Raw genomic sequence first — 72,089 nt, 5'->3', positions numbered from 1 at the left:
CTCGGTATGTTCTCCATATCATTAACATAGAGGCATGTAAGGCGAGCAAGTTTGAAAGGGGCCTCAGACCAGATATTCGAGGGAGAGTAATGTCAGTCAATCTTAAGGTGTTCTCCCCATTGGTGGACTTAGCTATGAAGATTGAGAACGATTGTGAGCAGTTTCTGTTGAGGAAGGAAGGGAGAGTAAGGTTCGCACCATCTGGAAATTTTGGGAGGACGGACTCACTAAGGCAACATGAAGGCCCATAAGACTTTTTTGGGCGATGTGAGGGAGAATCAGCGCCCGACATGCTCATATTACGGGCTGAACGACCACTCTTCAACTGAATACTTCAAGAGGCTAGGAGCTTGTTATGGATGTGGTAAGCATTGCCACCTAATCAAGAACTACGCTGTCACGAAGCTCGAGAATAGACCGAAGACTCAGGTTTGGGTGTTTGCAGTTACAGAGCAGGAAGCGAACACTTCTACCTCAGTGATCCGAGGTACGCTCTTTGTTTGTGATAGAGATGCTAGAATTATGATAGACCATAGTTCCTCTCATTCTTTTATTGTACCTCATTTTGCATGTCATATAAATGTTGAACCTTCCCTCCTTGCCTGTACTTTAGTAGTGTACACATCTAAGGGGGATTATATGAAAACTGATATGGCGTATAAATATTGTAGGGTTTTGCTTGAGGGGTGTGTCCTGGCCATAGACTTGATACTTTTAGATATTCAAGACTTTGATGTTATTTTGGGCATGGATTGGTTGTACACACACCATGCCACTGTTGACTGTTATGATAAGACTGTGACCTTTAGACCCCCTACCCAACCTAAACTCTGCTTTGTTGATATTAAGGATGCTCCCCCTTTACATTTTATTTAGGCCCTTTAGGCTTATTGTCTTCTGGCTAAAAGATGTGTTGGATATTTAGCCTATGTGGTAGAGAATCGGGATGGCCATTCCAAGTTAGAAGAGATACCAGTGGTAATATCTTGAGGTTTTTCCCGATGAGCAGTCCTCTTTACCTCTAGTAAGGAAGATAGAGTTTGAGATAGATGTGGTCCCTAGTGCTACTCCCTTCTCTAAAGCCCCATATGGGATGGCCCCAGCAAAATTGAAGGAGCTGAAAGAGCAATTGTAGGAGTTGTTAGAGAAGGAATTCATTCGACATAGTGTGTCTCCACCAATCCTATTTGTGAAGAAGAAGGATGGGTCCATAAGGCTTTGCATCGAGTATAAGCACTTGAATCAAGTAACAGTTAAAAACAAGTACCCTCTACCTAGGATTGATGACCTCTTTAACCAACTTCAAGGGGCTCAAGTGTTTTCTATTGATCTCCGAACGAGTTATCATCAATTACGTGTCAAGGAGGGAGATGTTCCCAAGACCGTGTTCAGAACCCGATATGGACACTATGAGTTTTTAGTGATGTCGTTCGATTTGACGAATGCCCCGGTTGTTTTCATGGACTTGATGAATAGGATTTTCAGACCCTTTTTAGACAATTTTGTTGTGGTCTTTATTGATGATATTCTAATGTATTCAAAGAGCTAAGAGGAGCATGAGCAGCACCTGAGAGTAGTCCTTCAGACTCTTAGGTAAGAAACGTTGTATGCTAAGTTGAGCAAGAGTGATTTTTGGCTTCCTAGTGTGGCCTTTCTTGGGCACATTATTTCTAAGGAGGGGGTCGCGGTTGACCCTTATAAGATTGAAGTTGTATTCAAGTGGGCAAGATCGACCAATGTGACTGAGGTCCGTAGTTTACTGGGGATAGCTGGATATTATAGGTGCTTTGTAAAAGGATTTTCTAAGATAACGCTTCCTCTAACTCGGCTAACCTAGAAGGATGTGAAGTTTGTGTGGTCAGATGATTGTGAGAAGAGCTTCCAGGAACTAAAGAAGAGGCTGACTACAGCTTTGATATTGACCTCACTCGAAGGAAATGAGGACTTTGTAGTTTACACCGATGCTTCTCACAAAGGGCTCAGATGTGTACTTATGCAGCGAGGGAAGGTCAATGCATATGCCTCCAGACAGTTGAAGTCGTATGAGCAGAATTATTCGACCCATGATTTGGAGTTAGCGGCTATAGTATTTGCCTTGAAAATCTGGAGACACTACCTCTATGAAGCCCAAGTACTTGTTTTCCTAAAAGGAGTTGTTTACGGATCATAAGAGCCTCAAGTACTTGTTTTCCCAAAAGGAGTTGAATATGAGGCAAACGAGATGGATGAACTTGTTGAACAATTATGATTGTACTATCCAATATCACCTGGGAAAGACTAATGTAGTAGCAGATGCTCTGAGCATGAAGCTCGTGGTATCGATGTCTCATTCAATGGTTCGAGAGATGAAGTTGCTAGAGGATGTAGTGGGTTGGCATCTAGCTCTACCCCTTAGTGACAGGGTAGGTATGACCGCTAGTATAAGGGTAGAACCCCAATTGTTTCAGCAAATCTGGTTGGCTCAAACGACGGATCCCCAGCTAATGAAAATTGTGGAAGAGATAAAGCTAGGAAAGAGAGACGACTTCCCTATGAGGAGTGATGTCTTGCTGAGATTCAGAGATCGGGTCTGTGTCCTGAATGATGAAAGTGTGAAGAAAGCTATCTTGGAAGAGGCACACCACTCTCGCTATACCACACGTCCCGGGAGTACTAAGTTTTGTCAAGACCTGAAGAAAACTTTCTAGTGGAATGACATGAAAAGGGAAGTAGCATTGTTTGTCTCTAAGTGCTTGACATGCCAGCAAGTGAAAGCTGAGCATCAGAAACCCGTCGGGTTGTTACAGTCCTGACCTACCTGTGTCGGAATGGAAATGGGAGCATATTTCTATGGATTTTGTCTCTGGTTTGCCTAGCTCGAGTTCAGGGTATGATAGTATGTGGGTCATTGTGGACCAGCTGACCAAAGCTGCCCACTTCCTGTCGATCCCCACAACCTACACTTTGGATGGACTGGCCCAGTTGTACATTAAGGAGATAGTGAGGTTACATGGTATACCAGTCAGCATCGTGTCTGACAGGGACATTAGATTTACCTCTAGATTTTGGGTTAGTCTGAAGTCAACCTTGGAGACGACACTTACTTTCAGCACTGCTTTTCACCCCCAGATTGATGGACAATCAGAGAGAACCATCTAGACTTTCGAAGACATGCTAAGAGCTTGTGTCAATGATTTTAGGGGAAGCTGGGATGATCATTTACCCTAATTGAGTTTGCTTATAACGATAGCTTCTAAGCTAGTATTCAGATGGCGCCTTTTGAAGCTCTTTATGAAAGGAGTGCAGGTCACCTATTTGTTGGGACGCGATTGGTGAAAGAAAGGCTTTAGAGCCAGAAATTGTCCAAGTAACCATAGAAAAGATTGCTTTGATTCGAGAAAGGCTCAGGACAACTCAAAGTCAACAGAAGAGTTATACTGATAACCGAAGAAGAGACTTTGAATTTGAGGTGAGTGATCGGGTTTTCTTGAAGGTGTCGCCAACAAAGGGAATCATGAGATTTCACAAGAAAGGGAAGTCGAGCATCCGTTTTATCAGACCTTTTGCTTCTGGAGAGAATTGAAGGTGTGCATATCGACTTGCCCTACCGCCCGAATTGGTAAACATCCACAATGTCTTCAATGTGACTTTGTTGAGGAACTATCAGCCTGACGCATCCCATGTTCTGAGGTATGAACCTATACCGATAAGAGAAACCTGCTCTTCATTGAGCAGCCAGTTCAGATATTGGATAGAAGGGTGCAGGTATTGCTTAATAAGGAGATTCCCCTAGTCCGTGTTTTGTGGCAATACCATTCACGTGAAGAGTCAACTTGAGAATGGGGAGATGAGATCCGGGATAAGTACCCCCATTTGTTTGATTAGCAGATGTATGATTTTGAGAACAAAATACTTTTTAAGGGGGGGATGATGTAAGGATCCGAACTTTTTCGGTGTATTGTAGTGCCTCGGCGAGTCATCAGCATAAGAAAGCTGGCGTGTGAACACTTGTGAGAGCACTGACAGATCAGTGTGCGGTTAAGCACGAGCAGGAGATTGCGTGCAGGTGGATATGCATTAAAGCACACGCGGGCGGGTGTGTGTGCACGCAGTAGGGCGCGAGTGAATAAGTGTGATGTTGAGCACAGCAGGCGTGTGATGATGTGTGGATGGGTTGTGCGCTGGGGTACACGGATGGCTATTTCACTTTTGTGTGCAGGTGGATTGGAGCGTCGTTGAGCGTAGATGGTTATGGCGTGTTGGCAAGCGCAGATGGATATGGACATGTGTTGTGAGCGCCGCCTGATGAGTTCGTTGCTAAGAGAGTGGGCGTTTGTGTGCACCGTTGAGCGCGAGTGGTGTATAGTAGTCCAAGGGGAACTTGTTCTCTCTCATGTTTGCATGTTCTCTCTCTCCATGCTTGTGTGCCATACGGCACAAGCATGCTTCAGCCCATAATGATGATGTTCCCCATGCTTGCTCCCACTCTCTCCTTTTGCATGCCACTTGTCAATTAGATGCTTCCATCTCATCATGATGTACCCCATGCTTGCCCTTATCTCTCTCCTCATGCATGCCCTCTTGGATGGCATGTGGCAATAGCATGCTGCCACCACCCAAGCTTACTTATATCCCCTTCTCACCCATCCATTTGTTTTGCTCTCTCGCTCTACTCACTACCCTCTCTCACCCACGTTCTCCTCTTCTTATCTTAAGAGTTTGAGCTTTGAGACCTTTCCCAGCCTTTAGCCTTAGAGCTTGAACCCATCCTTTGGAGCTAGGCATTTGAAGTGAAATTTGTGTGGAGCACTTTGGAGTTTTATTTAGTACTGTAAGTGGATCTGGTTTCCATATTTTCGTGCTTTAGATTGATGCAGATTTGTTTAGCTTATCAAAGTATGAGATTTAAGTACGAGTATGGGTGTGAAAATGGGTGTGGCTGCATGTTATCGAAATCCCATTATAGTGTGCTTTGTTTTCTAGAACTGTGGCTCCGGTTTGAGAAACTGTTTAAGTATCCTATATATCTCTTTAGAACATAAAAATTTGTTCAAAAGTAGCTCATTGAGTCTATTTTATCATAGAAAAGACCTCTTGGTAATATCCTTTTTGGTTTGAAAGTTATTTACCATTTTTTGAAGCATGTCAGATTTGTGAAATGAAATTCCAAGGATTTTACATATTTTCATGTGAAGCTTTTCACTGATCAAAATATATCCTAATTAGCTCAAACTACTTTTAAATGAAAGATAAACGAGTCTATTTCAAAAATGGTTTGGGAATCATGATAGAATTCATTGTAGTTTGAATGTTATGCCCAATTTCCATGAGGATGTCACACTGAGTTTTCTGCTGTAAAAATATATACTTTCTAGAATTGTTATGTGTATTGTGTGGAACTGTTTACTGATTAAAATATATCAAAATGCGCTCAAAATACTAAATAAAATATAAATGAATATATTTTGAAAATAATTTTGGAATCATGATTAAATTCCCTGTGGCTTGAAAGTTATGCATATTTTTCTCTAAGTATATCATCCTGGATTTTCTGCTATGTAAACAGGAATTTTGTTCAAGAACATCAAATAGTTTGGCAAAATTCAACCCAAAATTTGGGGTTACCCCCTTCATAAAAGTTGTGTTTTTATGAGCCTAGATTGTTATAAAAGTGGTCTCAGGTCTAAGTGATATTTTTATCTCATGATATTCCTTTGTAAGTGGACCATGTTTATCGTGAAAAACTAGAAAAATAATCGGAAGATGTCCTTTGAGCTATGAGCTGGATGATACGTAGTATGCCTTGGACAATCATATGAACCTGACTCTACTATGATATGAGTGCATGAGAGCATGCTTTGTTATGAAATGAAGGCATGATAATGAGGCATACTATGTTATGATATGAATGCATGTAGTAAGACATGCTCAACTATGATATGAATGCATGATAATGAGATATACTTTGTTATGATATGAATTCATATAGTAAGACATGCTCAACTATGATATGAATACATGATAATGGGATATACCCTGTTATGATATAAATGCATGCAGTAAGACATACTCAGCTAGGATATGAATGCATGATAATGAGATATACTATGTTATGATATGAATGCATGTAGTAAGACATGCTCAGCTATGATATGAATGCATGATAATGAGATATACTCTGTTATGATATGAATGCATGTAGTAAGATATGCTATGTTAACTTATAAATGCATGTAGTAAGACATGCTCTGTTATGATATGTGTACATGAACGCAAGCTCTGTGATGATAAGAAATGTGTGAAGCACTATACAATGGGTCATCCATTGGTAGTGTAATATGATATATTAAGAACGTGATATGAGGCACTATGTAACGAGTCATCTGTTGGTAGTGTGATGTGATATGTGATAAGACCTGTGTGGTCAGTGTGTAAGCATGGACTTGCTGCACGATGAGATGTGATGTGTGAGCATGGACTTGCCACATGATGAGATATGATATGTGAGCATGGACTTGCCACATGATGAGATCTTTCCCTGACTCTCGATGATAGGAAGGGAGCTATGATGTGATATGGATTTGGGAAGGTCGTGCCCCCCAAGATATATATGAGCACTATCTATTGGGAACCCTTTGGTAGTGTAGTGCTCACTAGCGGAGATGCAAAGAGAGGGCAGTGTCTTGCAATGCCAAGAGCTTATCAAAAGACCCAAAGCGCACTGGGACTGGGTATGTGTGTGAAGGCATTACGAAATGGGTCATCCATTTGTCATTGTCTTTCCTCTTGAGTGATGATAGAAGTCTTAAAAAATGGGCTTGACTTGGCCTGATGGATAGGGCTTCTACTTCGGGAGTAAGCGAATTAGGGAGTGAGTTAGTTAGTAATTGTTGATGCTTACTTTAATATGTTGATTTGCAATGATTTGTATGGTTGAATGATTTGATTGACCTTTGGTTCATATCATATATGATTGATCTGATATGTGATTGTTTCACTATGAATCATGCATGGCACATTGATAGATATGATTATGACACGACTCATGGTTTAAAAGAATAACATAGCACCTTGAGCATTGTTGTGAGATGATATCCATAGGAAGGAAAGCATGGCATCGTGATCTACTTACTGGGTTTTATAGCTCATCCTTTTAACTTTCATCTATGTAGAGTGATAGCCGTGGGTTGTGGACGGGCAGTTTAGTGATCACGGTTGGCAGTTGGAGTCCCGTACTTCTTGCGAAGGCTTCTCTTTATTTGTTTGTTCTAGGTGGTAGTTTGGCCATATAGTTGTCTTTGATATTGAAGCTACGTAATTGTTGTTGGGCCTTTGGTGCCTTGGACTCTCTTGTAATATTTTGGATCTATCTTAAGAAATTTTGAAACTTGAATTGTCCAGTATTTTTGTAGGTTGTGTGCTTGTTAGTTTGGTTTTTACTTCGTGGTTGGCTTTGATTTCCATCTTTTCAAAGCGTTGAGCGCACTCCCACCTGAGTGGCATTCGCTACCTGTAGTCGCAGTCCCGCACCCTATTGCCGTCCGACAAGAATGGTATGGGGTAAGGGGCGGGGATGTGACACCTACACATTGCTGTAAACCCTGTTTTCTATGAGCGCACCAAGCACATAGAAATTGAATGCCATGTCATCCATGAGAAGCTACAACAAGGATTGATTCGACCCATGAAGATTTCGTCAAGCCAACAACTTGCAGACATATTTACAAAATCTCTTTGTTGTGATTCCTTTCAATTTCTAAAATCCAAGTTGGGCGTTTGCAAGCTACATGCTCCAACTTGAGGGGGAGTCTTCCATACTTGTATTTAGGAATCTGTTCGTAGCAATATACCATATTTGTAGCCGTAATCTCATGAATATGTTCATAGCAATATTAGGCATTAATGTATAGCCCAAGTTTAGCTCCTTAATTATAGTAGCAATTCTAGTGCATGTTGTATATATGTTGACCTTCTCTCAATAGAAAAGTAGAACCTTGTCCTCATTCTATACCTAATTATGCGGCTTAATACTATTCGTTGGGGATGGATGAATTAGGGTTTTTATTTTCTTTTACTAATTTTTTTTGTTAATTTTAACGATTTGGTGTAGCTGATTCAGATTGATTTAATTGTTTGTCGAAAATGATCTTTTTGTGTTGGGTTTCATAGAATTGATGTGATTCATGAGTGCATTCATGAATTTGAGGTGATATATTCCTCTTTTGTCTTTCCAATTTTTGTTGCATACCAATTAATTTGAACTTTTAGTCCTTGTGAGATAGGATCCTTTTATGGTGGGTCATATGAATTGTTCTGATTTATAAGTGGTTGAATGAATTGGAATGGGGTGAATATGTTGATGCCATGATTAATGTCTGTTTATTTTGTGGCTTAGTTGATTTTGGGTTGTTAGTATCCTCATTATTCCCTTGTTTTTCTATTATTGTTGCAGTTAAAATCAATTTGAGTTTTGCTCTCAGAGGTTGGGCCACTTGTATCAGGCTACAATTTTCTTGTAACTGTGGTGGCTGAACCAATGCGAGTTTCACGGTGATACAATTTTCCTATTACTATTGTAGCTGAACCAATGCGAGTTTTACTATGATTGGTTAGTGGACATCATTAAAATTTATTCTTCTTTGGATCAGAAATGCTTGAATTCCCTAAAAGGTATGTGGGCCGTATGGTTTTTAAATGTCAGAATACTCGATGCTTTGTTTATATTTCATTTAACAAGAAAAAGAGAGTGACGTGTTTTTGGGCTGGTGTTTTTCTTTCACTTGCAAAATTTACATGGTTTCTTCCTATAATTGGGTGCTCTTCCTCTTTCTCAAGTTTCCTCCCTCTTTCTCAAGTTTCCAATTGTGCTGAATTGGAAGGACTTCAATGAAGCAGTTCACTGCTTGATTGCTCATTGAAGATGTTATGGCATACAGTAGCAGATGATGATGCTTTTTCGGGGATAAGTGGACTTCAAATTGTTGGTGATGCATTTCCCAGGATGGGAGATTAAAGCATGTGGATCATCCATAGAGCCTGATTGTAATTTTGTAAAAAAAATATGAAATATTTGTGTCATGTTTTCTTTATTTGCTATTGCTATTCTAGGCAGGTTGATTTGAGTTCTAAGTAGATTTTTCTCCTTGTTATTGTCAATTCAAATTGTTGTTTGTCGATGTTCCCTGTATTGTAGGTGATGTGTGGATTGATACTGGATCGCTCTCTCTCTCCATGTTCTTGGTATCTGAGTCAAATATAGGATACAACCATTTTGGTTTAATTTATTCAAGGGTGCACTTTATTTGTTGTATTCACAAGCTTTCAAAGGAGCACCAAAGTTTTCTAATTGAAATATTATTTTAAAACAATGGCCATATTTCGAAATCCGGACCTTAAATCAAGACCTAAAACCATAGAATGAAAAGTTTAGAGAGTGAAGCCCAAAAGTTTAGAGAGTGAATGACGAGACTTACCACTCTCTTGAGAAAAATAATGGCTGTACTTCCAAATCCAGCCCAAGACTAGAAAAAGTGGACTAACCGTCTCATTTGCCCTCCCTAAATGTGATGGGTAAGGAGGGGTAGGCAGCCAAGATAGGGCCAAAGCTCAAATCTCACAATAAGAGCTAATCTACCGTCCAATAAAATAGACGGTGGATATATTGGACTCCATTTTAAATTTGAAACCGGGAAACCAGGAAGAGAGAATAAAAGGCAAAAATGAAAAAGAAGAGAATAACAGAGAAAAAGGAATCAATTACAACTGGCTTTCGCTGCTCATCTTCCATTTATGCATCTCTCCAGAAGCTGCTCTCTCCTATGAAAAATAGAGGTAGAGGTAAAAATCAAAAAAATTAGAGAGAAAAAGTTGAAAGAGAGAATACTGAGGGAGGAGCATGAGAAAAGAGAGAAGGTTGAGAGTGGGTAGAGAGAAGGTTGAGAGTGGGTAGAGAGAAGATTGAGGGAAGAAGGTTGGAGAGGGTAGAGAGAGAAGATTGAGGGAAGGGAGAGAGAGAAGTACGACAAGCTGTAAATTTTTTTTTTTGTCAGTTTTTTCAAGACGTGATGGGTAATCGGGACGCCCGGTTTTCTTTTTAGGCGACGTGCAAAATCACTACCGTCCGAGTTAATGAACGGCGAAAGTTGTTGCAGTTCAAGTTCATCATTTAGGGTGGCGGCTCTATGTAAACGTTTCCCTTTTATTTATGGGTGCAGTTTGTATAGAGCCTAGGCTCTAAACAATCAAATTGGAACCTACTTTCAAATAGTGTTGAGAAATGTGGTTCAAATATTGAAAATCTTTGTGATAGCCTTAACATATATTTTCAATTTTATTTATAAATTTTAAATATTAAAAAATAGTATAGATCGACAGATCTATGAAAACTTGAAAATTGACTGTCAAAATATGTGTTACAAAATATACTATTTTCAAAAAAACAATTTCTCATGTCCATGCATCTTGATGTTGAGATGATCAATTTGAGGATATCTGGGCATCAAAACAACCTCTTCTAGTGAAAACTTTGAGGTAGGCTCTAATTTGATTGTTTAGAGCCTCGACTCTATATAAGCTTTTCCCTTCTTTATTATTATTTAGTGATTATTTATAAAGAGACTATTTACCTTTTGAATAAGAGGTCGTAACTATTCTCATGCATTAGATGTCAAATTGGATGCTTGGGGTGATTCATGGAGTTGAGAATTTCTTTTGTACTCATGTTAAAAAAAAAAAAATTGTGTTGTGTCAATGGCATTATTTTTTTTTTAGTTGGGTTTGTATAGAGTCGAGGCTCTAAACAATTAAAGTAAAGCACACCTTCAAATCGTGTAAAAAAATATGGTTTCAATACTAAAAATCTTTGTGATAGCCTTAAAATATATTTTCATCTTTAATTATAAAATTTCAAGCTTAAAAAATAGTACGGATAAAACAGATCTATGAAAACTTGAAAATCTTGAAAATTGACGATCCAAAAATGCATTACAAGATGCATTATTTCTAAAACTTACAATCCATGTTTCTCCCATGTCCATACATCTTGAGGCCAAGATAATCAATTTGAGGATATTTAGGCATCAAAACAACCTCTTCTAATGAAACTTTTGATGCACGCGCTAATTTGATGGTTTATAGGTTCGTACTTCTATAAACTTTTTTCTTTTTTTGGAGGATAAGTAATAAATGACATTCTTGTAACACCCAGTTTGAAATTTAAAAAACAAGAATGATTGTGACCTCTTTATACAAAAGGTAAATGGTCTCTTTGTAGACAATCTTTATTATTTATTGTTAATAAAAACAGGCAAGGGACTTCTTCTCCACAATTTACACAAAATAGAAAAGTATGGTTTGCATAAGGTTGTAACTTTAAACAATCAAAGTACGTTGCATCTTAACCTTTGTCATGATATACAATTTTAGTGTAAGGAATTCTTAGGATGATGCAAAAATCTATTTTTATTTTTTATATAAAATTTTAAACTCTAAAAGTGGTACATATCAAGCAAATCTATAAATGCATGAAAACTTTTAAAATAGACAATCTAGATAATATGTTACATGATATAATACTTCTAGGTCTTGAAATCTCTTTTTTCCTCCATTTCAATACATCTCGATGTCGAGATGATCAACTACATGTCATTCCAACATCAAAACAAACTGTTTTGAAGGATTTTAGAGATGCATCTTAATTCTACATTTAAAGGTGTCAACTTTATATAAACTGTATCCAAAAAATAAAGGACATTGTTTCCATGAGTCTTAGAACTCATACATACATATGCGTCCCGCTATCAAAATTTATTTTTGAGATGGATTTTGGATCTAATCTTTTAGCATATATATGATCTCTAACATGGAGGTCATGAATATATACACAAACAAATTTCTAGAAACCAAAAATGATATTTTTTGAAGAAAATCTATTGATCACTGATTTCTATTTTTTTCTAAGAGGGACCACTAGCTAACATCCATAAGATGGGTGTCCAATGCTTTGGGGGACGCAAATGTAGTTATCCCTCCTCCCCCGACAGGTAAATAACTTTTTCCAAAAAGAAAAACAATCCCAAGTACACAACCTTTATGAATTTTTTGAATGATTTATGTTTAGGAGACCTCTAACCATATCTTTGCTAAAGGGCTTTCTCAAATAATCAAAGCAAAAGTTTTCAAGACGAAGGTGCCATAACCAATACTAATCATGCACGATGGTTATATGGTGTGGTAACTCTCGTTAAGCAATTTCAGAGGGAAAATGCAATTCTTTGTATCGGAAAACGTTCTAATATTTAAGTAACCTTCGTATCTGTAAGATCACATACCCCATATTTGGATAAGCAAACTTAAATAGACAGCATGCTAAAGCAGGCATAAATATACACGAGTAATATAAATATGCTATATTGAGGCTTCAATGACTCAGTACAACACGTGTTAGGAGTTGCGAGTTGGTTCAAGCAGAAAACTCAAAAAGAGTAAGAGATAGGCCCTAAAAGATATGGTTAGAAGTAGTGAGAAAAGATATGGCATCACTGAGAGTATGATCCTTAATAGAGCAGAATGACAGACTATGATTCATATAGAGGACCCAAATAAATAAGAAAATTCTTTGATGATGATGATGGTTAAGGCTTTAATAAAATTCGACTTCTCGCCTAGCATGTTTGATGATAAATTGATTTATTGTCTTAGGCTAGCAAAATGTTGCCCCACGGATGCGTGGTAAAAATTCCCCGAAGTAGCCCGTATCCCATATATTCAATCGTTGAATTGTGTGACTCTTAAGGTATGAGATAGGAAAAAGTTTACATAAAGTTTTAAAATGTTGAACTAAGGTGAACTTCAAAAATCTATTATAAAAGGTTATTTTGATGTTAGAAAACCCTCTATTTGATCATCTCAACATCGAGATGTGTGAATATGAAAAGAAAAAAGATTCCAAGTCTTAAAACTAGTTTATCTCGCAATACATTTTCTAGACTGTCGCTTTTCAAGATTTTCAAGTGTTTATAGAACTACTTGATTTGAACCATTTTGGAGTTTAAGATTTCATACTTAGAGATGAAAATAGATTCTCAAGCAAAATTTGTTATATATTTTAAATTTAAGATAAAATTTGGAGGTATACCTTAATTTGATTGTTTAAGGTTGCAACCTTGAACAAACCACATCCTATGAGATAATATTTGAACATTTTTCTTCAAATACTAATCCGATCAATTTTTCTTTTCTTTTTCCTTTTGGTATGGAAAAGGAGATGATCTGCAGTGGTAAAACGTTTTTGGATGTTGGTTAATCCCCTTCTTCTTTTTGTTGGGTAGGTAAGCAATAAAGATTCAAACCGGGACATTGTGTTGCTATGGTTATTCTCTTACTGCAACAAAATAAGCGAGGCCTTTGTGATGTGAGAGTGATAGAGAGTAGGGAGAGGTGTAGAGAGAGATAGAGAGTAGAGAGAGGTGTTTGTGCGCCCTTGTGACTAATGCATTCGAAAGTGTGATGTATGATTGTAATTCCACATCAATGAGGTGGAGAAGTTGAGTGCGGCATAGGGCCGATAAAAGCAGACAGCAACCACTTGTCAAAGTATGCCTTTCTCGGCCTTTTTGACTAAGATCAAGCGCAGTATCTATTTTTATCAGTTTAATATTTGATACGTGGTCCATAAGATCACATGACATTAAATTAACTTTTAGTGGGGAAGGGGCCACCACACTAGCTTGCTAGTGGGCCCTTGAGCGTTGCACACTCTTACCGAATAAACTCCAAATTTCTTTTGTCATCTCTATTTTGTTCCCATGTCTCTGTTTTTCTCCGCCCTCCTCTCTCTCTCTTCTTTCTCTCTCAAATGACGTTGAACCCCCTTGCATTTTTTAGAGAATTGAGTTTATGTGGCTTTTGAAAGTTTTACGAGTGATTGTAAAAAAATATTTGATACATGCACATAAATTCAGTGGGAGTGTGGTTTTCCGTGGACCATACTATACAAACAACATTTACAGATATCGATTTGTGCTTGACGGTCTAGGCTAGTCAATTGAAAAAAAACCCATATTACCTGGGCATAGAATACAAATTGATGAGGGTTGGGCATATAATACAAACCGATGAGGGTTTTAATGGGTTATTCCTTAATGAGGTTGAAGTATACCCGAATGACTGAGCTGAGAGATTGTGTGACTCTTGTGTGTGATGGTGGCCTACAGAGACAAGGGCTAAAGCCTCATCCATGTACCATCACACGGCATACATATTGATAGACTGTTTCGAAAAAGCAATCCACCTTTTAGGGTGAAGCGTATGCATGTGCGAGAGATACCCCTATGCATCATAGAGTTGTGGTGGCATCAGGTCTAGGTGACATTGACTCATCTTTAGGGGAGGACCTAACATCCACAGACTGGAATTGCGATCCCTTGACTCATCGGCCAAATTTGGTGACTCGCTAATGAGCCTTTGCTTGGACTGTGGGTCATGGGAAACACTGGGTCAGTTCAATAAAGCAATTGTGGTCAGTAGTCTACAGTTGAACGTGGAGTGCTCCATGATTGTTGATTTAATTCTTAAGCCATATAGATCCATTTCTCATTAAATTAATCTAATTATGTTTGTTTTATGGTAAATATTATTTTAGAATTATAATTTGAATTTTTATGAACTTCTGAATATTTTATTTATAATTTTTGGATTTATAAAATTAAAGTTATTAATTTTACAATAGTTTAAATATTCAAATAAATATTCTAAAATTATTTTTATTGATTTTAAATATAAAATAAAATTTCATAGAGGCCCATTGTGCACATGGGCCCACCATGTTCTAGAAGGTAGGGCTGGCACACCCCACCCTTTATTCTCTCTTATTCTCTTTCCATGTTGATAAGATGTGGTATGTGGTCAAATGAAATCTTGAGGTTGGAAAATATTTGACTAAATTTTGACTTCATATGTTTTGAAAGATTTTATGGAAAGTATGAGTAGGTTTGTGCCATTTTATGGAATGTATAATATTTTATTGAAATTAATTTGACCTACTTTCTATTGATGAGAAAATGGTTTAGGGAATGGGATAAGGGATCATGCACCTTCCATAATGTTGATGGCCCATATATGGAATGGATGTCTCAGATCTCTCACCCCACAAGTCACCCTTAATCGACGGTCTATGTTCGATCTCACTTAAGAGATAAATTATGAGAAACCCTAAACCCAAAATTCTTCTATAAATAGGGGGTCATCCTCCTTCATTCTGCACATCTCTCTCTTCTCTCTCTCTAAGGGGCACTCCCCACTTCTCTCTCCTCCCTCTTTAACCCTTCTATGGCCCCTCTCTATCCTAGTCCTTCTCTCTCTTACCTATAGAGGGGGCACCCCCAACCCTAGGGTTTACCCCACTCTCTCTCATCTCATTAATCCTAAGGGTTGGGTGGTATAGGATACGCCAAAAAAATAAGTCTTGGGGTTAGGATCTAGGGTTGATAAGTTCAAAGAGGGTTTTATAAAATAGTTTGGCCCAAACTCGTTTTTCTAGTTGAGATTGAAGTTAATCGTCGATCCCGCGCAATTGGATGGTAGTAACTTGGTGTGGCGTGTAATAAGCCCAGTTGAGGTAATCTTCTGTATTCTCCAAATTTATTTATTGCAATCTTATATTTATATTCTCAAGTATAATGCTTAGTTATTTCAATGGCATCAAGTTTTTAATATCTTGATTTTATTGTTATGTTGATTTTATTTTAAAACATGTGTTATTGTAACAAGACCACTTGTAAGTGATCTTTTACCAAAACAAAAAGGGTAAAAAACAAAAAAATTATTATTCCCGATAAAAAATCACATAGGTCTTTCTTTCAGGAGGAAATAATGCAAAAAAGATTATTAGAGTTTACGTAGTTTTCCACTTTTTAAAAGAAAAATGGATTTTAAAAAAATCAATTTGTAACTTGACGTATTTTAGAAATAAAGAAAAATGGATTTAAAAAAATTAATTTGTAAGTTGATGTACTTTAGAAATAATGAAAAAAGAAGGAAAAATGTATAAAAAAGTATTCATGGCCAAAACACTTTCCACATCTTTGCCCAAAATGATAAAAAAAATATTAAATAAATTTCTATTCTTTGGGGTTTTATTATTTTTTATTATTTAATTTTTTTTAAGATCCCAAGCTTAGCCTCCATACTCAGGATGTAACCAAGCTAACCAGGCTAATTGGCCAAGTAGACCCGAAAACCGCCCAAGTTAAAGGAAACCTAGCCAAGAAATAGAAAAAACATCCAAGTAGGAGGCCTACTAAGATAGCTCAGGTAAGGGTTCCAACCCCTAGCAGTGAACTGTCTCATCCAGTGGGCGAGTCCGAGTAACCGATCCAGTCCGATTTGACCAAACTAGTTTTTCTACATTGGTTCCAATATATACTTCGATCCTAACAAGTTCACTCCCAAGATCCAACTAATCCGACTAAAAATCAAAATAACGTCGAGTTTGTTCGGTGAAAATCAAAGTTTCTCTAATCTTATTGTCAAGTGTTATCAATGGACCTCAATTTGACTCAGTAATAAAAGGTCGATGGGTCTTGGTTTAACACAACTTGAAGATGATCGATTGACCAAATTTACGAATCCCACAAATTGGTACTATAGAGTCCTATGTTCATGCTACTAACTCTTCAAAATTTTCGGTGATCAAACAACTTCTTCTTATCTCTGTGGGAGTAAAACGGTTTATTGAAGTTGTCTGTTTCCACATAAATTCGTTGTTTTCAATAGAACGAACTCTTGGTCTTACTCTTGCAACTCACCTCTTTATAAAATTTAAATATATTAAAATAGAGTAAAGTAATCCTTAGTGACGTGTTGGAAAGATATTTGGGGCCATACGAAAAAGAGAAGGGGATGAAATAATAAAATATGAGAATGTATACGAGGAGGGCCATTTATCGTTGTTACAGGTCACAATTACTCTAATCACCAAATGTCAACTTGGATGGTTTGGGGTGATGTCAATTTGGATGGTTTGAGGTGTGTTGAAGTATATAATATATAAAATATATAAGTAAAAGGGAAATATAACCTACAGAAAAGGAAAATGGCGCTGCAATAAGGGTAATACATTTCATTATGGTAGGATTCTAGTTATTCATAAGTAGTTATAGATAACTATAATTATAGTTAAATTTGTATTAAATTATTTTATTAATACTTGATTTTATACACATAAGGGAGTGATTTCATACAACAATAAATTATAGTGCTAAGAAACTATGAAAAAGAAATTATTTGGAAAAGTCGATACCCAAATTTCCACCCTTATGTCCATCTAAGACCTTATCTTTTTCACTCTCATTCTTTCTCTCTATCTCTCCCTCTAAAAAGAGGACACTTCAATTCTCTTACTCACTTTGTCTCACTCTCTACGTCTATCCGTCTATCCCAAGAGCTGAAAATTATTCTTTTGAGAAAATCCAGTATACTCTAAACGATTTATTACGACAATCACACACACGCATGTATATGCATATGCACGAATTCCATAGAGTTATAACTTATTTAATAAACATACTAGTTCATATAAAGTTAAATTAGATCTAAGTTTATACATAATAGAACTTTGCTTTGATAGGAAAATGAAAATCAATAGTTAAATATTTATAGTTGGTCATTCATGTATGATTTTGAACTCTCAAATGCTTACAAGTGACAATATTATAATAGCAATAAGGCCTTCACCAAAATTTATTTGTCATCTTACTAACGGCATTCATATCTTATAGTATATCATCTTTTTTATCAAATTATTTGCTGGATCGTATTGTTAACGCGTAACATTTTTTATTTTTAATTCTAGTCTTATGTTATACAATCCCTGGTTTAACGCATAATATTTTTTATTTTTAATTATAGTCTTATGTTATACAATCCCTATTAAAAATATGACATGTTTATATGAACTTTATTTAGGTGAAATTCTTGAGTTAACAACAAGAATTGCTGAAACTTTTCTCATTTATTATAGTTTCTATTAATACATCAAATAATTTCTTAACCATGAGAAATAGAATGCTCAAAACACGTATGTAGAAATAGAAATATCTATGAAAAATTATTCGTTATAATATAAAACGAATATATTTTTAAAAAAAATCTTAAGGGTTTTGAAAAATATTTTTAAAATAAATATTATATATTATATAATACAGTGAAAAATTATATTTATATTATTATATAAATCATTTAAAATAAATAATGTAATAATATTAACTTATATAGCCTTCTATTATGTTACATTAAATAGGAAGACAAAATAATAGTAAATTATGAACAAATTTATTAAAAAAATTTGGAGTTAGAAAGAGAGAAAACTCAAAGTTGGTTCAAAAAAATTTAAAAAAAAAAAGAAAAAAGAAGAAGAAGAAACTATAACCTACTGGTGCATGTAACAATAATCCCTTAATTTAGACCTTAGATAGGTTTTACATTGCAATGCACAACATGTTTCTCAAATAAATTTGGGTAGCACATGGTATACAAATTACATGAGTACCAAGATTTTTATATTTTGGTGATTAATTTAGTTTTTTTTTTTTTTTGGGAATTCACCTTAGGATAAATTTTTAAAGTTATTTTGGATTAAAATATTCCGCTCAAGCAAACACAAAAATTTAGGAAAGTTTTGATTCATGGAGGCTGGAGGGGGGAAACAGCCTCATCTCCAAGAACATTCCACAAGGTCAACTGGCCTTAAACCTTTTTTTTGTGTGTGTGTGTGTTTGAATTGGCTATATTTTCTGAGGCTTTCATCATCATGATTATCAATATTGTTATTATTTGTTATTTGTTTTTAGGGCCGATCATCATCATTGATTATTATCACCACTATTATTATTATGTGATTGCTTATTTGGATTCTAAGTACATATCTATGCATTTTACCATTTGCAAAACCATTCGTTTATTTAGTTCCTTTCAATATAATCAAGTTTACAAATTTACTTACATAAATGCTTATTGCATATATGATATATATGTACCGTCCATTTCGTATTTACGTGATTAGTTATGTTAGATGTGATGTACATAATCCCACTAGTTGTATATTACTATATATATAAAATACATTGTTAAGCTAAAGTTAAGGGGTGGACACATGTCACAAAAAGAGAGATAGATAGGTAGATGTGTGTACTGCCTAATTTTTAGTGGAGAGACTCCTAAAATAAAAGACAATCCCCATCTTTAGGGAAGAGAGATGGAAAAGAGACATAAATGGAAAGAGATAGAAGTATGAGAGAATATTATATAGAAAGAGAGAGATGTGGATGAGAGAGATATGAGATAGATATATGAAGAGAAAATTAAGGAGTAGGAGATTTTTAGAAGAGAGCTTCATGGATAGAGAATATTTAGAGAAATGATCAATTCCCTTTTTAACATTAAGGAAATATAACTTAGAAATAAAGAAACTAGATATCTTTCATTATGTCAAGAGGCAAGATCATTCTTTCTTTCTAAATTTCTTCTTTTACATTTCCTATTTATAATCTTTGAGCTTATTAATAGGAACCTACCATATGGCTACCATATGATAATAATTATTTGAAACATATGGGAGGTCATATGCATATATATCATTATTGCATACACAGATTTTTTCCTAAATTACTATTTCCTAAATGTTTACATACATAGATTACTCTTGGATTTGAACAATAAAATATATATTGGTAAATGTTTGGAATAATATACCATATATAATATGTATATATTTCATATCCATATATGATAAAGCCATGTCAAATAAATAATGCTATTTATAAATTATGCCTTTAGTAAATTATTGTGTATATTAGAATAATTATCTATGCTCTCAAGTATATGGTAGGATAATTTCAAGTGTCATCATCATCGTAAAAGTCTTTTTCCAATTAATTGTGGTCGACTACATGAATTATGATCCGTCATTCTGCTCTATTAAGGTACCCTCAGTGAGACCATAAGTTTCCACATCTTTTCTCACTATTTATAACGATATCCTTTTTGGCCTATCCATTGCCTTTTTTTAGCTTCCACTTGAACTAACTCGCACCTCCTAACAGGTGCTATAGAGGATTTGTGCCACACATGGTTGGCCCACGTAAGTCTATTGTCTCTCATCTTATCACCTATTAGTGCGACACCTAATTTTTTATTGAATATATTCATTTCGAATTCTATCCCTTATTATTTTGACACTCATCCATCTCAACATCTTCATCTCTGCTACATTCATTCTATGGGTATATTGTATTTTATTGCCCAACATTCTATCCCATAGAGCAAAGCTGGTCTCACAACAATCAATTTTAAGTTCATGTATTATGATGATATACTGGAATGGATTAATTATGTGTTATTTTAAGCTTTTTACCATATATATATATATATATATATATAGAAAAACTCTTCCCAACGCCTATAGGCGAATGGGAACAGTGATTTTGCCTATCTATTATCACCGTTTGTTTCAATTTAATAAAACGAAGGGGTGTGATGAAACGAAACCCCACCTGCGCGCGAAACCTGATTGGTCCAAAAGCCTTAAACCCAAATTTATTTCAGGCCATACTCCACTCTTCCTCACTCGCTCTATTTTTAGCCACGGGGCAGATGCCTCTCTTCTCTCTTCTGCCAAAAACGTGCCCAAAACCCTCTCGATCTTTCAGGCTACCAAAGTCAGCACCAAAGACCTCTTGACCTTCTTGGTTGCCATAGAAGTTGGAGCTCCGCCACGCAAAGTTCTTCGGCATCAATTCTGGTGAGCGCACCTCAAATATTATCCTCATGTGTTTTTTGTTTTGCTTAAATCCAACCCACAATTTCTGAATAAACTCCAACCCTAAATCAAGAATAAAACCTTTTTTTTTTTTTCAAAAAAAAACCCAAAATTTGATGCAAATACAGTCCCAAAGCTCAACTCGTTTTCCTCACGCCTATGGTATTCTACCTTAATTCTCTTCTCCTCAGCACCTTGCATTTTCATTGATTAGGATCTTTGTGAAAGTTTGTATTAAGCAGTGGTATGGAACAAGATATAGCAATTGAAAAAAAAAAAAAACAAACAAACTCTTGTCGAATTGCTGAATATGATCTGCCTGAACATCGGATTCCTCAAGTTCCTCAAAAATTAGCTTTGCAAACATATTATATTTTGCCAAACCTAGCACTGAAAAGGAAAATCAGTCACAAATATTAAATAGACGGATGACATATACAGTAAAAAAGACTTAATGGCTTAGAATTATGTTACCTCAAATATTAATTCAAGTAGGTACATCTCAAATTTGTGAATAAAGCTCTTCTTTTTTTTATAAAAATTGATATTTTTTTTTATGGTATTACTTTGTTAATTTTGGTTTGATTTGTGCATTTTTAACTCATCGTTCATTGGGTCAATTGGGTGGTTTTAGTTCCTTTCTCTTTTGTTGTTGCTTTTTTTTTTCATTTTTTATATGGCCCTGAAGTGATTGTAGAGCAAAATTTTGGAGTGGTTTTTTGTTTTTCTTTTACAGATCGAGTGCTTGTTTTTTTGTTTTTTGTTTAGTAACGTTTGCTAATACTTGGAATTACTGAGCAAAAAATATTTATTGAGAAATGAATATTAAAAAAAATCATTTTTTTAATTTGCCTTGGAGCATGGATGTGGAACGTTTGTGATCCTGAGTTGACATTGTTATTACTATCATTAGTACTATTTTGTTCCTCTCTCTCTCTTGCAAATAGTGCTCTCTTTGTTGTTTCCTCAAAAAATAAACACTTTTTGTTGGTGTGCATACGATACTTTTTTCTCTCCATAAATTTAGAAATTTTGACTTCAATTAATAGTTTCTAGGTTTTCATTGCCTTGATAAGTTTCATTTGTAAGCTTTTAGCTACTTTTTGAATGAATGATCTTGGATTTGTTTCTAATGTATATTACAATCGTTAGGCAAATTACTTTCTAAAAAAAAAATTCCTAAGCAAATTAACTTGGATTTAGAATAACATGATTTTCTGGCCGCATTTTATGTATAAAGTAAAATGAACTTTGTTTTTGAATGTTGCACTTTTTTGAAGTGCGGCCTCCCAATATAGAGGAGCTCTATTATGTTTTGCTGAGATTAGCAGGGTTGGGTAGGACACCTACTCATGCGTTTAGTAAGATTGGGTAGGACCAACCAAGGACTCCAAATACAATCCTCGAGGTTATCAGGGTGAAGACAATGTGGTAGGCCACCCACACCATATCCCATCATTATTGTTGAATTGCTTTAGTATTCACTGTTGTGCTATTTTTGCCAATTAACATTCGGTTTTATAATGTAGTGGGAGGACATCCACCATAGCACAAAGCTCTTGAGAGATAGTATCAGATCCAAGGATTGGGATTTGGCCACTGAGGCATTCGGCAACCTATCAAAGTATTGTCCAATCCCATTAGAGGAGCCCCATGATGACAATGTGAGTGATGATGTACTTGGGGACATTGAAGAGAGCAGCTCACGATCGAAGGATTAGATCCCGACACAACCCATTCCTACGCTAGTGCTAACGGAGGAGGCTGGACAGTATACTATGCGTATGTCATGGATGCCTCAACATCAGAATCTCCTTCCTCTCCCTTCAACATTACTAATTCAAAAAATGGGCATGAGTGTGGTGCTCAGGCTATTGTGGACGAAGCTTGCCATGATTCTCCATCTGATGAGGACATAGATGCAATAGATGGAGAACGAGATCCTATACTTATAGATGCAGAGGTAGCCCTAGCAAGAGGTGCAAATATTGAACCGGCAATAGGAATGACATTTTCTGACGAAGATGACGCTTATGATTATTATAATAAGTACGTAAAATTGGTAGGGTTTGGTATAAGAAAGGGAATGACCATATGGAAACATGGCAGAAGAATTAGTTGGATTTTAGAATGTTGTAGGCAAGGTTTTCGTATTGAGATGTACGATGTGAGTGAAAATGCTCGCCCCCACACAAAATGTGGATGTCAAGCAAAGATCCACATGAAGAAAGATGAGAAGAATAGATGGGTTATTGCGAAGGTTTTAAAAGAACATAATCATATTCTCACAACGCCCAACAAGACTAGATTCATTCGCTCTCATCGAAGATATCGAACACATTGAAAAAGGTAATTGACACATTAGAATCTTTTATGGCTAAGTCTAGGGTTATGATGGATTATCTTATTGAAGAGGCCGGTAGGGCAGAAAATGTCACTTTCATTGAGAAAAACCTTGAGAATCACATAACTAGAAAAAGAAAACAACTAAAAGAGAAAGAGGGTAATGTTGTCGTGAATTGGACCCTAACTTCTTTTATAGAGTTCGACTTGATGAGATGAGGAGGTTGTTTGGTGTTTTATGCGTTGATTCAAAGTGTATATTGTCATACAAATTTTTTAATGACGTGGTAACCTTTGACACTACATGCCAAACAAATGAATACAGTATTTCCTTCGAGTTAATCATCACGCTAACACAATTTTCCTCGGATGTTCTCTCATCTTCAATAAGACTACTTAAACCTTCATTTAGTTATTTGAGAACTGGCTAGAGGCAATGGGAGGCCACCAACCAGTTACAATTATCACGGATCAGGGTTTAACTATAACACATGCAGTTAAGACAATTATTGCAAATACTAATCATCACATCATGGGAAAGTTTAAAACACATCTAGGCCATGTTGAGCATGCACACCCATTATTCTTAGAGGTATTCAAGAAGTGTATTGCAACCTACACAGTTGAGCAGTTTGAGGCTGATTGGTTGGCTATGATTCAGAAATTTGATCTTCAAGAGGAAAGTTGCCTCAAGTGGTTATATGGTTGTCGCACTCAATGGGTTGATGCATACATAGCTAATAGGTTTACAGCCGGCATGAAAACCACACAACGAAGTGAAGGGTTCAATCGTCATTTAAAGATGTATGTCACTTCTGGTACATGTTTGCAAAAATTCATGAATGCTATTGAAATGTTACAAAATAAGAAATTCATCAAAGAAAAAGAAAAAGTAAAGATCTTGCATCCACACATGTTCTAAAGACAACTTTCCTTATCGAAGAACATGCAGCAAAGACATACACTAAGAAAGTATTTAAAAAGTTCCAAGAAGAGGTGATAAGGTCCTCAAATTACTTTAGCAAATTAATAGAAGGCAATGATGAATTTGCCAAATATAAAGTGGAAGACATTCGCGGTGTGCCAATCACTCGGACAGTTACATTCATTAAATCAAAGAAGAAGTGTACATGCACATGTCATTTCTTTGAGCGTGTTGGAATCCCATGTTCACATATGCTCAAAGTGTTCAACATGAGGAATATATTGAAGATCCCATCTAACTACATTTTGAGCCGGTGGACAATGGATGCGAAGAAGGGTCTCAAAGACAAATGTGGTGCTAGTAGTCAGTTATCTCTAAATTTTCGAGTTTCATTCGACGTCATGAGCTTTATGACCTTGTGAGAACAATTGTAGAACCAATATTAGAAAATGATGATCTATTTAAAAAAGTGAAGTCGGGTTTCTCCAAGTTAGCTGAGGAGGTCAATGCAATAAGAGAGTCTTTGTCGAATACTCATGCACCAGCAGCCTCCACTATTGCAGTGTTTTTGAAAATGAAGTATGTGGCTGTATCAGATCAGTTGATGCCTTCCCCCTTGTACTTGATCCACCACATGCACGAGCAGTTGGACGACCAAGGACTAAAAGGATAAAACCTTCATGGGAAGAAGGGTCAAAAGCTTCTACACAAAAAAAATACTAAGAGGAAATGCCACCCACTGGAAGGAAGTGTAAAGTTTGCAATATGAGTGGACATGACAAGCGTAACTATCCGATGAAGACGCGTGAGCTGTAAGTGCATGTTTGCTTTATGCATTGAATATAATAAACATAATTGTTTCTATTTAGCTTGAGTTTTCATATATCTTCTGCTTTACGTAATGGACTTACAATACGTCTTTCTCTTATAGAGCTACTGAGGACCTCGAACCGAGTTGAGGCTATGACAAACGAAAGGGCTACAATTGCACAGAGGATATGACAAATTGCGAAACTGCATTTACATCGAAGATATGGCAATTTGCAGGGGTTCATTTGCACATATATTTAAAGGATTTTTTTTATTGACTAATTTTTTGAATTTTGGAGATGGAAAAACCCGTTTTGTTCGTTGACTTTGGGGGTTATGTGAATATTCAATGAAAGTTGTAGGCATGTAAAATACCCATTTATGGCGCATGTAAAGGATTTTACTAATTTTTTGAATTTTGGAGCTATTACACTCCCCTATTTGACATTACTCTTCCATTCGAATGATGCAGCGAGGTTGTCCCCTTTGAGCATGTATTCAAAGGCGTTATTGATCTTTGAGAATGGGACTGAACGTGTGATAAACGTCTCCATGTGATGTGTACCTTTTTAATGTTGTCAAAATGAAAAAAGGATAATCTATTCTCATTTATATTTTAGGGATCCTATTAAAGAGAAATCACCATTAACACAATAACTTATCCATTCAACCAACAACACAATAACTTATCCATTCAACCAACAGTAACCATTCACCATTAGCATAATCAAACTATTGAATAAAAATCAATGTAACAACAAGTCCATTCAACCAGTAGTAACTATGAGAAATTAATAACCCATAAGAGAGAAATTATCAAATGACGCCCATGAATATAGTAGAAATCTACAAAAAACTCAATAAAAAAAAGCTGAAGAGAACTAATAAAAGGAAGAAAAACTCCAGGGAACACACCAGTTGAAAGTCAAGGGTCTTCTGTTGAAATCAAAAGCCCACACAACTAGCCAAAGAAAATAGAAGAGAAAGTAATAGTTGAATGAAAAATTTAGTAAGACTCTACAAAGTATTGCTAAAGTTTTCTTGGATGCTTTTGTGGACAATGTCTTTCATTTCGTCGAACAACCCATGCTGATTCAGGTATGGTGGATTCTCCCTTATAACTAAATTGGTAGCATGTTTAGTTTAATGGTTGTCGGGTTAAAAGAATTAGTGTGTGATTGGATAACATGGTAGTTGAGCTAGAAGCTCTGGCCATTGAATGTTAATCCTTTTGAATACATTATCTGCCAATCTATATTAAAAAAAGAGAGTCATAAGATATACTTCTGAGCAATGTTTCCAACATTGGAAACGGTTCCCGACTCTCTAGGGATGGATTCTGATTCAATCCCATCCGAGTTGGGTGATTCCCTCGCTGGATCAATCCATATTTAACAAAGAAAGTAAAAGGAGAAGCCAATAAGAAATTAAAAGAGGAAGTTGGCCCTACAATGAGTAATACAAAGAATCAGTAATTATTCATCTCAGATAAATTATATGATGTCCATATTTGCACCAGATCCCAAATCAAAAAAGTAAAACGGCACCTCCAAAATCTGGGTGAAGTTGTTAACTTCATATAAAACAAAGAAACTTCCACAAGAAAGCTTACAACTAGTGGAGGAAGACGTCCATTGTAGATTCATTTCTGTGTATCTGTATTTTGACAACATGGGATATAGATACATTGTAAGCTTAAGAATTGGCACAAAATAAAATTTGGGATCATTATTTTCTCTTTCAAGATGTGATTGAAGAACTAGAAGAGATAAACCAATTATCAACTACTTCACAAAAAAGGCCACACTTATGTATTTCTTCACTAGAAACAGAAGATTTGTACCAGTGACTTATTCACAACTCCTAGTTTTTTATATCTACGAGAACCTAGGTCTCCTTTAAAGTTAAAATGATCACTTGTTTCATTTAAAACTTGGTGCCAACAAGCATCGGAAGTAACCTTGGAGTAAGATGCTTCAACAAGGGTGAAGCACAACCAAAAAGGCTTACGTTGAGGAGAACCAGGCTCTTAGAGAAGAAAGCATTCATTAATGTTTGAATGGAAGCAGGATAGATAGCATGGATGGAAAATCATAATAAAAAATTCATCTTCACTTTGAAATTTTAAAGAAATATCCTTTCCTCTTTTTTTAGAAGAATCATAAAACAATATTTTTAGTAGTTTAGTTTTCACCAAAATCGCATACAAATCCTGAGCATTGTTTGGTTTTCATTCCTTAGTCTTAGGAACCATGTTTTAGGTAATCATCATGGTCCCAAAACAAGTGTAGTGATGCATTCCTAATGATTAGAATTCCTGCTCGTGTGAGTTCAGCCTGAGCATTTTCCGTTAAGGTTTATTCATATTTTAATGGATGAATTGAATTTGTGCATTGATGGTTGCAAAACAGTCACAAAACTAGATATAAAGGAAAAAGAGGAATGCCTCTAAACAATGGAATGCTTTAATAATAAATGACCAAAACTAGATATAGAGGAAAAAGAGGAATGCCTCTGGCCATTGAATGTTAATCCTTTTGCATACATTATCTGCCAATCTATAAAAAAAAATAGTCATAAGATATACTTCTGAGCAGTGTTTCCAATATTGGAAATGGTTCCCGACTCTACAGGAGACCTCTTTGGTATTGTCTTTGGTACTGTCTTTGGTAACCTGAAAGATCGAGAGGGTTTTGGACGTGTCTTTGGCAATAAGAGAGAAGAGGGACATCTGCCCTGCGGCGGAGAAGAGAGCGAGCGAGGAAGAGAGGGGTGGCCTAAAATAAATTTGGGTTTGAGGCTTTTGGGCCAATCAGGTTACGAGCACAGGTGGGGTTTCGTTTCATCATACCCCCTCGTTTCATTAAATTGAAACAAACGGTGATAATAGATAGGTGAAATCACTGTTCCCATTCGCCTATAGGCATTGGGAAGAGTTTTCCATATATATATTGCTATCCTTTTTTGGTCCTTTTTTGGTGAGGGAATTTTTTGAGGTTCTATTAAAATTTTCATTGAATATGTTTTGTTATTATTATTTATATTTTATTAGGTACACAATCAATCAAGCTTTTTAGAATTTTTGGATCAACTTTTACAACTATTAAATAAATAATTTTTTGGAGCTTTAATTGAGGTACATGTAGTAATAGAGTTTTTTTCTTTGCTGAATAATCCATGTCTTTGCAAAGGCTTTCTCTTTGCTGAATAGTCTCTTTGTAGTAGAAGTTCTTTTCTGATCTTTCCCATAACGAGCTATGTATTGTACAAAAGTTTCCTTTTATTATTTTTTTAAGACCAAGTACGTGTTAAAGTAAATGTATGAGGGTTGTGTTAGATGGCTCACTGTGGGTTGGAAGAGGCGGGGTATTGTAGGGTTTTGGCTAACCTAAGGGTTCGCCCATAGGGTTTTGATGGAATGATTTTTTTTTAAACTACATTTTAGGTACTAGATTTTAGGTTCCGAGTAATTTAAGTTTTAAGTTTTCTTTTAGGCTATTAGTGTCTTTTATTTCATAGAGAATTTAGGTGTAGAATTGGTAATTTTATTTCTAAGAGATCAGTGTCTATATTTAAAATTGATTAATGATTTTTAAGGAGCAAGTTAGCTTTTAGGGCATTTCTTTAATAAACGGTGCTGTTGGTATATAGCCTAGGCTCTAAACGATCAAATTAGAACCTACCTTAAAATAGTGTCGAGAAATGTAGTTTCAATAATGGAAATCTTTGTGATAGCCTTAAAATATATTTTTATATTTATTTATAAAATTTAATGCTTCAAAAACAGTGTAGATCAACATATCTTTGAAAACTTAAAAATCTTGAAAATTGACGGTCCAAAAATGTGTTACAAAATACACTATTTCCAAAACTTGAAATCCATTTTTTTCTCATGTCCATGCTTCTTGATGTCAAGATCATAAATTTGAAGATATTTGGGCATCAAAACAACCTCTTCTAGTGAAATTTTTGAGGTAGGCTCAAAATTGATTGTTTAGAGCCTCGACTCTATATAAACTTTTCCCTTTAATAAAATATATTGAAAAGAAAAAATAACGGAGAATAGAAAAAGAATTTATTTTGAGTATTGTGAACGGACCTTTTTGGCGGGGATTAGAGCGAAGTGCTTGCAAACTTTGAGAGATCACCCTCTTAGAATGTACATTGTGGAAGATAACAATGATTACCGTGCTGTAATCCGTGGGGTTAGATCGAAGTGCTTAGAGTGTTCAAGTCCAAGGTAATGTATTAAAGAAAGTATCAACATAATGCAATGGACTTTAAGAACCATCTTTTAAAAATAGATATTAGAGTGCCTTAAGCCAAATAACAAAACAGATGGCAACCACCACCACTGGGTAGTTTGAGCCAAAATGATTGAATAAATGGCAACGGCCACGAGCTTTGAAGCTTAATTTTGATGGGCCCAAGGCAACCAGAACATGGGATAGCGAGAGATCACCAGACATAAATCTTATATCTTTCTTAGGTCCAATGGTAATATGCATGGCTAAATAAGTGCGAAGGTGAGCCGTGCTTGGGTTATTAGACAGTAGAAGACATAAAATTGTAGGGGAAATTTATCAAAGTATATTTGACATTTGATTTGATGGGTAATTTGAAATTTGGTTAAAAGAAAGATGAGCAACTTGAAATTAGACAAAAAAACTATGGGTAAAAAATGTTACACATTTTAAATCGTAAGTGTAGTTAGACAAATTTAGCACATGACACAAAAAACATTGCTCAGTGCATCCTAGGGAGAGATATTTGCCAGGGGCAACTGAAGGGACTTTTTGACGAGGTAGCACAGAGTGAATAATTATTCTGATAGAATCCAAATATATATATAGGAGTTAAACGCTCTTGCAAAATAGTGAATCTCCAAGAACTTGCTAAATGGTGTCTCAATTACAATTTGGTACTCCAGTTGAAAATGTTTTGTAGGGTGTGTCAAGACTCATTCTTGTACAAGACAAAGTTATACCTAGCCTCAATTTTGGTATATTCAATGGAGTATACTAACGTTCTAAAACCAGGAATTGGGTTTTGGATTGTCCACCTGCTATATCGATATAGGTTAGCCGAATTGGTGAAAAATCACTCAAAAAAACAAAAAAAATAAAATCAAGAGGATTTTTTTGGGGGAGGGGAGCTGGGCTGCCTACCCATCAATTCTGATCCGAATCAATAATTCCCAATCTGGATCGTTGTTTCAAAACAATCATGACAACCTTGAAAAGAAATAGAGTAATTTATTCACACACCCCATCAAATTAGTGTTATTTAAAAAATCCCGGTGAAAATGTGAATATTACATTTCATATCCAGTTTTCATTTTTTTGTTTTTTCCCAAATTATCCTTATTTCAAAACTCGAAACCCTGAAGTTTTTATACATCTTTGTTAACTGCCAGTGGGCTTGCTAGATGCTGAGAAGACTTTTTCAAAAATTAGAAGATTAAAGAACTTCAAAATCTGGAGGCTTCCAAGGAGCCCACAAGCCTTAAAACTTCAAATTTTGAAAATCCAAGAGTTAAAAATATTTTGATTTCTAAACTTCAAAGTTTCAAAATCCAAAAAATTTCATGCTTGTTTTAGTGTTTTATAATAGATGTTAAATTTTGGACCTTCAAAATTTGAAGTAGGTCAATGTAGTAATTTTAAAACAATTATGAAAAATTAGATATGAACATAATACTGTAAAAGATTTAGAGAAAATTATGTAATATCCGTTTTATTTTTCGTTATTAAAAAAATACCTAATAGTTTATGTTCTTACTGATATGTCCGTTTTTTCAACTTTATAACCATTTTTTAAAAATGATTATTTTACCCATATTCAGTTTTTCAAAAACCAAAATTAGACCCATTTACTTTGCATTTTTTCTTCTCACTCTTACCTCTCTCACAAGAAATCCCAATCTATATCTCTTACATCTCTCGCAAGAAAGGGGACCTGACTGATATGATGATGGCGGTAGACAAGGAGACAAGAGGAGCAGAGGGTGCCAATGATGCAGTCCAAACACAACATGTTGCATTCGCTCTTGTTTGAATGGCCATGTGACTTGCATTGGCAAAAGACGTTGTTCCTAAAAGGGGTTTGAACCATGGTGGCCGAACTATCACCATCTCTTCCTTAAAATCACCAAGAAAATTAAACCCCATTTACGTTTACTTGGTAAGTCAACCACGTTACCTCTCTATCGTTTTTTCTTCATTTGCCGTTCTCTCTCATCTTCCTTCTTAGTTTCTCTTTTCAAATTTTATGAAGTTGAAAGAAAAAACAAACATATCTGTAATAATAGAAACTCTTAGGCATTTTTATAATAACATAAAATAAAAGTAATTTTTAACATGCCTTGATGCGATTGTGAATCACTGTGTTAATTCAAATATTAAAAACGGCAGTTTCCCTAGTTTTAAAAGTGAAAGTCACATGATCCACGCGATCATACAATGTCTATGGTGATAAGTGTCATCACCATCACCCAAACACAAAACAAGCTAGAAGCTCTCTTAATCTCCATCCAACATTTTATTAGACGGTGATCAAGACTGATGACCCCACAAATGCTGTCATCACGTGGATCATAATATACTCTCACATTTTCTTTTACAAAGCTGGTGCGCCCGCATCACAAGCCGCTATTATGCATAATAAAGGGAAAATCGCAAACCCCCCTGAAATGGAGGTTTTACGCACTTTACTCCATCCAACGGTTTCTAACAACTTTTCACAAAAACAAATGTTTTTTTTAGCAAATACCTCTATCCAAAACTTATTATTATTATTATTATTATTATTATTTCAACGAAATTATCATTTGTAACAAATCATTTTCGAATCGTAATAAAAAGAAGTACTGGACAACACTTGTACAATGCCGGACTGCCCACTTCAAAACATGACTACTTCAAAAAGTGAGACAACGTCTTTAAAATGTATGACCACCATATCAAAACGTCACAATATCCCTTCAAAATGGGGTATTGTCGGACTGCCCCTTCAAAATGGTGTACACCAATTTAAAACGCCTATGACCACCATATCAAAACGTCAAAATGTCCCTTCAAATTGCGGTACTGTAGGACTGCCCCTTCAAAATGGCGTACACCAATGTAAAATTCCGGACCGCTTATTCAAGTAAAAACTAATTGCCGGAGCGCTACCGGATCGCTACCATTAATACTGAACCGGATACAATAAAATAAAATAAAATAAAATAAAATATTGGGTGGGGTGAAGTGCGTAAAAATTCCGAAGGGGTTTGTAATTTTTACAATAAATCCTTTGAATTTGAGATTTTAGGTCTCCCATGCTACCAAATCAATTTCGGGTTTTCTACGTGTACATTTCTAGGGTTCCATCTTCTAATGGATGATTAATCCTTTTCCACTGATGTTTCCTGCTCATATTTTGCAGCATTTTCACTAGCTTTCGTTTTGCTATACTGGTTGCACCTGGTTTTACATGCAGTCATGAGTGCTGGTTTTTCACTCTTAAAGCTCTCATAACTGAACGAATCTCTGAATTGTAGTTTTTGCTTTTTCCCTCCTATATAATCTCTGAGTTTCCAGTTGTTTTCTTCTTTGTAATGGATGTGCTGTTCCGCCGATACGATCATGAGGGCTAGGTTTGTCATTTTTCCTATTAGAGAGAGGTCTTGGTGCTTCACCAAATCAATCGATAAAGACTCTGGTTCTAGTCCAAGCTTATTCACTCTGAAGAATTTGTGGAAGAGGATTACCAAAAATGAAGAAGGTGTTCAAGGAAAGGCTGAAATTGTCATTGAATTCTTCTCAGAAAAGGTTGGTTTCCTTTATTTTATGTGTTTCAATCTCGATCACAGGAAATTCCAGATTATTCATGTGTTTTCACACTTCAGTGGAAAATTTAAAGCAGAAAATGAATGATTGCACTGTGTCTGTATCTGTGTATTTATCCTTCCAAATGAATCGGGCATGGGTTGCTCTTGGGAAGGCTCCAGATGGAAGTTTTAAGCATAAAATTCATGGGTAAAATTCTTGGTGAACTTTATGGGTGATTTTTTTTTTGGTTCATTTTTGTGTTTAGACTTCACACTTTCTCCTTGGGCATGTGTCACTTATGAATTGATGATAACCATTTATTCTTATCCATTTATTTTTTGAGAATGAACTCATATCTACGAGTTATTCTATATTGAATTGGTGTAGCATGGGACAGCTTTTATTAGCATGTGTTCAACCAACCGAGTTTTTCTTGAAATCCCTCCAAGGATATCACCAAGGTGGAAGTCACATTCCCTGCAAGGTTAATTCTCAAACTCCTAATCATATTCTTAAATTATTATAAGTATATTCAGTTTATTCCCTGATGCATATCATACTGTTATTTTGATTACGGGCGATTGTGTTTTGTTTCGATGCTTTCATGCCTCCCATTCGTTTTGTAACTTTTGTTTGATTCATCTGATTGCGTGTTAATGCCCATGATAGTAAGGGACAACATTTATTATCTTGGAGATACACTCATTGGACACATTCATGTTTTTGTATATCATTGTTTTTTACGTCAAATGTTAACGTGCATATGTAGTGTTTGATGGTGCTCCTGCACCTGCTGCTAATAAGCTGATACTACCACCACCACCACTACTACACCTGCTACTAAGCTGATACTACTACTAGTACCACCACTACTCCTACTTTCTTTGGTGGTTAAGTTTATTCCCACTACTTCTACTACTATTGCTGCTACTTATCCTCCTACTGCTACTATCACCAACCCACCTCCTCCTCCTACTGCTTCTACTTCTGTTGCTGCTACTTCTATTCCTTCTACTCCAACTCCTACTGCTGTTGTTATTACTGCTACTCCTGGTACTCCTGCTGCTACTACTGCTACTGCTATTGCAGCTGCCACTACTATTACTTTGATTGTTTATTGTGACCAATGCTTAATGGCTTGGTTGTGTCCACTTGGTCTTAGCCAAGTTACACAGACTCGGCCCCTGGTTCAGCTGAGTATCCGAGTACAACTCGGGTACATTAAAAAATAAATAAACATAAAAAATATGTGAAAATTTGGGGATCAATTTATAAAAGTTTTACATGCAAATTTGCATGTGTTTTACCCTGATTTATGAGTTTTTATCGTCAAATTCCATATTTTTGTACTTTACATTTTTTGGATTTTTCTGAAATCCAGAACTTATTTCAAACTTATTTTTTTTATAGTATTTTCAGCTTATTCGAATTCCTTATGTTGGTTTTTGGTTTGGGTTTCACTTTTAAAGTTTTCATTTTATATTTTAGCTCTTTTATTTTTATTTGTTAATTTTCCAGGGTTTTTTAGCTTTGTATATGACTCTGCAGAGTCCACTTGGACTCGGCTGGGTTACTCAGCTTGGGCCATGGCCGAGTCTGAGGCCTGAGCAAGTCAAAAGGTATCGTTTGCCACTAAGTAGAAATGTGTTGTATATTGTGTCAAGTACCTTGTAAACTTTTGTATTGTGATTTTTCCTCATGTCATCTATGATGTTATTTTAACTGAAGCTATGATAACTTTGGTTTGATATTCTTTTTTGGCTTTCACAAATTTCCAGCTTGAATCCAAGGCTTGTTCGCCGTAGGCTAAGGCATGTGGCTCTGAGGTAAATGCTTTTTATTTGTATTCTGTTTGATGAGTTGCAATGCTGAGACTTGTGTCTAAAAACACGGGATCGGGCATGGAATTAGGCAAGGGGCAGGCCCAAGTCATCTCACTGAGTCCGAAGTCTGACCAGTCAAGACTCAATCCAGAATCACTGGTTTTTTAAACACCTGTCCTGGCAGACTTGGTAAGACATGTTCACGACTCAGGTTATCTGGGTTCGGGTTGTCTAGAACTAGTAGGGTGCTGGTTCTGAGTGACTTGGGAACGTCCAGCTTGGACTCCCGAGTTTTTTAACACTGGCTAAGATAGTAGCAGTTCTTTTATTTGACATGGTTAAACCCTGAAGGTGAATTTCAAGTAGGAGCATATTATTGTTTGTTTTCATGGGAGAGTTGTCAGATAAATGATTATATGTTTTATCTGATTTCAAATGTTGTGAATGCGTCTTTGAATTGAAATTTATTTCATCGGCATATTTACGCTATGGTATTTTCAACCGGATTGGGTTTATTATCATTGCTTTATAGTTAGATTATTTAGTTTTAGAGTTATCCCTGCTTCTATTATGTCTTTGCTATGCTGGTTAGGCATATTGACTATGTGATAGGAGGTCTCTTTGTAAGGATTTAGTTGGCTCCTTTTAATATTTTAACAGAGTCTGAAACATACTTTTCACTTTTCCTTTAGGCACCAGCTGCATAGGATGATACTTTTGTTGTGCTGGTCATGTTGAATCCATGGTTAATTTATTCATTAGTAACATGCCGAGGGTGTTATTGTTTCATTTTTGCAATCTTCGCCTGCCTTTGTGTTTGAGGGTATCGATCTGTAATTGCTGATCCAACTTAATCTTGGAAAATGCTTCATTGCCATAATATTCTATCACTATTGTTGCTGTTGTGTGTTTTCTTTTTCCAAGAAAATATTTTAAACTGTAAAATAGATTTTATATATTCAGTTGTGGAATGCAGTCCGCTTTATGGAGCTCAACAAAGAAATCTTGTGATGATTCTACATGAAATACAAATTATGTAAATGCTCATATTGGTTTAACACTTGGCCAAACTGCCCTCCCTTGAAAATTAATTTAAATATGTACAAATGATTATTGGAATGATTGAATCATCGAAATTATATGAGTGATTAGTGTTAATACCTTTACTTTATGGGTTAGGATGTATTCTACGATAGGTGTTCTGTTCATTTCCTTTGTGAGAGTACTAAAATGCTGTTAATAGGTATATAAGGAGGGGGAGTTTCCTCAGTTATCAACAAAGGGAGAAAGAGTTTATGTGTTTCTCTTACTGTTCCCAAAAACGAAAGCTTTTCAAAAAGAAAAAAAAGTTATTTTTTTCTTTTTTGAAAATTGGGTGGTCAATTTATTGATGTGACATTGGAGCGCGGCAAATTTTATGTTCTGGAAGTTACCCCTCGACAGTGAGAGGTCTTTATATTGGAGATAAGACTTGCTGCAAGTGTGCAGGTATTCTGGTAGTCTAAGTGTTGACTTGGAGAAATATGCCTTCTTTAGCTTGAGCTTAAGTTATAACTAGTGTTCGCAAAATCGAATCGGAATGGTTCAATGGATATAAGCTCGAAAGCGGTTTAATCGACCTAACCGGTAAATCGGCCGATTCAACTGTTCTAACCGTGCAAGTCCTGGGTAGTGTTGAAAAAAACTAAAAAGATAATAAAAAAAAGTTATCTGCTAAAATATATAAAGCATATAAAGGGTGAGGTTTGTATAGAGCTAAGCTCTAAACAATCAAATTGGAGCTTACCTTCAAATAGTGTCGAGAAACGTGGTTTCAATACTGAAAAATTTTCTTATAGCCTTAAAACATATTTTCATCTTTATTTATAAAGTTTAAAGCTTCAAAATAAGTGTAGATTAATAGATCTATGAGAACTTGAAAATCTTGAAAATTGACGGTCCAAAAATGTGCTACAAAATACACTATTTCCAAAACTTGAAATCCACTTTTTTATCATGTCCACATATCTTGTTGCTGAGATGATGAATTTGAAGATATTTGGGCATCAAAACAACCTCTTCTAGTGAAATTTATGTGGTAGGCTCCAATTTCATTGTTTAGAGCCTCGGCTAAAATTTTCCCTATAAAGAATGATTAAAACAAAATACATTCAAATGAAGTTGAAAATTAATGAAAAAAATGGATTTAATGAATGATTTGTGCCTAAGGGTATTTTTAAAATTTTATGAAAAAGATGGGAAAATATAAAAGCGAGTATTAATGACCAAAACAATTTTAATCTTTACCATAATGTAAAGAATATTTCAAAATGCATTACAAACCAAATTCCTTATTTTTGAGAATTTATATACATTTTTTTGATTTTTTTATTTCTAAATATCGGACGATCATCAAAACCGCCCCAAACCGGAACCGGCCAGTGGCTAGTTCCTATCTAACTGGGCGGTTACCGGTTAGACCGCTCGGTTTTTCCATCAATGGTTATAACTTAGTAATTTTGAGCTTTATTCTATTTAAAGAATCCGACATCATTGCAGCTTATGGTGAGTTGTTGATCTTCAAATATGGTGGAAGATGCTTGAGGTTGACTAGGGCTTGAACTACCAAGTTTGGGCTTGGGTTCATTAGGGTGGAAAGCTTGAGCTTGGCTCAGCTTGTTTCCTTAAGTGAGATAATTATATATTTTTGTTGATGGGATTTATTTTTTGGGACAAAGAAATGGATTATATGGACACAACTATGTCCTTTTCCCTAAATATCGATGACTATGGCACCAAAAATTACCAAAAAATTTTTAGAAGAGTGGTGCCGACTCTATGGTGTAAGACACTAATAACTTGGTTGGGGGACAAGATTTATTGTCTATGGATGAGAGGGTAGCACTCGCAAGATGTGCGCTTATTGAGCCTGTAAGTCGTATGTCATTTGATAATGAAGATGAGTTGAATTACTAGTACGTCAAGCTTGTGGGGTTTGACATAAATAAAGGGGTACATTTATAAAAGACGGTAAAAGATTTGGGTGAGTGATTGAGTGTTCGAGGCAATTATACCCTCATCATATATATGAGGGTAGTCAAGACCGTCATTCTCAAACAAGGTGTGGTTGTTTGGCAAAATTACGCTTTAAGAAGTATGACAAACAAAGATGTGTAGTTGTTAAGTTTGAGACATAGCATAACCGTGCTGTCACATCACCATCTAAAACTAGGTTCATGGGCTTCCATAGGAAGATTTTCGACTCTTTGAAAAAGGTTATCGATACTACGGAGCCCTTGTTGGTTATGATGGATTACCTTTACAAGGAAGCTAGAGGAGTTGAAAATGTGCCGTTTAATGCTAAAGACTTTGAAAACCACCTACATAGTCAAATGAGGAAATTAAAAGGAAATGATGCACATATAGTTATGGGATGATTGCATTCGAAGAAAGATTTGAATCCTACTTTGTTTTTAGAGAGCGGCTCGATGAATTAGGCAGGCTTATTGGTGTTCTTTGGATATAATCTAGTTCAATAATATCGTATCAATTCTTCTATGACGTAGACATTTGATACCACATACCAAAAAAACGCATTTAGCATGCCTTTTAGGTCGGTCCTTGGAGTCAACCAGCACATTAATACTATTTTCCTTGAATGTAGCTTTATTTTTTATGAGACCATCGATACATATACTTGGTTATTTGAAAATTGGTTAGAGGCAATGGGAAAAAGCAGCCATGTGCAATAGTAATTGATCAAGAGTTGGCCATAACTGCCGTAGTTAAGGTCTTCCCTAAGAGTAATCATCATTTTTGTAAGTGGCATATAATGGGGGGTACATCTTTTTGTGATGGCTAAGTGGGGGGCCATCATTTGACTGACTAATGCCAAGTGGGGGGGCATCATATGACCGAGTAATGACAGGTGGGGGGGCCTCATTTGACTAACAAACGGCAGGTGGTGTGACATTGAATTCATTGGCTAGTATCTTTTGGCATTAATTAGTCCATTGTACCACTTACAAAAATGATTACTGCTCTCAGAAAAGAACTTCGTAATTGTGGCAATTATGGCCAAATCTTGATCATGATAATTGTACTTGGTTGTTTTCCTCTCATTGCTTCCAATCAATTTTCAAATAACCAAATAAATGTTTCAATGGTCTCATAAAAAATAAGGGCACATCCAAAAAATATAGTATTACTATAATGGTTGGCTCCAAGGATTGGCTCAAAAGGTATGCTAAATGCGTTTGTAGGTATGTGGTATCAAATGTTACCGAGTCATGGAAGAATTGATATGATATTATCCAACTAGATTCTACTCAAACAATACCAATAAGAATTTATAATTCATCGAGCAGCTTTTTAAAAATAATAGGATTTGAATATTTCTTCGAATGCAACCATCCCACAATTATATATACATCATTTCCTTATTTGGCTATGTAGGTGATTTTCAATGTCTTTAGCAATGAACGATACATTTTCTGCTCCTCCTGCCTCCTCATAAAAGTAGTCCATTATAAGTCTTGTCTTAACCATCAAAGATCCTATGGTATTGCTAACCTTTTTCACAGAGTCGGGAATCTTCCAATGGAAGCGCATGAACCTAGTTTTAGATGGTGATGTGAGAGCATAATTACGCTCTTTCGCAAATTTAACAACTACCCATCTTTGTTTGTCATCCCTCTTAGGGCCTAAGTTTGCTAGATAACCACACCTCGTTTGGGGACGAGGGTTTTGACTACCATCATATTTATAATGATGGAATACTTGCTTTAAACACTTAAACACTCGCCCAAATCTTTCATGTCTTTTATAAATGTACCTCTTTTATTTATGCCAAACCTCACAAGCTTGGCGTACTTTAGGTAATAGCTCATTTTCATTATCGAAAGACATGCCACTTATAACCTCAATTGCACACTTGTTGCGAGGGCAGCGTTGCCCCTTCATTTATAAACAATCGATCTTGTCTCCCATCCAAGTTACTAGTGTCTTGCACCATAAAATCGGCACTACGTTGAAAAAATGTTGGTGCCACGATCATCGATATTTAGAAAAAAGGACAAAGTTGTGTCTATGTAATTCATTTTTTTGTCTCAAAAAAATGAATCCCATTAGCCGAAATATATAATTATCTCAAATATGGCTTTTCCACCATGTTCTTTTAATGGATTCCAACACGGTGAACATGAACTGTAGTCTATGTTAGCAGTTGACTATAAAACACTATGCTATTACAGTTGTAAACCAAAATACATACATCGCTATACTATTTCACACAATTCACTCCCGACTATAGCTTGTAAAAATGTAACACAACATAATGCTGTAATTTTGAACACAATAGAAAACAACAGAATAATCACGCATGGCCACACAAAATTACCATGAAACTGATCTTTCTCTCTCAAATCCCCATACGATAAAACTTTTATCAAAAAAAAAAAAAAAAAACCATATGATATAACAACTGATTCAAGATACTTTTAAGAAACCACAAACTTATTTAATTGGCAACTGTTAAATATTAGCTGTAAAATTAAACTGGTGAGAATCTGAAGAATAACATGAGATTCATACCAGAATATGATGAAACAACTGATTGAAGATGCTTTCAAGATGCCCTAGAAAAAGAGATAGAGAGATTCCGAGACAAAGATGAAAAAAAAAAAAAAAAAAACGAGATATAAAGAAAGTGATGCCTAAAAAGAGATGCAAAAAGAGAGAGAGGAAAAAAAAAACTAGAAAGAGAGGGAGATGGAGAAACAAGTGCCCTGCCGCCCGCCCCATGCCCCCCTCAAGGAAAAAAAAAAAACTAAGATAGAGAGAAATAGAAAAACAGAGATGCCCCAAATAAATGAGATGGAGAGAGTGATGCCAAGACAGAGATGCCCCAAAAAAATTGAGATATAGAGAGAGAGTGATGCCTAGACAGAGATGTCAGAGAGAGAGAGAGAAATGGAGAGACAGATGCCCCCAAAGACAACCAAGATTGAGAGTATGATAGAGAGACAGAGATGCCCCAAATAAATGAGACAGATAGAGAGTGATACTCAGACAGAGATGACCTAAAAAAAAAGGAGATATAGAGGGAGAGTGATACTTAGACAGAGATGCCCCAAAACAAGAGCTATGGAGAGAGATGAAGAAACAGAGATGCAAAAAAAAAAAAATGACATAGGGAAAGAAAAAGAGATAGAGATGCCCTAAAGAAAAACAAGATAGAGAGAGCTTCCTTATATAGAGATAGAGAGAGTAGGAGAGATTGGAGGGCAAAAGATGAGGAAGCGTACCTGATTTGTCACAGGGAGCAGCTGGTCTTGGCCCTTGTAGGATCTCCGAGCTCTGCTGGCTTTGACGGGAGAGGGGTTTGATGACAGTTGTAAAGAGAGACAGAATTGGGTTACTTGGTTTGAGTGGAAGAGAGAGAGATGTTTGACGTTCGGTTTTGTTTTTGAATGGAGAGTGAGAGTGTAACCTGTTTGAGCGAAATTTTGAGCGAGAACTTTGGGTGGTTTACGGTTTTGTTTTTGAACGAAGAGAGAGAGAGTGTGTGTAACCAACATGATCGAAATTTTGAACGAAAAATTTCGGTTTCGGGGCATTTACGACCTGTGCCTGACAATGTTAGGCATTTTTTTCATCATCAAGAGGGACGGTGTAACCACAATGAGCGTTGAGCTCCCTTCCTACATTTTGGCTATAGGTTATCTTTTTCCATATATATATATATATATATATATATGAAATCCTTTTGTAGAATTTATTTCAAATATTTCCATTTTACAAAGTTTATGCAGTTTCACGTCCTTCTCTACTGTTCATTCACATTTTGTGGAATTTTAGGGGTGTCAACAAGCCAAGCTAGCTTGCGAGTTGGCTCAGCTTGGCTTGTAATGAACCAAGCTTGAACAATATTCTGTAGCTTGACAAGCCTGGCCAAACCAAGCCAATCTGGATGGCTAGTTTATTAATCAAGCCAAGCTGAAGTTGAGGAACTGTACCTTGAGCACGGGTTGAGCTTGTTTTTTATATTGTATGTAATTAATTGAGATCATATTTACAAATGCAAATTTTAAAAACAGATGTTGCCCAGAAGAATGGCTTATGCTTGGCTTGTTTATCGGTTGACTTGGCTTGTTGCTTGATTACTGGCTTGTTTAGGACTTGAGTTGGCTTTTCATGGGCTCACTTAAGGAGACGAGCTGAACGAAGCTCAAGCTTCCGGCCCCTAATCAATCCAAGCTCAAGCTGGGTAGTTCAATCTCTGAGTCAACCTCAAGCATCTTCCACCGTGCAAGCCAAGCGTGAACATGTCCAAGCTCAGCTGTGGGGTGTCTGTGTCCTTTTGTTTTTCTATGTTTCATACTTTATGAAACTGTGTTCATTGCTTAAGTTATGAAATGAATGCCATCACTTAAAAAGATAGTGCCTAATGCTTCGTCTACTTTTGTTTGAATACTTCTCCATGCTCTTTGTTACGTGTGTATTTGATTCATGCATGTTGTTACTTTTTTTAGAAAATCTTTATTGCCATGCCTTTATAGAGTCTCATTTTGAATCAAAGAGCTACATATGGGACATTTCCATCATTCATATTAAGTTCTCTCAAAGCTTATAATATTAACTGGCTGATTTTCTCTTTATGTTGCTGATATTTTTTAGTAGGTGGTTTGGGTGAACTGCATTTTAATGAAAGAGGTGCTCCACTATTTTCTGGGGATCCATTTATCACAGGAGATTCTTCTATGGTTTGATGTCTTTGCTTCCATTTACAGGGGCTTTAGCTGTGAGTTTGTAGGAGGTACTCTCACTGTTACAAATGATTCATAATTTATAAATATCATAAATGTTTGATGATGAATTACTATCTTTGTTAGAAGAATGCTTAATAATTACCCGTTAAATTCACTCTTCTCATGCATGACTTCATCTAATGGCTGGATTAGAAGTCTGTAGAATATGTTCCTTGAGCTTCCTTTCTGCATCATATGACCTGATCTCTTATGCTTGTTGTCTATAATATAGAATTGCCTGTGCTCTGCACACTTTAGGTTTTGCATGCAACGATTTTGATTGACTGCTAATGATGCACTGATCCTTTAAAATTGCTATAGTACCCTAGTCGGACAATTTAAAAATAAATAAAAACTGACACCCTAAAAAAAATTTAAGTTTTCAGCCTAAAAAAAACCAAACATAAAATCGCAAATTGATGGTGAAGTCTTGTTCACCGCTGTGTCTTTGCATCATAGCTGTTTGTACTGTTTCATGAAGTCTCCATGCAGAGCCAATAGCTAGTGCATTTTTTTGCTTTGTCTTAGGAAATGCTTAATGATGGTTACATGACTTCCCTCTTCTAAATTGTACAACCTTTACTTCAGTGAAGGCAGATGCTTTTGAGACATTAATTCGAAAGTCAGCAGCCTGTGGTTAACTAGTCTTTCTACTACTATTTCACTTGTATTACCTTTGTAACTCGTGACTATATTCTTAGTTGCTACATGTCCCATTTCATTCCTTTAACTGGCCTCCTGAACCCTGCCTGGTATGGGGAACTATGGTTCTGTAGGAATTGGATTCCAGCATTAGAAATGGCATATCCTTGGAGATCTATTGGTTCAGTCTACCATCATTGGGGGTGGCAGTGGGATTGCACATTAGGCTCTTTGCCACCAGTTTGCTTGACCTCAGATCAATGAGGGGGAGTCCTCAAGTTCATTGGTTACGTAATGGTCTTAAGAGTTCCTGTCTAGATTTTCCCAGTGCTTTGGCATATGCATTATATTTTGTCAAATTATGGTCCATAATTTTATGCATTAGAAAATGGATGATTAACTTAACTTAGTGGAATATGTATCTATTTCAATCTGTGATTACATTCTGCTTGATATAATGAAAAATCGTGGTTGCGCTCTTTGTAATATGAGTCTGGAGTTTAGTTCCAATCTTGCTGACTCTGAGCCTTGTTGATGAGTTGTTGCCCCTTTCCTTTCAGTGCAGTAATTCCTCATATGAAAAGGCAATAATTACATTGGATTGTACTAAATTTCATATGTACTTTTTTTCAGCAAGTAGTTGTAATCATATTTCAGCACTTCTGTTTATGCTGCCTGTCATTCAATGTAGTTGTTCAACATAGTGCACGACGGGTTTCTGATACTTTCATAGTGTATTTCTTTTTTATTTTATTTTTTGAGAGAATCCATAGTGTAGTTCTCTGTGTTCATTTATCCATACACTGGCTCTGGTCGAGATATGGACTAGGTTTGTGATAACATATCTGACAATGTGCTCACTTTTGTTGTGAATGCAAGAGAAATTTCTTGCATGCAAGAGTCTCTTGTGTGCGTATACTTGAAGATGACTATTGATGCTGTGTGGGTGGAATATATGTGAAGAAGCTGCATGACTGGTCAACACCTGTCTATGCATCACTTGTTGAGTGCGAACTTGTATGCATGAAGTTCATGATGCCAGTCATACATGAAATTGAAATGAAGCACACCATGTCAACTTAATCTTGTGCTTGTGAGATCAAGTCCATATATATTGGATGTTTAGATTCATTTGCCATCTGGGTCCTTTGAGAAACACATGGTAGGAACTGGAGAAACTATTAAAATATCAAAGTAAAAAACCCAGGGCTTTCATAAATCTTGAAATCTGCTCAGGCCCTTAGAGTGATGGCTTTAACGGATTGATCTTTTTGTAGGGAGTACAAGACTCAGAATAGAAATGAATCAGCTATTTGTGGCAGATTGCTTGTGAAGTTTCATGGTGAAGGTGATGCCTTTGAATATCTTGAGAAAGCCTCAAATAACCAATTCTGGTGTAATGGTCCAGCATGGCAGCACAAAATTTAAATTATGTTGGCCACACATTGTTGCGCTAAGCAAACAAATGATTAAGACAACAATGAAATTTCCTATATGAATTTGCTAATGTATAAATGAAATGTGCAAAACTAAGTTGTTATCGAAGTGTATGACATAAGTATTTTTTACAATTTCTTGATATTCCAAGGAAAATGTTTCATTCTTGCAGGGAAAGCATTTCTCTTGCTTTTATGTTTCAATTAATGTACCTGATGACATTTAAGGATCTTGATCCACGTGATGTCTTTATCCCAGGATTTTTGGTTACATAGATAAGGAGTTCGATGAAAAACACCTCATGTTGGAAGTGGACACACTATAGTATTTTTTGAATGCTCCTTAATTAAACTGACATTTAGCTCCTCGTTAGACAAGGAAGCTGTTTGAATAGGAAAAAGTTTGTCTTTTATTTTTTAACTCTATAACAAATTTTGACCAGAATATAATCTGAATACCATCTAGCTCTAACAATACCTTTCTAAGACAAGCTTTTATTCTGCTAGAAATTTCTGCTCTGACATAACATGATGTTCATGAATCAGCTTTTTTAAGCAAATCAGAATATTGTTTATTAGTACTTGCGAGATTGTATTTACCGTTTTGCATTTATTTTTTCATGATCACAATGTGATCACAATGTGTAATAACTTTCTTGGTGCTTCTAACTGATTTTAAGTTCTCCCCTTACCCAACATACCTTTCTTTTGGATTTTGTTCCGTGCATATTCTCATTGGCGAGCTTGTCAGGTGTGTGTGGTGCCCTGAAATGTAATGTACTTACAGAATTGTTCCCCAATTGTTGGATAAATCTTGATACTACTTTAGGATATGTTTGAAATAATTTGTATAATATAATGTTGTCATATATTTGAATATTTGAAGAAAGACGGTTGTATGATTTTCTTTTGAAGTTTCAGGGTTTGTTGGCCATTTATTTCATGACAAATAATTCTTTGTAAACAGTGTGCCTTTATTGTGTTATCTGATTAGTAAAAGTTCTGCCTTCGTTGTTGCGTTATTATGCATTTTAGTGAAGTCTTATAATCGTTTAACTATTGCTATTGTTTTATTTTGTGTGAATACAGTATAATATTTTTCCTCGGAGCCACCGTTCCTAGTACTATTATTGCACAAGTACTCTTAACATCAAAGTTGTTGCATCCACCATCCAGTGCATTATACTTCTTATTAATTTTTATGCACACCATTGTATAATCTTAAACTTTGATCCCACCTTAAATTGTTCTGGCATTTTTCATTGCACATGGCTTCTCTATATATGCCTCTAAAACTTGGTTCGCTGGAGAAAAAATGTAACGGAATTTTGAATACTGAGTTATTCAACTGTTACTCCATCATGTTTCAATGTTTCCAGTAGAGTTATTTGTACTTCGTCCCCATATTCATTGCTATTCAACCATTAAACTCTTCAATTCGAAATATGTTGCTGACTGCTCTTTTGTATCACTACCTTTCAAGAAGGTGTTCAAAATTTTAAAAGACCTTTGAAATGTTTTAGAAAACCATCTCTTGTCAAATTATTATACACAATAAAATAAGATGTTTCTGATGTCGCCCCAAGCCTCACTTATGGATCTTTTGCTAAGATCTAACCCAACAGAGGTTTGTTACTTTTCTGTATTGAGCTAATTCGGGAAAACTAAAATGGTTAGATTTTGTTATACTTATTGAGATTAGTCTAATCCCAAGATGAGAACAGGCCATCTCTGGTGCTGCATGCGAAGGAGCATGGTTTTGGTTTAAAGGTTTCGTTCCCTGTATAATTTTGAGTTGATAACCTAATTTAGAATGTTAGCCACTCCCAATCATGTAGTGACAAAGTGTGCATATGTGAGCTTTTTAAGTTTTTTGTGTTCATGCTCACTTGACCACATAACATCTGTCTATATTATTATACATCACTGTCAATTTCCCTAACATACTGTTCTTATGTTGTTTGTCATTATTCTTTCATGCCTAATGAACCAACCACGATTTGTATTTGTAATCCTTTGCTGATCCCTTATAACTTATCATCGTATGTTTGCTTTTGTGCAAAAGTATGATATGGATTAATTCATGAATAAGAGTGTCAATTATATTTATAATTTAATTTATATTTTTATTAGTATTAAATCGATCGTCATGTCGAGCTCTACAAAAAAACATCAATCTTTCGATCAATCGAGCATCATAACGATCTCGGATCATCCATAAAAAATCATACACGTTCTAAGGCAATACAGAGACTCTTTTAGAATTCTACAAATTGTTAGGAATAAGTAAATATGTCATTTTGCACTTTATTTTTTAATTTCTTTTAATTCAATTAAATTTTAATTTTCAGCAATTAAATTTAATTTTGATCATTCATTCATGTTTGTGCACAACACTACATGTACAACATACCATCATTGTACGCATACCTATAGACTGAATAAAAATTTTATTTTGCCTATTTTTGCGTCGCATTTTGCGAAAAAGAGCAAGGAGAGAGAAAACTTTGGGTCGATACACCTAAACTTAGTCTCTCTTTCTGTCTCTTCTTTTTCTCTCTCATCTTTAACACACGGCGTAAGCCTATCCCGTCTGTGCTTCACTCTTTCTTTGTTTTTTTCCTTGCCTTCCTTCTCGTGGTCCCCCATGCTCTTTCTATTTCCATTTACCCCTGCGTGACCATTTTCTCCATGTGGACTCTCGGGTCAACCACCTCCTCTTTTCTCTGGTAGTCCCTCGCGTCCACCTTCTCTTCTCTCGTTTTTTTTCCCATACACCTTGCAGCAACCTCTCTTCAGTGTACCCTCGTGGTGCTTCCCTCACTCACGTCCCATGGTCCCGTAAGACCACCAGACCCCAAATCCCTCTTCTCTAACCCCGCGCGAACGTCTACCTATCGCGGCGCGAACCTCTTGCCTGTCACCGTGCTCATAGCATACCCCAGCGCCGTCTCGTGCGCACAATCTTCCCTATCACCTCATCGCGGTGTGCCCCTCTCCACACCATTGCCGCACACCACCTCTGTCACTACTTTCTCTCTCTAACTCCCCACATAAGCCACATCTCACCACCCCTGACCAGCAGCTGATCACCCCTCTCTTTCTCGGCTTCCATCTTCGCTCACCTGCGATCAACCTCAGCCACCTTGTTGCAGCAACCAACCTGCCCATCTTCGCCTCCTCTTCCTCCGCTGTTGGCCACCTTTGCTGCCCTCTCTTTCTTCTTCTTTGCAGCCCCGCTCAGCAACCCAAACCTCAGCCCTTTCTTCCTCCACCAGCTGTAATCTCAGCCAACTCTCCCTAATTCCCTACTACCAGTAGCAGCTTCCCTATCTCACAATCGCATTTTTTTACCCACGACCACAATCTCATGCGTACCCATCAGCAACCTTCCCAACAACTCTCGCACCTCTCAATCTCCACACTTCCTGCCTTCCACACTTTTCTCCCTTCTCTCATCCACAGTCTTCAATCAGCAACCACCATCAGCACCTCTCGACTTTTCTTCCTCAACCACTCTGCTGTCCACCTCCTTGGCCGGGTCCTAACAGTTTCTTATGCTCTGCTGCCTGCAACCCTATCTCTTTTGTCCCTCTCTTCACCCACTTGAACCAAGTAGCAACCTCTGCAGCGAGCCTTTCTCTCCATTGTCCCTTCTCTCTGGCACCCGCCCGCGACCAGGATGAGAACCATCTCTCCCCATCTTCTTCACCCCCATCTTAGCCGCTCACTTGCCTCCACCCTGCTGCAACTCATTGCTGCCACTCTTTTCGCCCCTCTCTCTTCTCCGCTCCTGTCACCTCCTCCACCCTGCTGCGTCCACCTTCATCTCCATCCCACTACGTTCTTCCCCTCCACCTTCGCTTCTTCCATTGTCTCATGCTTTCCGCCCTTTGCCATTTTCCACTTTCTCTCACTAGAAAACCCACAAGACGAAAAAAAGCCACAAACGAAATCCATTCCCACCTTTCGTCTTTTTTTTTTCCGTCTGGAAGTTTTCGTTAGTTGCGTTTTCTCATTCCCATTCAATTCTTCATCCAAACCCCCCTCAACAAGTACCCAATACACAATCTTCTCTCACTCTCTTAAGACAACACGTTTTTTTATATGTACCTCACATCCTCTCAAAACCCAACGTCAAATCCTCTCACTTAACTAAGAGTACTTCCTCTTTTTTATTACTAGTTTCCTTACCCTCTTCCATTCATACCTAATAACCAACTCTCTCTCTCTCTCTCTCTCTCGCTCTCTCTCTCTCTTACCCAAATAATCTAATAACCCAAGCCTTGCCCTTCCCATGACCAATTAACTTATTATTATTATTGTTTGACTCATTGTCACCTTAGTTTATTTTATGCTATTTTCTTTTACTCCCTTTACCTTATTTCATTTACTCTATTTATTTTATTTTAATTTATCTTTATCTTCTTTATTTTATTTTATTTTCTTTATTTATTTCATTTTATTTTACTCACCTCTCTTATTTTATTTCTATGACCTCGTTTTATTTTATTTATTTTACTTCACTTCATTCCATTTTAATCCTAACTCCATCTTCTAATCTCATTTTATTTCAATTCATCTCTTTCATTTTTTTCATCTCATTCCACTTTACTTTTCATTTCACTCCATTTTATTTTATTTTATCTTTGACAAGTCTGAGTCCCCAGATCCACTTGTTGGGGACGTCTTACATGTGTGTGTGTGTGTTTGCAGGAAAGGAGAAACAGGTCAAGAGAGGCGATTCTAAACCGATCATAAGTCAGGGGGGCTTTCCAACATGATCTAAAAGGGCGCACACGTGAGCCAGCCCGAGTGTGTCACGGACTCACGTGAGGTATGTCCCGCCTCACGATCCAAATTCCTCATTAGTTGGATATATGCCCTTGTTCTTAAACACGGTTATCGAGAGAGCGATCTTAGGTCCCGGGCTCCGAACCCGAGACACGTGTCACCCGATTACCTAGATCCGGGAAGGTGAGATCGAGGCACCTAACCACATACTTTCCTGTAGTTCGCAGCATTATTAGTCACTACTGAGGCAGTATTTTCAGGTCCAACCTCATCTACAATTTTGTCCACGTGTGTGCATATCAGTCTTTCAGTATGTTTCTTTCTTGATATGTCAATACTAAAATGGTAAACAATGCCCCTAAGGCAATCTATTAAAATATTGACAAGATGCCTATGGGATTTGTCTTTCCAACAGTCTTTCATGATGGTCACTCTTGTACCTGATCAACAGACCTTGAACTGTGCAATATGCTTATCGACATCATGAACAGCAGCTTTTAAACATGGCTTTGCAAGAGCCTTTGTAGTTGGACCTCTACCACCCAGCCCTGCCTCAGGTACATAAGCTATCATTTGTGGGTAGAAGTCGAGCTTGCAAGATTAAATGGCAGCGCATTAGCATACCAGAACATGTTAATCATCTTTCTCGCAATTTCTATTAATATACCTGCTGACGGAAATTATATTTATTTTTTTATGATATTGTGGCGTGTGGGGATCAAGTCCAAAGGGTTCGTGGGTCATTGGTGGAACATTTATTGGTTCATGTCGTTGAGTAGTAGATGACTGACTATAAAAGGATGGGCGACTAGAGAAACTACGTCTCAATCTACTAAATGTGTACTTAAGCAATGAAGGCATGTATCCTCCCTTACCCGGTACTGCAGGTTGTTGCGGCCAACGGCTACTGGATGTACCATCCTTTCCCCCATACATCTCTTGAATTTCCATTTGTCTATAATTCAGTTCTTGGAGGCTGGCAATCCTAGTTCGTTCCATTTGCGTCTCGAACTTTGCTCCTTGGTCTTCATCCTCATCTATTGGACTTTCTTATCCCCTCACTTCCTCCTTCGCATCCCTTTCTCTCATCACTTTTTTTCCTTTTTCATCCGTAATTAATTTTAACATTTGTTGTTTTACTACCCGTAGTACTTATTTACAACCGGTGACATTATCTTTTATCCAAGCAAGGTGTTCTTTTTTAGGCGATAAATACCACCACCCATTTTCTTGTTACAAAAATTACATCGAACTCTTCTTTTATCATTCACTTTTGTGTTGTACTACCACTTCATATCTCCCCTCATCTTATTATTTTCTTGTAAATTTTCCTAAACATAAAAACTCATTAAAAAAATATTTATTTGAGACTTTTTTGCCTCAATATTTTACCCAAGCAAGGTGCTTTTTGTATTTTCGATGACCACAAAACGAAATAAAGCATTACAAATTGATACATCCCTCTTTGCATAATGCAACTCAAGGTAATTAAGCATACAAGTAAAAAAACAAAAAAAATAAACAAATAAAAGATGTTCAAACAAAATTCCATTTTTAAAATTAAAATGTTTGCAACAAAGTTTTTTATGTATTTCTTTATGGGCCATAGAAGACAATAATAAAAGAAAAAGTAAACTATGGATGATGCAACAATATATGCTCTGATACTGTTCTAATGTTGATATTGAAAAAAGTTGTTTTAATGCTGGAAAACTCTTTAACGCGGTTTAGAATTGGGTTTGAGAGCATATATTTTTTATAAGATAATGTTCCCAGTTTTTCGAAGGGTTGTGAGTCAAGGTAGTAAGAGAAAGCACTTCATTTACTCAATAACTTGGTTATCAAATGCAGGGTGTGGGTCAAGGTGTTAAGTGCTGCTTCAAATTGCTAAATAGCATATTTTAAAAAAATATGGCCAAATCAATTTTCAAATGGCCAAACCTCATTTACTTAGTAACCTTTTGAGTTGGGTTTTAACATGAAAAAAAGATTTATATAAGATGGCAACTTTAAAGTTTAGAATTCAGATGCATATTTAAAAAAAGGGAAAAGTTTATATGAGGTTGCAATCTTAAAATGTAGAATCACATATGCACCTCAAAAATCTATCAAAAATGTTGTTTTAATGTTGAAAAAACATTCTAATCGATCATCTCGACATCGAGATGTATGAATAATATGGAAAAAAAAAAGTTTTTTAGTCTCGAAAATAGTGCATTTTGCAACACATTATCTAGACTGTCCATTTTCAAGATTTTTAGATATTTATAGATCTACTTCATTTTAACTATTTTTGGAATTTAAATTTTTTTAATTACGTATGAAAATATATTTTAAGATAATACTAAGAATTTTTTGCAACAAAATTAAATGTTATGATAAAATTTTAAGGTGCAATTTAATTGGATTTTTTAAAGTTGCAACCTTACCGAAACAGTACCCTTAACAAAAAATAGGTTAATTTTTTATCCATTTCAGCACGTGGAAACATGAGAGATGAGTAAAACATTTTTTAGTTTTTACCTCTTTTTTTCATAAAGGCTAATAAACAAATTTCAGGAGTATGAAGTTGCAACAAATGATATATAACTTGTAACAAATAGAAAACTAAATTAGAAGAAAATATCACAACCAAACAAGAAGTTGATAATTCACCAACAGTCAATTATCAAATTTTTCATCAAAACTCAAAAATCCACAATAATCCCATAAACCAGCAATACATGAACCAAAAAATAGGATTGAAGAGCAAAAAAATGATGCACACTTATAAGAATGAGGAGCAATGAGACCTTGAATCGATTTGAATTAAGGAGCAAAACAAAATCATTATACGAACAAATAAATAAATAAATAAATAAATAAATAAATAGTTAGAGAAAAATAATGAAGCACTACTGGTCAACCATGAAAAAGAAAAGCGAAGTTGGCCATTGATATTTTATTTCCCTAAAATATCATGACCATGAATCAATAAATAGCTTTCATAACCAAAAAATAATCACCTTGGCAACAAAGATATTCAAGATATTAACCTGCCACAGAATTTGTGCCTTTCGTAGATTTGCAACTTAAAATGTAGAATTAAGATGAAAAAAATTATATAAGATTGCAATTTTAACAAGAAAATCATATTTTTATATAAAAATATATATATAACATTAAAAACAATCCAACAAGCTCACCAAAAATATATAACATTAAAAAGAAATAAATTTTGTTTTTTCTCATATTCATCACAAAAAAATATATTTTTATAAAAAAATATATAACATTAAAAACAATCCAACAAGCTCACCAAAAATATAAAACATTAAAAAGAAATAAATATTTTTTTTCTCATATTCATCACAAAAACACATTTTTGTAAAAACAATATATAACATTAAAAATTATCCAACAAGGTCACCAAAACTATATAAAATTAAAAAGAAAGAACATATTTTTTTTCTCATATTCATCACAAATAACATATTTTTATAAAAAATATGTTAAAATCGAGCCAAAGAACCCAAAAACTTTTGAGTCAAAATCAACTCTAAATCTTTCATTTTAAAAACAAATTGACATGTGGATATGATAGATACTTCAATTACGATTCAAATGCCTAAAATTTCATGAAGATCCATTCACTATTAATATTGTTCTTCAAAAAATGGTGGATATTTCACTTCACGAAATTTTCAAACCAAAAAAGCTGGCAAAAAAAAATTCATATAAATAAATTTACTCAATGATAGATCAAAATACCTAATGTATTTGATTGATGAAGCCTTGATGATCAAACTTCACTAATCAAAAAATGGTGGATATTTCACTTCACGAAATTTTCAAACCAAAAAAGCAGGCAAAAAAAATTCATATAAATAAATTTACTCAATGATAGATCAAAATACCGAATGTATTTGATTGATGAAGCCTTGATAATCAAACTTCACTAATCAATTTGAAAACAAACGATCAATACATGGATCAAAAATCATTTTTTTTTCATTGAATACAGTTCTTCGCTGTTGCCCACTTTCAACCAAAATCGACCTCAAATATTCATCTTTTTTGACATATTGAAATAGGGAAAAGTTTAAGCCTTCAATAGTGCATCAAAGCTCTCCATTTTCATGCATATTCATGGGGTATTGAAGCTCAGATTGATAAAATGGCGGAAATTTCATAAATTCGCCATTTTCAATCTACCAAAAAATCGTTTTTTTTCAATTTTGATTCAATAAACAGTCATTTATAGAAAATTTTAGGTGTATAAGTGCAATAATTGATCGACAAAAACAAAAAAAATCAAAAATTAGAATAAAAAAATGTTGCAAAATTCAATTCACGGGTTATGTTACAAGTAACGCCCGTTGTGTCAAATAACGGCTGTTATTTGAGATTATATCGTTTTTTATGTTATTTCGGGTGTTATATTGGTAAACCAGACCTGTTAGCAAAAACCAATTGGTTTTGAATGAAACCGCCGGTTCGACCATAAACCGGCCGGTTTTGGTACTGATTTTTTTTGGAGAGACCGGAATATCCATTACTACCACCAAACCAGCCTTAACTAGACTCGGTACCATGTCGGTTCCAATCTAACTAGCCGGTTCCGGTTCTAACCGGCCGGTTTTGTGAAAAATCTCTGAACCATCCGATCATGATCTAAACGCTAGCTTGTAACATTATAACTCGAGCCAATATCAACCATCTACTTAGATCTGATCCAACAGCTGAGATCAGGAGGTCCCATATGCTATATATATGGGTTTCCATGGAAACATTTCCCTTCTTTAATACCCTTCTTTAATACCAAGACTTATTTCCGGTCTCCAAGCAAATTTCCCTTCGTTTTACCACTTTTTCTGGATTAGGAAGAGTGATATTGTCCTCGGGTTTCAATCATACCATAATTTATATGCTCAAAAAACCATTACCACCATTTATTTCCTTAATTTATATGCTCAAAAAACCATTACCACCATTTATTTCCTTAGGCCTCTTTGGGTACATGGATTTCACTCATAGCGAGAGAAAGTAACCAAATTTTTAAAATAGAGAAACTATTTCAAAATTTTTAGAGATAGAAACTATCTCAAATTTTAATTTTTAGAGAGAGAAAGTACCAAATTTTTTTAGAGAGATAAACTATCTCAAAGTTTAGAGAGGGATATTATTATATTTTAGAGAGAGTACTTTTTTAGAGAGAGAAACTATTTCAAAACTTTTAGAGAGAGAACAATCTCATATTTTAATTTTTAGAGAGAGAAACTATATCAAATCTTTAAGTTTTAGAGAAAGAAGGTACTTTTAAAATTGTAGAGAGAAAATATTCTTAAACTTTTAGAGATAAATTATTGTAAATGTCAGAAAGAGAAACTGCCTAAAAAATTTAGAGAGATAAATATTTCGTGTTTTAGAGAATGAAACTATATCGAATTTTGAGTTTTAGATAGAATCTCTATCGAATTTGGAATTTTAGAGAGAGAAAATATATTAAAATTTTAAAGATAAAAATCATATCAAATTCTAGAAAGAAAAAGTACCTAAAAAATTTTAGACATAGAAACCATCTCAAAATTTTTGGGGAGAAAAAATGTCGCAAAATTTATATTTTAGAGAGAGAAAGGATTTTAAAATTTTGGAAAGATAAACTATATCAAATTTTAAATAGAGAAAGTACATGAAATTTTTAGAGCGAGAAACTATCTCAAAAAAAATTAGAGAGAAACTATCTCAAAATTAAATTTTAGAGAGAAAATATCTCAAATTTTAAACTTTAGAGAGAGAAAGTATATCAAATTTTAGAGAGACACGATATCAAATTTTAAAGAGAGAAACTATTTCAATATTTTAGATAGAGAAACTATCTCAACCTTGAAGTTTTAGAGAGAGAAAACATCTTAAAATTTAAAAGAGTAATTATATCAAATTTTAGAGAGAGAAAGTACATAAAGTTTTTTAATGAGAATTGTCTCAAATTTTAACTTTTAAGAAGAGAGTATCTTAAAATTTGAAAAAACAACTATATCATATTTTAGAGAGTGAAACTATTTAAAAATGTTTAGAGAGAGAAACTATCTCAAAATTATTGAAGAGGAGCACTATCTCAAGTTTTAAGTTTTAGAGAGAGAGTATCTTAAAATTTTAAAAAGAGAAATTATATTAAATTTTAAAGAGAGTAAAACATCTAAAATTTTAGATAGTGAAATTATCTAAAAAACTTTTGATAGACAATTTCAAATTTTAAATTTTGGATAGAAAATATATTAAATTTTAGAAAGAAAAACCATATCAAATTTTAGATAAAGAAACTATCTCAAAATTTATATAGATACATTGTCCTAAATTTTGAGTATTAGAGAGGGAAAGCATATAAAATTTTAGAGAGAAAAATTGTATCAAGTTTTTTTACAAAACAGGACATGAAAATGATTGCAAAGAATCCATAAATTTTTTATAGTTTATCTAAACCAAAAATTTAAAAAATTTATAACAAAAATCCTGGATTTTGAAAATTCATAAATTTCTTTAAGATTTTAAATATCTAAGATTTATTTCCATCCCTTTTAGAGAGCCTGGACCAGGCAGCCACCATAATTCAGACGCTCCAAAAACCATTACCACCATTTATCGAGATTGCCGGCTATCAGACCGTTTACAGTCACACCTTTTTCAAAACCCAATCAATTGTGTTAGGCTATTTCCACTAAATCACATGGACCATCAGATACCACGTATGTTAAAACCAAGTCATGCTTTATAAGATAAATACGAGGAAAATTGTTTCATACGGGTTGAACAATATTTCTACATATACGGTGTGGAAAGTGTAAAGCGTCCACCTTAAAATGGAGGTTAGTTGGGTGTTCCATCTAAAGACAATAAAAGTAATAGTCCAAATATTTTTTTATTAAAATTATTATTTTTTATTTTTAAAAATTATTTATTTTTTCATATTTATAATCTCCATGTTAGAGATTACATATCCTTAAAAATTAAACCCAAAAATCAATATCAAAAATAGAGTTTTTAATAGGGCTGCAGTTCTCCACACGCACGCTTGCGCATAGAAACCGGTTCCGATGTATTAGCATCAGGGTGTTCTCACCGAAAAGGGTAAGGCTCAAATCCCCATTGTTTTTTTTAAAAAAAAAAAGAAAAAGACGATGATACATTGGGAATATGCCCTCCAGGGGGGCGTTTGCTGTCCTTTAATCCCGCCTCGGTCCCCACACAATTCGTTGCATGGACGTGGAGGAAATCTTACCATCCGTCTCAGCTACTTTCCTCACTATAAGAGAACACCACACAAACCCCCAAAACCATGCCCGTCTCTCACTACACACTCACCTACTCTCACACCAAGCCTAAAGCATCGACGTAGCACCAGGGGAGCCACGATGGGTGCTATAAAGGAGAGGGCCCATATTCTATTGGTCACCTTCCCAGCACAAGGCCATGTCAAGCCAGCCATCCGCTTAGCCCGACGTCTCGCCTCCGACAACCGCCTCCGTGTGAGCTTTGCCACCAATGAGGCCATCGGCAAACAGTTGCACGACGCCGGCACCACCACCACTAGTGGCACTGATGCGCACGTGGAATTCCTGACATTCTTTGATGGCCTTGCAGTCGATGAAGACCGCCGAGACCTCGACTGGTTCATGGCCCACCTGAACCGCGCTGGCCCCAACGGGCTTGCCGCCCTAATCAGCGACCTCGAGGCCCGTGGGCGGCGCGTGCATTGTGTTGTGAGCAATCCCTTTGTCCCATGGGTAGTGGATGTGGCTGAGGGCTTCAGCATCCCGTGCGCATTGCTTTGGGTGCAGTCCTGCGCCATCTATGCCCTCTATTACCGAAGCGTCTACAGGCTTAGTGAGTTTCCGACGCCTGAGAAACCAGACATAGACATTAGCCTCCCGGGGCTCCCCGTGCTCCAAGCAAGCGAGCTCCCCAGCTTCCTTTTGCCCTCTGCTGCCCATCGTTGTCTTGCGGATGTAATATTGAGCCACATCAAGAAGATCAAGAAGGTCAAGTGGGTGCTGGGAAACTCGTTCTATGCACTCGAGACTGAAGCCATTCAGTTGATGGAGGAGCTTGCCCCGATCAGGCCCATCGGCCCACTCGTGCCCTCGGAGCTGCTCGGCCAGTCGACAGACACCGAAGTGCGGGGTGATCTATGGAAACCTGCACACGACTGCCTTGATTGGCTCAGCACTCAGCCCCAAGGGTCAGTTATCTACGTTGCCTTTGGGAGCGTCGTGACCCTGTCGACAAAGCAAATCGAGGAGTTGGCATGGGGGCTCTCGAGCAGTGGCCGGCCCTTCCTCTGGGCAGCAAAGCCTGTTGACAGCACGTCAGAGTTCCAGCTGCCTGACGGATTCTTGAAGGTCATCGTCGGACGAGGAAAATTGGTGAAATGGTGCCCGCAGGTGGAGGTGCTGACACACCCATCCGTCGCTTGCTTCGTGACTCACTGCGGCTGGAACTCAACACTCGAGACCATCGCAGCAGGCACCCCCGTCATCGCACTTCCACACTGGGGCGACCAAGTCACGAACGCGAAGTTCTTGGTCGACATCTACGGCGTCGGGGTTCGGCTCAAACGCGGCAGCGAAGGCTTTGTTCGAAGAGAGGAGGTTTGCAGGTGCATGGATGAGATAATGGAGGGGCCTAGTGCGTTGAGGATTCGAGACAATGCCATAAAATTGAAGGAGGCAGCTAGAGATGCTTGGGAGACTGGAGGGTCCTCTGATAAAAACCTCAAGGCTTTTGTGGAGGAGGTCATCTCTCTCGGTCGTCAGGAGGAGGTGATAGAGGCTCGCTTGCCTTCACTCAACCTAAAGGACCATGCTCTCACAGAATGAAGAGCTCCGTCCTTTATTAAGATATTCTCTACGTTTTTCGTTGCCTCCTCCATTTGTTAGTGTAATGTTGTCCCTATTATGATAATATTCCCTGAGTTTTTTGGTTTGGTTACTTTAGCTTTATTAGTGTAATAAAACATTTATGATTCAAATCCCCGATTGGGATGGAAATTGGTATGGACTGATTCGGTTTTGAGACTGTATGTGTCTCGGATTGGTTCTCACAAAACCTGTTCTAATAAATTTATTTATTTATTCTTAAGCTCATCAAATTTTTTTTAGGTCCCCTCTCAATCGCCACGCTATGCTTTAATTTTTTTATTTTATTTATTTTTTAATATTTTTTAAAACATTGATAGGAACTGATTCAGGCTTGATCCAAATTACTGATCCAATAATCAGACACTGATCTATGGAGAATCAATTTGCCCCCACCTATTTGTTTCGAGACATGGCTGAGGGATGGCCGCCAGGAACACACAAGTGCGATGATGGTTTGTGTTTTCTTGCTAGGTCAGCCAACTTTCCCCTTGCTAGATTTGCAGGCAAAAGAGTGTAGAGTGGGGATCGTTTTAATGGGCAATGCTTGTGGTTAGGAAATGGGTTGAAATCGACGTGGTAGATCACCCCAATACCTCTGTTACTCGGTGTAGGTACCATTTCTATTGACAGCCACAAAAACTACTAACTACTTTAAAAAATAGATTACTAACTAATTTGAAAAATGGTAGAGGCTCGTTATTTCCACTAAATTATCTATAAATAAAATAATAATTAAAAAGGTGCCCTATGGGTATATGCACCCATGAACTTATTTCCACTAAATTATCTATAAATAAAATAATAATTAAAAAGGTGGCCCTATGGGTATATGCACCCATGAACTTATTTCCTCTAAATTATCTATAAATAAAATAATAATTAAAAAGGTGGCCCTATGGGTATATGCACCCATGAACTAATTTGAAAAATGGGTAAAGGCTCTTCATCCCCACTAAATTACCTAAAAATAAAATAGTAATAAAAAAGATGGTCCTACATTTATTGTATTGTAGCTGAGGGAAGATAGCGTGTCTATAATGTCCTGCACCCCATACCTCAGTTGTTGTAGGTACCACTCCTATTGATAACCACAAAAACTACTAACTACTTTAAAATATAGATTACCAACTAATTTGAAAAATGGGCAGAGGCTCGCAATTTCTATCCCGGTATATACACCCATGAACTAATTTGAAAAATTTGAAAAATGGGTAGAGGCTCGATATCCCCTACTAAATTATCTAAAAATAAAAAAATAATAAAAATGGTGGTGCTGCATTTATTGAATTGTAGCCAAGGGAAGATAGAGTGTCTATAATGCATTTATTGAATTGTGGCCAAGGGAAGATCGGGTGTCTATAATTGTATGAGAAATGATCCTATAGAACCCTCTTCCACCCATGTGTACAAGACCTCCAAAAAATCACCATTATAGTTGGTACGGATTTTTAAAAAATTTAAGTTCCACACCCACGTGATAATTTTTCCATACTCACATGATAACTTTTTTAGAAATCTGTGCCAACTTTAATGGTGGCCCTTTAGAGTCCTACACGCATGCGTGGGAGAAAGTCCTATAGGATCATTACTCTAATTATATTTACCTTCCTTCGAATTAAAGATTGGATGTGATGGAATTTTTATCCGGGTATATGCACCCACGAAACAAATAACCTTAGGGCCCATTTGGATAAGAGAAAATTAGGAATCTTAAATATTTAAAATCCAAAGAAATTTATGGATTTTCAATATCAAGGATTTTTGTCATGGATTCATCAAATCTCTTGATTGGATAAACTATACAAAATTCATGGACTCCTTGCAATCACTTCCATGTCCATTGTTTGGTAACAAAACTTGATACAATTTTTCTATCTAAAATTTTTGTATACTTTCTCTCTCTAAAAGTCAAAATTTGGGATAGTGTAGCTATACAAAATTGGAGAGTTTCTTTCTCTAAAAATTGATATGGTTTCTCTCTCTAAAATTTAATATACTTTCTATCCAAAATATAAAATTTTAAATTGTCAATCTAAAAATTTTGAGATAATTTATTTCTCTAAAATTTTTAGGTATTTTACTCTCTCTAAAATTTAATAGTTATTTCTCTTTCTAAAATTTTAAGATACTCTCTCTCTCAAATTTAAAACTTGAGATAGTTCCCCTCTTCAATAATTTTGAGCTAGTTTCTCTCTCTAAACATTTTTATGTAATTTCACTCTCTAAAATATGATATAGTGGTTCTCTTAAATTTTAAGATACTTTCTTTTTCTAAAAGCTAAAATTTGAGATAATTTCTCTCTAAAAATTTTGTAATAGTTTCTTTTTAGAAAAAATTTTATGTACTCTCTCTCTCTAAAATTTGATATAGTTACTTTCTTAAATTTGAAGATGATTTGTCTCTCTAAAACTTCAAGTTTGAGATAGTATCTCTCTCTAAAATTTTGAAATAGTTTCTCTCTTGAAAATTTGATCAAGTGTCTCTCTAGAAATTGATATACTCTCTCTCTCTCTAAAGTTTAAAATTTTGAGATATTTTCTCTCTAAAATAAAAATTTTGAGATAGTTTCTCTCTAAAATTTGTTGAAATAGTTTCTCTCTCTAAACATTTCATGTACTTTCTTTATCTAAAATTTGATATAGTTTATCTCTCCAAAATTTTAAGATACTGTTCTTGAGACTGAGGAAGCCGTAGAGGTAGACCTTCCAGCACTGAGGGTCACCTATACGGCAAGCGAGCAAAATGTCCTGCATGTCCCCATTGCTCTTCTAGAAGCAGAACTAGCATGCCAACCACCAAGGAATGTACTCCAAATCCTGTCCTCCTTGAGCAAGGAGATCACTAGCAGCTAAAAGGAAGTCTTACACTTCTCAAAGGCTCTCGAAGAAGTACAGGTGGATACTAGTCAACCTTCTGGCTCTCAGGAACAAGACTCCATGGCAGAACTGAGAAGTGAGGTTTGCAACCTCCAGAATCAGTTGGAGGTTATGCGCGTCCCTTCAAAGCACTTGAAGGAGTTTGTCCCTGAGACTAAGACTTATGACGAGCTCAAAAGCAATGCACCTCGAATTGAAGCCAAGGCTCCACCAGATTAGAGTATTTGTAGCGAACAGGCTCATCAAATCATGAGAACCATGATTGTGAGCCCCTGTCCAATCAAACGCTAAGGGGTGAGGAACCAACTGCTCCCCCGTTCGAGGTCATTGGAGCCACAGCAAGCTGTCAAAAGACGAAGCAAGGAGTGGGCTATCCTTTTTCGGTGAAAGGGCGGAAGAAATGAAAAAAGAGAAGAAAGAGTAAAGACTTGCCTCACACAGAAAAAGAAAAGAACTATTTCATTCATAAATCAAGAGGGCATTAGAAGTGTTCTTCTCTTTACATTGGAAGAAATGAAAAGGAAAAGAAAGAAGGCCCTGTCAAAATCGGTCAATGATCTCATTGACCTTTCTCATACACTCTTCAATCGATGTGGTCGCCCGCTGAAGGTCTCCCCTCAGTTCGTCCACCAACCCGGCCTCATGCTCCACCTAGGACATCATTTTGCTTAAGGAGTATTCGAGGTCAAGCAGTTTCTGGTCCAGCTCCATATCCTCAGTTTCCCAGACCACTGTCTCCTTCTCCAGCTTTTCAAGTTCTCGCTCCCACTTGGCTATTTTTGCCTTCAGGGTCATTACCCTGATATTGCGTGCTACGTATTCTCCGCAAGGGCGAACCTATGAGAGATAGCAGCCCCTCTCTCTTGTAGCTGAGCCTCCATCAGTTCACGATTGCGTGCCAACGAGGCTTCCATGGACTCTGAGGGAGCCCCCTAATCGTGCTACGGTCTCTTCCCCCTGTAGAGCTCTTACCCTTCATCCCTCCAACTCATTCCCAATGCTATCAAAGTAAGGGATGGCCTCGGGTGTGCCTCCCAAGGCAAGTTGCTTCAGTTGTGCGAGCGGGTCCCCAAGCTCGACAAGGGTAGCTCCTTCAACTTTTGAAAGCCTACCCTAAGCATCTCCATGATAATGCTGGGTATTCCACTAAGGATGGGTCTAGGCAGCGCAGCAGGTATAACTATAGTAGAAGAATCCCCAGCTGCAGCTAACGCCTCAGGCTCCCTAGATTCAGGAGCAACCTCAGGCTGCTCTGGTACCTCAGCAACAACCTTTCTGCTCAAATCTTCCCCCATGGCCTCTTCCAGCTCGACACTATCAAGTGCTGCAGCTTCACCCCATGTAGGCTACGTAGCCTTAGCCAGAGCAAGGGTGACCTCCCCATCTGGATCTACCATCTCATGGTGTATCATAGTGGTCTCCTCTCTTGCAACGGTGTCTTCTCCCTTGTCCCCCTCTTCTTGAACCGCCATCTCTGCCTCAGTTGGTTCGACACCTTCCCCCTCTTCTTCCTCGCCCTTGTCCTCCATGGCAGCCACTTCAGCTACAGGCTCTCCCATAGGGCTTGCCTCCTCTACAGCAAGGGGTACCGCCTCTAAGCCCTCAAAGTCTGACCCCTGAGGATGTCCTGCTTCTGCATCCCCTACAGCTACATCACCTGGGGCAATAACTTCCTGCTACTCGGGTGGCCCCTCTTTAGTCCCTGAGGCACCAACCTCTTTTATGATCACCGAGGCTTCCCTTTCCTCAGTAGGCATAACAACCTCCTGAGCTTTAGCAACCACCTCATCAAGGTCGGTTTCGTCAACCCCGTTCATCTTCATTGGGATTGGGCCCACCCTTCAACTACAGACGTTACTTCCTGGTCCGAAGCAATTTCAATCGGAGCAGTAGGATCTGAGGCACCAGCCTGAGTCTCTGAAGAGTTAGAGGAGGAAGATGAATCCTCAAGAACAGAAGGTGATGCAGAAATAGCCGGAGACACATATGACTCCGAAGAAGCAGCCGACGAAGAGCCATCATTTGACTCCCGAACCACTCAACGCTTGAGCGCCTTACGCTTCGGAGCCAGACAAGCAGGTGCACGAGGAACGGTTGGGGCAGCCCGCTTCCTCTTCTTCCCCTTTGTTTGAGAGGGCGTAGTAGCCTCAGAAATACCCCCTAGAGAAGAACCAGCATCAAGCTTACTGTGAGGGCCGCTCCTTATCAACTCGTTCAGATCTTGGACAGGGCGCCCTTCATACCCTGGAACCTTGCGACCCTCCTTCCATTTAAAGATAGCAAAGCGGTTGTCAAAAATACTCTCTGTCTTGTTCTCCATATTAAGAAATCGTGGTAAAGACTTGTCCATGGCAATCTTACAAGGCCACCCCACAACACGCCAATTCCAGGGGAAGCTCAGGGTGAATATTTCCCCCAATGGAGGAGTCATCGTCACTTTCCTCTGCCCGTGTCCTGGCTCCAGCAAGTGTTATCACCTTTCTAAAGGTGGTCAGCTTCCCAATACGCCTTACTGGTGATCTACCACCAGAGTTTGTGGGCCTCGGTTGCTCGTACTCTTCTGCTAAATATGGTAGCACGTACTTATTGACCTTTGTAAACTCCAAGCACGTGGCCCAAGCTATGCGAATGTGCCTCAGGAGCTAAAACTCACGATGGGTCCCCAGCTGGTCCCTCTTCCTGAGGCCGGCTTTGCTATGCCACTTCTCAAAGAACACTGAAAATGGACACCCTGGGTCCAACCCCAACTGTCGGGCAAATCGATGAGGGAAATACCCCTCAAGCTTGGCGCTGTGAATGGTATGATAAGGTATCACCCCGCCTCTCACACCCAGCATATACATCAATTCCTTATGGGTGGTACGAGAACCATCCAAGCTCTTGCACAGCACATTAGCAAAAGCACGATATGTGAGTTTCCCAACCTGGAAGGCCGGTCTACTCATATGAAGATGGTCATTGTAGAACAAGCTATGTGCATGACCAGGAGTATGGAAGATCGTTTTTTGCCCAGCAATCCTCAAGAAAAATGGGTACATTGTTTCATCCAACACCCTATTTCTGAGGTAAGTGTTGGAGAAATAAGCCCCAAGCCAACCATACACATAGTGGATGGGAAAAGACATCTTGAAATCCCCTGGGAAGGCTTCACCATCCACTAGGTCGTTCCTGCCTTCATCGCCCTGGCAGATCTTTCCTCGGGATGCAGCCCCCAAGCCGTAGTAGATGCTGCACAAAACCAGTTGTACGAGCGCATACTCCCGCCCTGTGCCATGTTACAGGCTACATAGAAAGTGCCTGAACCAATAATGTCTGCTCCGCCAGGGAGAGAGAACTTACACAAGAAGAGCACCAGGTACACCGTCAGAAAGATGTGGTGGTTCCCTCTATACAGCTCAAATACCGGAGGGGCTCCCTCCGTAGGTGCCTTCCCCTTACTTCTCGGGCTTGGACCAGCCTCATCAGCACAGTCTCCTTAAAAGAATGCCACCCATTGGGTGAAGGAGACGCGATTGGTCTTGGAGTAGAGCAATTAGTAAATCCCGAACAACTCTTGCAATCCAGTTGGTAGGTCTTCTTTCCTGACTTGTTCACCTCCAAAAATGACCGAGTTCGGGGGCACGAACTCGTCATACGTAACACTGGTGAGCAGGAGCACACTGATGAAGTATAGGTCTAGCAGAGACATCCCTACTTCCCCATGACCAAAAACCATGTACTGCTAGCATGGCTCCAGGTTTCCAATAGCACTTTGACTATATTCTAACAACGGTCATAATATTCTGCCGAGCACTGAATGGCGGCCAGCAGGGAAGCACACTTCATAGTGTCCCTGTATCGACTTAACACCCTCACAGTCCAAGAAGAGTACCCTTTCAGGTACTGGTGCTCCCCTTGCACTCGGAGGCCAGTAGAGGACCACTTCAGGCCTGAGGTATTCACCATTCTTTTGCCTAGGGTTGGCAAATCCCTGCTGAGGCTATATTTTTGTGCAAGCAGTGGAGGAGGCCTACCCCTTCTTCTGTTCTTACATTCCTATTATCGTCTTCTCTAACCTCAAAGCGAACGGGGTCACCAGCAAAGGTGACGCTTAAAGGCCACCACGGTTCACACAAAGCCTCGGTGAGCCAGATTGGCTCACCCCTCACTAATCTTTTGTCAGTGATTTCATTTGTGCCAAGCGCCCCTGCTCGTGGGAGGTTCTTCACATCTGGGGAGGTTAGGCCATGAAGATTAAAATAAGGCTTCACTGTCGCGCACAAGTCACTAAAAGGTAGCCTTATCGTCGTGCGCAGAAGGCAGGGCTATCACCGACTGCATAAGGCTTCCACAAAAATGCTAAGGCATAGTGTTGGCTGCGCTCGCAAGGGAGTATCGTCGGCTGGTCACTAAAAGGCGTAAAGCCAGCTGCTCTTACAAGGAGGCTATCGCCGTGCGCAGAAGGCAAGGCTATCATCGTCTCATGACTAAAGAGGTTATCGCCATGCGCAGAAGGCAAGGCTATCGTCGTCTCACAATCAAGGGGCTATCGTCGTCTGTTGTAGTAAATCAGAAGCACCTCACAAAGACCAAGACGAAGTGTGGGGTAACGTCGTCTGCATCTAACACCTGTGCTCCAGCTGTTTGCACGCATCACAAGTGTGGCACACCATGTCCCTTGAAATCCGAGCACGCCGCCTGACACTCGCGGTGTGGCCTGTCACCGAGCGTGTGAAGGGTGACCGTTCGGTGTCCCACGACCCTTCAACTCCCCGACTGTTACAGCCTCGTGATGCCTTGGGTTCTCATCGGCATTTCCTCTCCTCGCTGGGAACTCACTTCTACTTGTTGGGAAAACCTTCCCCATAAATTCCCTCTCTTCCACTGGTGACTGAAGCTAACAGAACGCCACCAAAATTCTTGAAAAAACTCCCCTGTGACCATGCGGGTTTCCCTTCTGCCTTCTTCACACTCCTCAACTCGCCAGAATTTCACTGTGTTTCCAATGAGCTCACTGTTGCTCCTCCTTCTCTCCCGATAACCAGAAAACCGTTAGGATCACCTAGCCTCTCTGCAACCTTCCCGGCAACCACAGAACGACCAGAAGACCACTGTAATTTCAGCATAGTACCACTGCGACTCTTGCAATTTCACCAGAGTCTTGGTGAAGCCCTGTGAAGCTCCCTGTTCCATGCTCAAGAGGTCTCAACACTCTCAGAAAACTTCTGCAAGCACGTTGCAAAGATTCTCGACCTGCTCAAATTCGTCGAAATGCTCCTGAAGGCAGGTATACTGTGAGTTTTTGGCTAGGAAACTCTTGCCAGAGGTCTCTTGACGAAATCTCCGGCTCTCTCTCTCTAAAAAACTTTCTTCACTGTTTTACCTTTCGGTAAAACAGTAAAATGGGGTTTTGGCCCCTTTTATACCCAGCAGTGCAACGAAGTGCCCCTAACAAATTCGAAATGATGCTCCAGTCCTTGTCATCAGATGGCAATAGATCCAGGCCAGGGAGGGTCAAGCCCAAGGCCCAAATGCAAGTCATTGCCGCTTGTGCCTCATGAACCCACTGCTATCGCTATGCCCTATCGCCATGTGCTTCACAAAGGGCTATCGTAGTGCGCTTCACAAAGGGCTATGGCCGCACGCTTCAGAAGCTATCGACATGTGCTTCGTCAAGAAGCTAACACCGCGCACTTCACAAAGTGTGATCACCTTGCACCTCACCAAAGGCTTAAACACCGCGTTCCGCACCAATTACATTTCCTATGCTAGTGTCGTACATATGCTACCGTGGATGTTTCCCACATTCCCCCATATCGTGACTTGTCATCCCCACAAGCAGGCCACCACTATGCATCCTCAGGGAGTCAAGTCTCCAGTTACGGCCCTGTGGAGTCACATTCCCTTCCCACCGCAATGGTTTAGGTGCACGACCCTAAACTGCATGGTCCAAACTATATGACCTTAAACTGTAGCGGAGGTCTAGTTGCATGACCTTAAACTGCACAATCCTTATTGCATGACTCTAAATTGCATAATCACGGTCCAGCTGTATGACCTTAAACTGTAGTGCACGTCCTAACCGCATGACGTTAAAAGGGTTAGCACCATGGTCCAAACTCTATGACCTTAAACTGTAGCGGAGGTCTAGTTGTACGACCTTAAACTGTATGATCCTAGCTGCGGGACTTTAAACTACATAGCAATGGTCCAAGCAACAAGACCTTTAAACTGTAGCGCAGTTCCTATAGCAAGACATTAAAACGGCATGACAAATAGTCCATGCGCATGACTTTAATTTGTGAAATGGATGCACCTCCCTCATCCCCAGTACGAGCTACATCTGTATAGCGGCCCATCATCCCCCGTGGAGTTAGGGTCATTCTTATCTCTTCAATCCCCAGTGGGGTTGCACCTGTGCGCTGGCATGTCATTCTCAACGGAGTTACATACATAGTATTGCTCATTATCCACGTGGTAACATGCTTACCCCTTCAATGCCCTTGGGTCAGTCGCACACCAAGCTATCCTATCCTCAAGGGTTACTTTCCCACGATCTATGGACTTCCATCTTTCACCTTAGGGAGCCATACTTGTCCCCTAATCCCTAGTGAAGTCTGCTTCTCCATCTAAACCTCCTGCTGGTTTTAACTATTTTTATCCCCAAGAGAGGCGAATTGTTGTCCACGGACCTATTCCCCATGGAGCTTCACCTACATCGAACCCACCGAAAGTGGTCTAGGTGAACGACTCTAAACTGCATGGTCCAAACTATATGACCTTAAACTATAGTGGAGGTCTAATTGCATGACTTTAAACTGAATGGTCCTAGTTACATGACTTTAAACTGCATAACCATGGTTCAAGCCAAATGAACTTAAACCATAGTGTGCATCCTGACCGCATGACAATAAACTGCTTTGCCTAGGTCCAGGAGGCATGACGTTAAAGACGCCCCCACACATGCACACACACCCTTTACGTGCATTTTCACGCACGTCTTCCCTAACCGACCCATTCATGTACGCACACCACCTGCATTGCTTCCATAGTGAGTACATGCACTCACTACCATCATCCATCATTCCCCAGTGAGTCTCACCCATGCTCACAAAATGGCGAACCATCCCGCCATCCATACTCGTCTTAAGCTAGTGGGTCACCACTTTTCACCTTCCACACATACATCATCCATCTTTTATAGGTGGCATTGTGCCATCTCCCATAAGTGAATCAAAAGCACCACCACACACACTCCATGGCTTCTACAGATTGCCATCCATCTCTACCATGGTCTAGCTGCATGACCCTAAACTATAGTGCAGGTCCTAGATGCATGACAATTAAAGGCTTCACACAGGTCCCAAAGGCATGACCTTAAACACCCCTTCACAAAAAGAAGAAAAGAAAATAATGGGCATGGTGTATACCTGGATAAGGGAACGCCATGAGTAAAAATGATGGACGGGCATGGTCACGAAACCATGAGTAAAAGAGTTCCCTGAAAATAAAAACCCGAGCATGGTGAAAACCTCAAAAGGGCGTCGTGAGCAAAAATGGATGAAAAGGGTAGACATGGCCACAAGATCATGGGTAAAAGAGCCCAAAAATAAGGAAGTTGGTGAAAACCGTCTTTACGATGCCACTTCCTCAGTCTTGGTGAAAACCCGTAAGGGCGCTTGGATCAACAAAAAGCAGGTTAACACAGCATCACAGTCTCAGCGCAAGCGTAATCTTGGCTAATGAGGTCCACACAAAATCCTCAACTGCCAGCATCCAATCACAATACAAAATGGCTCACCCGGGAGTGAGAGCCTCATAAGATCTCCCACACTTAAACACCAAAAACAAAACGAGTCCCTAAGGGTGCAGGCGATGAACAATAAATCCCTCAAAAACAAAAATGAGTCCCTAAGGGTACGGGCGATGAACAATAAATCCTTCAAAATGCTAAAGACACTCACGAAGGTAAGAAACTGACAAAGGCAGGGCAGAACCTCACAAAGACTTTAGGGTGATGCCTCGCCATGAGGCCGCCTCGCACAAACCCCCCCTAGTCGACAGGCCCAGACTGGACCTGATAGGATGGGGCCCATAGAGGTACCCTGATTGTCAAAAGGAAACCTGGTGTAGTAGCAAACAATGCCAACCGAAGGCTCATAGCACTTGGCCGTGAGATAGGCCCGATTCTTGCCAACGAGGTCCACATAAAAGCCTCAACGGTCAGAATCCCAAATATTCCCTTGAGGGTGAGGACTACAACAAGATCCCTCAAAGTCTCTTCTCCCCTAAAGTCTCCACGGATGGACCTATACATTGCATACAAACATCTGAGCAGACCAGTTACAGCATTGTGTGGATCTCCTCTACATTCACGTGGTTTTGTGGCTAGGAAGAAGAAACAAATAAAGCCAGACGAAATTTTTCAAATGTTTTCTTTCTTGCTTCTCTCAAAACAAAACATTCAGTGGGGCATGCTGTTTGAAGACATTTTTAGCACCATGGGTCCCCAATACGGAATAAAAAGAGAAGCCGGTCAATAAAGTCTGACAAACAATGGAAATTTCGACAGTATCATAATAGCCCTAGAACTGGTCAAGATCTTCATAAGGAATCCAAAAAGTCTCCTGCCAAGTTTCGTCATAGTCTGACATGTCTAAGGCAGTGCAAACTAAGAAATACTTTTTGCAGAATCAGTCTCTTGCACCCTAAAACGAACCCCGTAACTAGAACTATATTTTCAATACATCAAAAAGCTATAGAACCACCGCTATTGGATCTTCCACGGTTGAAAACCCTCAGGGATCAAATTTTATCTTAAACGGACACTCCAGGAAGAAGTTATGGGCAAAAGATCAAAACAAGAGGAGCCACACACTATTCTCGTGCGGCCACCCTGCAAATAATCACCATTGAAGGGGCAGTCACGAATAGTGACTTACGATGCTCATATCTCACTCGTCTGAAGTCAGATCGCACTTAAATTTTGTGAGCGTGTTCGTCTCGTCAAGACGAGCTTTTTGATATGTGGCACGTCCCATGAGGATGCCTAATCATGAATAAAAGCTGGATAGAATTTGATGATCCGTGAAGAAAGTTGCAAAAAAATCAGCAGCGACATGCCTTGCTCGAGTGGCCAAATCACGGCGTTTGCAAGCTCAATTGATGTAAAACTAGTTGCATCGCTTGCGTAAGGTCCATGGCTATCATTGATCTGAACCCCGTGTAAGATAAACGGTCAAATTTTTCACATGAAGCCGATGAAGTGGCTACAAATTCAGGTGTCGAAATTCCAGATTCCGACCAAAACTCAAAAGTTGCGAAATCTTCATCCGGACACGAAATCGAGCTGCGTTTGTTTCCACGCGATCGTGACGGCATGCTCAGTATGATCCAAGGAAGAAATCACAGAAAAACATCAAGGAATGAGCACACGATCGATCCAAAGTTTACAAGATTCATCCAAATTTCAAGTCACATGATCATGGCTTAAAAACACGATCCATGGCTCAAAGTTGGTATCAAATCGATCGTCATGCCAAGCCCTACAAGAAAACAATCATCTTTCTATCAAACAAACACCAGAGCAACCCTGAATCATCCATGAAAGATCACCACTGTTCTGAAATTTCCCCAATTTTTAGGAAGGGCCAAATATATCATTTTGCACCATATTTTTGTATTTTATTTAATTCAATTAAATCTTAATTTGCAGCTGATAAGTTTAATTTTGATCAATCCTCCCATGTTTGGGCAAAACACTATATATATCACGTACCCTCATTGTACATGACTGAACTTTGCTTAGTAAAATTTCAATCTTTTCTCATTGTTGGGTCGCGTCTTGAGAGAGAGAGGAAGGAGAGAGAAACATTCGGGTCGAAACCCCTGAGCTGAAGGTAAACCTCTATCTCTCTCTTCTCTTCTTTCCTCGCTTCTCTTCTCTCTCTTCTTCTTTTTCTCTTTCGTCTAAGTTTTTTTCTTAGAGGCTATGCACGACAGTGGCAGCGCCATGTATTCCTCCTTTATTTCCCTTCCTGTGGTTTCACAAGTCATGCGTGGTGTTGACAGCGTCATACGTGAGCTTCTTTCTCCCTTTCTTCATTCGTCTCTATCTCTCAAAGAAGTTCGCAGACGGTGTTGCTCATCGCCATTCACAGGCGTATCCTCGACGTCCCGCGTAAGCGCAGACAGCAATGCCTATTGTCGCCCGCAGGGGTCTCAACCTGTTGCGTGCCTATCGTAACTTGCAAAGGGTCGCGGCAATGCCTATCGTTGTGCGCAGACTTCTTTTGCATGCTCGATGCCTATCGTCATGCGCAGGCTTCTTTCGTGCGCTCGGTGTCTATCGTCGTGCGCAAGCTCCTTTCACGCACTCGATACCCATCGTCGTTCGCAGGCTTCTCTTGCGTCCCATGCTTGTCACCGTGCGCTTCACGAGAAGCTATCGTCGTGCGCCTCACCAAAAACTATCGTCGCCCGTAAGGGATATGCTGCCTTCTCGTGTTACCAACGGTGATGCCTATCGCCACCCACAGGGGACGTGCTGCCTTCTCGTGTTACCAATGGTGATGTCTAATGTCATCTGAAGTTCGCTGCCTGCCCCTTTCACCGTGAGCAGCAGTGTTCAGCGTCATACAGGGGCCACGACACTGTTACTCCACAGCTGTTAGTGGAGCCATCATGATCCTCCCTCATCGTCGTCACGCGCCTTCTCTTCATTCTCTTTTCTTCTTTTTCTCTCCTCATTCTCGCTTGACTAAAGAATAGACTCAGTCTAGTATTGTCATATTGGTCTGGCTGTCAAGCAGTATTGTCGTCGTGCTGGTCTTGAGTGTCATGCCTGTCTTGCTGCCACACCAGATTAGAACAGTGATATCGACCTTGGTTTCGAGTAGTATTGTTGTTGTGCTGTTCCTGAGTAGCATGCCCGTCTAGTCTCTGTACTGATCCAGTTATCACGCTAGTCTCGTCCCCTTGTCTAGTTTTCTTCTCTCTTCTTTCTTTATTCGAACCTTCTTCTTCATCACCTTAATTTCTCACCTTCTCTGCCATATGAATGTGTATTGGCCTAAGACAAGGGTGGATCCTTCGGCCCACTTGTCTTGCTAGTTAACCATGATAGTGTTGTACAGAAAAAAGGAGATTGTAGGTCAAGGGAGGCGATT

General features: G+C 37.8%; 2 long non-coding RNA genes, 1 other non-coding gene and 2 pseudogenes across 4 annotated transcripts; 4 read left to right on the top strand and 1 right to left on the bottom strand.

Moving 5' to 3' along the window:
- Positions 1–8,431: 8,431 nt before the first annotated feature.
- Positions 8,432–9,256, top strand: LOC148779487 (uncharacterized). Its single transcript, XR_016046448.1, has 2 exons — positions 8,432–8,649; positions 8,916–9,256. It is a non-coding gene; the product is annotated as an uncharacterized LOC148779487 (long non-coding RNA).
- A 4,318-nt stretch (positions 9,257–13,574) lies between these two features.
- LOC148779486 (U2 spliceosomal RNA) lies at positions 13,575–13,738 on the top strand (annotated as a pseudogene).
- An 18,461-nt stretch (positions 13,739–32,199) lies between these two features.
- On the top strand, positions 32,200–51,775 carry LOC105420874 (uncharacterized; annotated as a pseudogene). The gene is made up of 8 exons (XR_016045149.1): positions 32,200–32,683; positions 32,715–32,893; positions 33,074–33,170; positions 34,465–34,512; positions 42,202–42,293; positions 45,055–49,478; positions 49,584–49,725; positions 49,892–51,775. The product of XR_016045149.1 is annotated as an uncharacterized LOC105420874 (transcript).
- Positions 39,773–41,204, bottom strand: LOC148779485 (uncharacterized). Its single transcript, XR_016046447.1, has 2 exons — positions 40,794–41,204; positions 39,773–40,124 (listed from the first exon to the last, which is right to left on the bottom strand). It is a non-coding gene; the product is annotated as an uncharacterized LOC148779485 (long non-coding RNA).
- A 4,708-nt stretch (positions 51,776–56,483) lies between the features above and the next one.
- Positions 56,484–58,194, top strand: LOC18436964 (gallate 1-beta-glucosyltransferase 84A24). Its single transcript, XR_016046446.1, has one exon. It is a non-coding gene; the product is annotated as a gallate 1-beta-glucosyltransferase 84A24 (transcript).
- Positions 58,195–72,089: the final 13,895 nt, after the last annotated feature.

The sequence above is a fragment of the Amborella trichopoda genome, chromosome 12 (assembly GCF_054954075.1).
Source record: "Amborella trichopoda isolate Santa Cruz 75 chromosome 12, AtrichopodaSantaCruz75HAP2 v2.0, whole genome shotgun sequence".
Taxonomy (NCBI): Eukaryota; Viridiplantae; Streptophyta; class Magnoliopsida; order Amborellales; family Amborellaceae; genus Amborella; species Amborella trichopoda.
This window is presented reverse-complemented; position numbering and strand designations above follow the sequence as displayed.